Source organism: Beta vulgaris, chromosome 3 (assembly GCF_026745355.1).
Source record: "Beta vulgaris subsp. vulgaris cultivar EL10 chromosome 3, EL10.2, whole genome shotgun sequence".
NCBI classification, from domain to species: Eukaryota; Viridiplantae; Streptophyta; class Magnoliopsida; order Caryophyllales; family Amaranthaceae; genus Beta; species Beta vulgaris.
In genome coordinates this window covers 17835592-17907680 of record NC_079204.1, presented here as the reverse complement: position 1 = coordinate 17907680, position 72089 = coordinate 17835592, and the positions used below count along the sequence as shown (strand labels likewise).

Sequence of the window (72089 nt, the reverse complement as noted above, 5' to 3'; positions counted from 1 at the left end):
GTAGCCAATATCCATAGTATTGGATTCAGCATTGTTGATTGATAATTTTTTTGCATTGATTGGCTAATTCTTCCTCCATGGTGGAAGAAGAGCAACCACTAGGGTTAGCGACTTAGCGTCGCCCTGTCTTTCGAGGATTTGCCCTATCTTTCGAGGGAGAGCATCATTATTTTTGGGTTTAAACTCTAACTTATTATTACAATAGTAAACAAAGAGTGTTGGATTATGCTCCAAAATTAGTCAAATAGTTTTCCTAATAGTTAGGATTAGTTGCTAATAATCAGTTAGTGGGTTAACAAGTAGTGGTCTAGATAATGGTCTAGTTAGTGGGATAGCAAGCAAGTAGTGGGCTACATAATGGACATGTTATTAGTAGTGCTTTGTATGCCTATTTAAAGGTTGTTTTGTTTATTCATTAAGTGAGTACATGAAAAATATATATAAATATAGTCTTATTAATTCTCTCCAAGTTTCTCTCTTTCCTCCTCTAAAAATTCTACATGGTATCAAGAGCTCCTGGTTAGATCAGGAAAAGGGAAAGAGATGAAGCAACAAAAAAAAAAGAGAGAGAGATATAGAGGGAGAAAGAGAGTATTAAAAAAAATTGAGCAAAAAGAAAGAAGCAACGCAGCTTGATTTCATTCTTTGTGGGCAATTTCTTTGTTTAAGTGAATTTTTTTGTGTTTAACCATGAAAGTAATGGTTGGGTGTGATGTGTTGTTGGGTTCCCTTTTAGCCCATGAAAATGGATTTTAATCCAGTGAAAAAGAGGGCCTAAAAAATTGTTGAGTTGAAGATCGAGTAAGCTTTACGAGTGTGTGGAAGTCGTACTCAACGCAGGGACGATTTCCGAAATTAAAGTCACGGACTTAGTCAATTTGCAAGGCAACGTCAAAATGAGTTTATGGAGAGAAGTGCTTCATTGAGTGAAGGTTGGTGATAATGTGCATCAACAAATTAAGATATGGTGTTGGTGATAATGTGTATCAACAAAAGATGGTGGTGATGAGAAGTGCATCACATTAGGAAGAGAAGTGCTTCCATGTAGAGGTGTCAATCTGGGTCACTGGCTGGGTTTGGGTTGACCCAAGCTGGGTCGGAATGATTTGGGTCGGAATAATCTGGGTCACACTGTGTCATGGGTCGGAACTGGGTGGGTCGGGTGAACTTGGGTCGGGTGAAACTGGGTGAGGGGATCTCGAAACTGGGTCGGAATTGGGTCGGGTGAGACTGGGTCGGTCGGTATCTAGGTTGGGTGAATTTGGGTCGGAATGGAATAAGGTGAAGTCGGTCCAAATCGGCTTTCGGAATGACTTGGGTCGGAAGAAATCGGCTTTCGGAATAAGTTGGGTTGGAAGAAATTGGGTTTCGGAATGACTTGCGTCGGAAGAAATCGAGTTTCGAAATGACTTGGGTCGGAAAAATCGGCTTTCGGGTTACTTGGGTCGGAAGAAATCGATATCGGAATAACTTGGGTCGGAAGAAATCGGGTTTCGGAATGACTTGGGTCGGAAGAAATCGGCTTTCGGGTTACTTGGGTCGGAAGAAATCGATATCGGAATAACTTTGGTCGGAAGAAATCGGGTTTCGGAATGACTTGGGTGGGAAGAAATCGGTTTTCGGGTTACTTGGGTCGGAATCGATATCGGAATAACTTTGGTGGAATAATTCGGCTTTCGGAATTACTAAGGTCGGAAGAAATCGGCTTTCGGGTTACTTGGGTCGGAAGAAATCGATATCGGAATAACTTGGGTAGGAATAATGCGGCTTTCGGAATTACTTGGGTTGGAAGAAATCGGCTTTCGGGTTACTTGGGTCGAAAGAAATCGATATCGGAATAACTTGGCTCGGAATAATCCGGATTCTGGAATTACTTGGGTCGGAAGAAATCGATATGGGAATGAATTGGTCAGAATAAATCGACCTTCAGAATTAATTGAGTTTTAAGAAATCGACTATCGGAATGACTTGGGACTTGGGTCAGAATAAATCGGATTTCGACTTGGGTCGGCAAAAATCGGATCTCGGTGGGACTTGCCGACTTGGTTCTTGGAACGACTAAATATCGAACCGGCGGCTCCGTGGCGTATTATGATATTGTGGTATAGATTATAGTCATTATACTTTATACTTATAGTGGTATATTATAGTAATCTGTAATTATACTGATATTGTGAATTGTGATTGGGTCATTGTTAATTTTTTAATAATACATTGAATCATTAATAGTTTGATACTTATATTATTATTATAATTTGAAATGTTACTACAGTAAGACTTATAAATTATACTTATATTATTGGGTCATTCCCATTATTGGCTATTGGTAATTGGCTATTGCTAAGTTACTAAGTAGTAAGTATCGCTCATTAGTTATTCAGTTATTTAGTTATTCTTATTCATGATTGCATATGTATTCAAGTAACAAGTAACAACTAAATAAACAAGTAACAAGTAACAACTAACAACTAACAACAAACAACCATAAGGATTATTGATTATAGACTTATAGTGTTAGGGTTAATAAACTATTAAACTTAAACATTTTGTTAGTTAGTGACTTACTTACTCTTTTGTCTGAAATCTGAATCAGTTACTATATAGCAACAAAAAGAGTTAGAATTAAAGAATTAGGTTGACATTAAAACATTAATGAAAGCATCTTAATTAATTTGTAATTATAAAATTGTTCGACTTTTCATCGTTCATGGAACAACTCAACAAGTAACAATCATCAATGTTAATCACTTAATCGAATATGTCATATGAAGATCAGAAGATGATACATAATCATACACTATATCACTAAAGGATGAAGATGAAATATTGAAGCTATGAAAGTAGATCATGGTCAATAATCAGTATGAAATAATAATCATGTCATTGTATCAGTAGAGGATGAAACATTGATCGAATTTGTTAAGTTAAGGTTGACATAACAAATGATCATAAAGTTGGCCTATTGCCTAAGTATCGCCTATTACTCTATTAGTTATTCACTTATTTAGTTATTCTATTGATGATTGCATAAGTATTCAAGTAACAAGTAACAACTAACATCTAACAAGTAACAACTAACAATTAACAACTAACAACCATAAGGATTATTGATTATAAACTTATAGTATTAGAGTCAATAGACTATTAAACTTAAACAGTTTGTTAGTTAGTGACATAAATCAAATTGATCATAAGATATTAAGATTGATTGTCTTCGACATTAATCAAAAGTCAAAACCATCAAATGATCATACGATTGATCATCGATGTTATTACACAGTTTTAACAATAATCAAAGCATACTAGAAATCTGTCTATTTCATTACTTAAATAATCACACACTAATGCATTTCATACTTAACAATTAATAATTTAAACTTTCATTGTTTCACAAATTTTTCACATCAATACATCATTATTCATTGAACTTTTAAAATAAGTAGGAATTATTAAAACAGTTAGTAAACATCATTCATAATTATTTTTACATTAATGATCTTGTTCATAATTAAAAATAGTAATTAGATTTCTAAAGTTTGTAATTTTATTAATTTATAATATTGATAATTAGTAATTAGTATTACTAAACAAATTTACAAATTAATAAAAAATGTCTAAAAGAACTGTAAATGAAATTTAAATGAACTCTAAATGAAATCTAAAATCAGAAATCTTAACTAAAAACCCTAAATGAACTTACAAAAATTAATCTTACCCACTCATTCAAACAATGGTTAAATCTCAACCTTTGATCTAACCCTAAACCTCAACCGTTGATCTAACCATAAGAGAATAAATCTCAACCCTTGATCTAACCCTAAACCTCCCCCTAACGCCCCTTGGTATATAAATCTAAAATTCTAAGTCACACGCTCATTTCCTCACTTCATTTCTCTCTCATTCATTTTCTCTCATCCTCTCTCTTATTCTGGTTTCTCTCTGAATTAGGTTTTCGTTTTCTCTCATCATCCTCTCTCATCCTCTCTCTTATTCCGTTCCTCTCATTTTCTCTCATCATCTAACATTCATTTTCTTTTCTCTCAGTCTCTGCTCTCTGTTATTCCGGTTTCGTCCAAGAAGAAGCAAAAAACAAGATAAAAAACAAAGCTTTCGAGTTTCGTCCAAGAAGAAGCAAAAAAGAAGATAAAAAAGCAAAAAAAAAAACAAAAAAAAAAAGAAAAAAACGCAAATTTATTCTTCAAAAAATTATGTCGCAACCACCAGGTAAGTTTTCTTTTTTCTAGAGTTCTCGATTTCGTTTTTTTTTTTTTAGATTTAGGAAGATCTGCACTTGCATGTGATTGTGGGAATATATGCTGGTCCAGTTTGCAGATTTACTGGAATATGATGTTTTTTTTAATTTTACTTGTTTTTTTTTGAAGATCTTGATTTTTTTTATTATTTTACTTTTTATCATATGTCAAATTGTGAATGTGAGTATGTTACAGATCTGATAGCTATACTATTTTCGGAATATCATGTGACATGTGCTTGAGATCTATACTTTTTTTTTAACTTTACTTGTTTTTTTTGTCCAGATCTAGATTATTTTGGGATCTTTTTTCCATGTTTGCTACTTTTTTTCAAGTTCAGTTTTTCATAGTGATTTATTTTTGTATCTTGTTTTTGTATTATTTTACTTTTTATTTTTATACGGAATATGTGAGATTGTGAGTATGTGACTATGTTTTTAAGTTTTTTTATGTGAGAGTGAGATCTGGAACTTCATAAATTATAATTAGTTCACTTAATTATAATAATTCTAATTTAATGTGAAATTGTGAATGTGAGTATGTTACTATGTGAGATCTGATATCTATACTATTTTCGGAATATCATGTGACATGTGTTTGAGATCTATACTTTTTTTTTTAACTTTACTTGTTTTTTTGTGTCTAGATCTAGATTATTTTGGGATCTTTTGTCATGTTTGCTACTGTTTTTCAAGTTCAGTTCTTCATAGTGATTATTTTTGTATCTTTTTTTGTATTATTTTACCTTTTATTTTTATACGGAAAATGTGAGATTGTGAGTATGTGACGTCAGTTATATGTTTTGAAGTTGTTTTTTATGTGAGAGTGAGATATGGAACCTTCATAAATCATAATTAGTTCATTTAATTATAATAATTATAATTGTATATAATAATCATAATTAGTTTTTCTATGTGAGATATGAATAATAAAATCATCTAGGGTTTGTGTTCTAGAATCTAGCCTCGGGTTTTACTTAAATTGAATAATGAAATTTATTTATGTTAAATAATAAAATGATCTAGGGTTTGTGTTCTGGGTTCATAAGTTCATTTATGTTCCTGTTTTCTTGGTGCAAGTTTTGGGCTAGGGAGGGCTTTGTGTTCTGGGTTTTATGTTTTGGGCTTGTTTTTGGGTGCTTGTTTATATTGGACATTTGGAGTTTGGACTGTCTTTTGAGCTTTGTATTTGGGTTTAGGGCTTGACTATTTAGGGCTTGACTATATAGGGATTGACTGTTTAGGGTTTGATTGTTTAGGGTTTCTGTTTAGGGTTTAGGGTTTAGAGTTTAGGGTTTTTGTTTAGGGTTTGAGTTTAGGAATTCTGTTTAGTGTTCGAGTTTAGGGTTTGAGTTTAGGGTTGGGGATAAAACCCTAAACCCTAAACCTTAAACCCTAAACCTTAAACCCTAAACCCTAAATCCTAAACCCTAAACCCTAAACCCTAACCCTAAACCCTAAACCCTAACCCTACGGCCTAACCCTAACCCTACGGCCTAAATTGAACAATTAATTAATTATGTGACTGTTTTTTATGTGAAATCTGGAACACATTTTGTTAAATTAATTATAATAGTATATTAAATTGAATAAATTCTTTTATATTAAATTGAATAATAAAGTCATTATATGACTTTTTTTTATGTGAGATCTGGAACATACATTTTGTAAAAATAATTATACTTTTATATTAAATTGAATAATAAATTCATTATGTGACTGTTTACTTTTTTTATGTGAGATCTGGAACATTCATTTTGTTATAATAATTATAATTGTATATTAAAATTAATAAATTCTTTTATATTAAATTGAATAATAAATTCATTATGTGACTGTTTTTTATGTGCGATCTGGAACATTCATTTTGTTAAAATAATTATAATTGTATATTAAATTGAACCAATTCTTTTATATTAAATTGATTAATTAATTCATAATGTGACTGCTTTTTTATGTGAGATTTTGAACATACATTTTGTAAAAATAATTATAATTGTATACTAAATTGAATCAATTCTTTTATATTAAATTGAATAAATTCATTATGTGACTGTTTTTTTATGTGAGATCTGGAACATTTATTTTGTTATAATAATTATAATTGTATATTAAATTGAATAAATTCTTTTATATTAAATTAAATAATAAATTCATTATGTGACTGTTTTTTAATGTGTGATCTGGAACATTCTTAAACCTGCCCTAAACCCTAAAACTTGACTTTGACTCTTAAATCTGATCTAACCCTACACATGACCGAACCATAACCCTAGAAATCAAAACGTTTGACTTGTTTTTCAGTTCATCCATTGACATTGAACTCCATTATTGGGTCCAATTCTATGTCTGTTGATGAGGAAACTGTTTCTCCCCAAACTCATGACCCTGTCATGTTTGGGAGGCGTACGGCTAAGGTTTGGCAGCACTTTACTTTGTTTAAAAAGAAGATGGTAAGATTTGTTCTACATGTAAGCACTGTAATGTTAAAACCTATCGTGCTAAGGGAACACAAGGTACTAATAACCAAAATAAACACTTAGAAAAATGTGAAGCTTACTTAAAAGTTAAGCAACTTCAACCTGGGGGTCATTATGATCAAAAAAATTTCTGTCGTATATTTGCTGAAGCTATATTATGTGTCATGGATATTCTTTTTTGATGGTTGAGCATGCTAAGCATAGAGAATTACTTTCTTACTTGAATCCTAATGTGAAACATATTTCTAGGAATACTATGCTTAAGCATTGTACTAATCAGTTTGCTGCCCTTCAAACTCAATTAAAAATAGCTATAGGTAATTTAGAAGGAAAAATCTGTTGTACTTGTGATTTGTGGTCTGCTCTTAACAATGTTAGTTTCACTATTTTGACTGCTCATTATGTTGATAACTCTTGGGTGCTTTGTTCTAAAATTCTTGTTTTTAGACATTTTCCTGGTTCCCACACTGGTAAGGAGTTGGGTAAGTTTACTCTTGATTTGTTTGATGAGTGGAATATTAGAGATAAAGGGTTTTCTTTAACTTGTGATAATGCTACAGCCAGTGATGTTATGATTCAAGAAATGGTTAGGGACTTAAATAGGACTAATTTGTTGCCTTGTTCTGGTAAATTTTTTCATATTAGATGTGCTGCCCATATATTGAATTTGATTGTTCAAGCTGGTTTTAAGTTTATGGATAAAACTGTTACAAAGTTGCAACAAGTTGTTTCATATGTTTCTTATTCGAACATTAGGAAAGAGAGGTTTGATGATTGTGTTGAGTCTGTGAATACTGGTTTTTCTGGTTTGTTAATTGGTGATGTTCGTACTCGTTGGAACTCTACTTTTCTTATGCTTCGTAGGTGTTTAGAAGCTAGGGAGGCTGTAGATAGGTAATGTTTGCTTGAGCATGGTTTAGATGTTTCTTTAAGTTATTTTGAATGGGAAACTGTCCAAAATGTTTGTGATTTTCTTGAACCGTTTTATGATATTACATGTCTTTTTTTCTGGTTCTAATTACCCCACTGCCAACTTATATGTGGAGAATATTGTTTTGATTGAAAGTCTTTTGTATTATGCTCAAGAAAACCCAACTGATTCTATTCGTCTTATGGATGCTCCTATGTATAAAAAATTTAACAAATATTGGCAAAATTATTCTCTAATTCTTACTATTGCTATCATGCTTGATCCCCGTTACAAAAAAAACTTTGTTCATGAGTTGTATGCTACTGTTTATTTGCCTGAAGATCTTAATGGTAAGGTTAAAGAAGCTGTTGATGCTTTTAGCGAGTTGTATATGCACTATGCTACTGTTTATTCTCACCTACAATCTTCTTCCACTACATCTTCTATGACTACCGAATCTGAGTCATCCACTCCAAGTTTTGCAAGGTCACTTGCCCGTCCGTTTAAGAAGGCCAATCTTGGAAAGGTTGGCTATTATGTGTATCATTTTAATCAATTAGTGATTGCTGTTTGGGAATACTTTAGTGATATACTATTTACTTTGTTATTTTTTAGAGTTTTGGTGCCAATGTTGCTGCTAGTAGGAGTGTTGAAAATGATATGGAATCATATTTCAATGCCCCACATGTTCTTGCTGACCAAGATGACCACTTTGATGTTTTGGCTTTTTGGAAATCTCATGTGACTGTTTATCCGATTGTGGCTCGGATGGCTAGAGATGTTTTGGCTATCCCCATTACATCTGTGGCTTCCGAGTCTTCATTTAGTATGGGGGGCAGAATTTTAACAAAGTATCGCACACGTTTGCTGCCCAAAAATGTTGAGGCTGTAGTGACTTGCCAAAACTGAATATTTGGTTATTCTAAGGATGAGGATGAGGAGTCTCTTGAGGTTGTTAAGGATACGGAGCCTTTTGATATTGATTATGATTCAATTCCTTAAACTGTGATGTTTTTGTTTGATGGTTCATGCCTTCATGGCTGTTTTGGTGATGGTGGTTTGCTGGTTTTTGTTTTGGCCTATTGTTGATGTCTGTATTTTGGGTTTGTGTTTGTGTTTTGGGTTTGGTTTAGTTGTTCAATATCCTTTTGCTTAATAAATTAATGTCCCTTGCGCAAAGATAATTGGGGTCCTATGGTTAACGACTTTTTTTGCCTACATTTAACTTTACACACTTGTTTTGCCCTTAGTGTCACAATGCATCTCTACATTTTTATTGCTGCCTTAATTGAACATGATACATACTTGGTTGGTATTGTTGATGCTTGTGTCACTTTGCTGGCTTTCTTGTTGTGTTAAGTTGTGTTGTCAATTAGAGTTGAGTGCTCGATGATGAGGTGAAATTTTTACCTAAGAGTTGTAGTTGTTCTCTCTCTTGTCTTCCACCTTTGCCCTATGATTGTTAGCGACTTTTTTTGCCTACATTTAACTTTACACGCTTGTTTTGCCCTTAGTGTCACAATGCATCTCTCATTTCTTTTGCTGCGTTAATGGAACATGATACATACTTGGTTGGTATTGTTGATGCTTGTGTCACTTTGCTGGCTTTCTTGTCGTGTTAAGTTGTGTTGTCAATTAGAGTCGAGTGCTCGATGATGAGGTGAAATTTTTACCTGAGAGCTGCAGTTTGTTCTTTCTCTTGTCTTCCACCTTTGCCCTATGGTTGTTAGCGACTTTTTTTTGCCTACATTTAACTTTACACACTTGTTTTGCCCTTAGGGTCACAATGCATCTCTAAATTTCTGTTGCTGCCTTCATTGAACATGATACATACTTGGTTGGTATTGATGATGCTTGTGTCTCTTTGCTGGCTTTCTTGTCGTGTTAAGTTGTGTTGTCAATTAGAGTCGAGTGCTCGATGATGAGGTGAAATTTGTACCTGAGAGCTATTTTTTTATACCAAATGTTTTAGATAATTTATTCTTTTTGCTGCCTTATTTCTCTCAAAAATCTGTCTTTGGTATTTATTTTTAATATTTTCTTTTATTTAGAATTTTTTGAGTTTATAATTTCAGGTACATCAAGTGCAAAATTGGACAAAGGTAAGGGTAAGGTGATTTATGAGAGGGTGGGTTGTAGGAGATCTCTAAGACAAAAATGTAGAGGACTTAGTGAGGAAGGAAAAAAAAAACTAAAGAAAATGTGTTTACAAAAGTGATAGTATGTGGTTTAGAGGCTGTCGGTGGTGGGGTACATGCTGGTGGTGGTGGTTTGGAGGCTGGTGGTGGTAGGGTACATGCTGTTGGTGGTGGGGTACATGCTGGTGGTGGTGTCTTGGAGGCTGGTGGTGGTGTTGTTAACAAGGATGAGCTGGAGATTTATGTGGAGGGTGAAGATGGGGAATTCACCCGATACCAGGTTTTTGAAACATGGGAACACACTCTCATTGATGAAGGTCATGAGATACCAATGAGCCCCATCAATGAGATGGAGGATCCCGAAGATCTCTGTTTTCTGCTTGTTCGAGGGGCGTATTAGTTGCTGCCTTGCTAGAATATTGGAATTTTTTGTACTAACTTTTTGCTGCTTTGTTGGGCCATGTAAATTATGATCATTATGTAATTTTTTGTTTATTAGTAATGATAAACTAACTTGTTATTAGGGAATGTTGTAAAGGTCTAATGTTGTAATGATTAATGGATGTAATGGATGTTGCTGCTTTTATATTAGGGCGTATTAGTTGCTGATTATGTAATGGATGTTGGAAACTTGGAAAGGGCCAAGATGTAATGGATGTTGGAAACTTGGAAAGGCCCAAGTGTTAATGAAAGTATGAAATAGAATTTTATTAGGCAGTTGTTTTGTTCAATTTTAATTTTATATTCTTTTTTTTTTTTGTCTAATACTTTAAGTCTGATTTTATTTATTTTATTTCTAATATTTATTAAATACTAAGTATTTAAGTTAGCTCTAAAACAGCATGTTATAATTTACATATAAACTCTAAAAAATATTGTAATTTGACTAATTTCTAAACAGAATCAAATATAAATGGGCTGGAAATGTACATCATGATTAATTCAATTCAACTATTTACATAAATCAAAAAAAAAGTTGGAGGTTAAGAATTAAGATACCTTATGGCCTATGCCCTATAGTGTACGGAAGCCATGGCTTAAATGCATGTCTAACAACAGAAACTATGTGTTTCATCTCCGCCTAATCGAGAACTACTCCAAAGATTAATGTACTTGTCAGAAAAAATGTGTTCCATTGATATTTAAAAATAAAAGAAAGATAAAACTTGAAATAAATGGTAATCTTATACGTCTTCGGTCTTGCACCCCAAAAACAAATAAATGGTGTTGGGTCGGGTTTACTTGGGTCGGAATGGCATTAAGTCGGGTTTAGTTAGGTCGGGTGCTAACAGGGTTGGGTCGAAATTGGGTCGGTGATAGCTGGGTTGGGTCACAACTGGGTCGGTGATAGCTGGGTTGGGTCACAACTGGGTCGGTGATAGTTGGGTTGGGTCACAACTGGGTCGGTGATAGCTGGGTTGGGTCACAACTGGGTCGGTGGTAACTAGGTTGGGTGATAACTGGGTTGGGTGATAACTGGGGGGGTTTAACTGGGTCATTGGCGGTGAAGTTGGGTGCGGGTCATTTTGGGTCGGAAACAGGTTGGGTCTGGGTCGTTATTCACGGGTGCAACTGGGTACGGGTACAACTGGGTCGGCCCAACTCAGGTTGGGTTACTAATTCCACGGGTTAAACTGGGCACGGGTGAACACTGGGTCGGAATAGGTCGACTTTCCAACCGACCACTCTCGGCTCGGAACAGGTTGGGTCTGGGTCACATGCGGGTTCACCCGTGGGTCGGCCTAGTTTTTGACACCTCTACTTCCATGTTAATGGAGAAAAGTTCTCCATGAAGATAAAAAAAAAAAAAATGAAGGTCCATCATGTGGGAAGAATTACCAAGAATCAAGATTGTGACATAATGTTTAATGTTATCTCCTACAAATTTTGAGGCAAGGGGTGTCTTGGATTATGCTCCAAAATTAGTCAAATAGTTTTCCTAATAGTTAGGATTAGTTGCTAATAATCAGTTAGTGGGTTAACAAGTAGTGGTCTATATAATGGTCTAGTTAGTGGGATAGCAAGCAAGTAGTGGGCTACATAATGGACATGTTATTAGTAGTGTTTTGTATGTCTATTTAAAGGTTGTTTTATTTATTCATGAAGTGAGTACATGAAAAATATATAAAAATATAATCTTATTAATTCTCTCCAAGTTTTTCTCTTTCCTCCTCTAAAAATTCTACAAAGAGAACACCAATAGAATTATTGTTGCCATATAAGTTCTTTAATTTAAATTCTTTGAAATTAACAAAGAACGCATCCAATCACCACATATTTACAAGTCTGATGTCAAACGTGCTCGCAACTTGGACAGTTGGAGGCATGTGCCACGCGCACTAGCTAACTTAATCACGATAATCTTACAATCCAAGACATTGATGCCTTAGCAAATTGACTATAATCAAGAAAAATCGTATGAAAAACAGAAGAAAAAAAAAAACTATCATCCTAAAAGTAAATATATATAGATATATATTCTCCTGTTATAAATTATAACAGCAATTAGTGGAATACCCTCCACCTCCTTAATAAGGGAAGAAGGATTCAACAAGAAGAGGAAGAATAAGATAACAATAATCCTACAAGCAGCTTTTAGGCTGTACTAATCCGTAGGTTAATCCACCAGCGTACGAACAGAGTGAAGTAGCTGGTTGGTTGTTGTAGGTCAGTTTTACATTCTCTAATCTTAGCCCTGTACAATGATTTTTTGCACTACAATCAAACTTTATAGCAACCGGAGTAGCAGATGATCCATGAATATCTTGGTACTTAATGCCATCAATTCTTATTCCTGAAACCTGTAAATTAAAATACATCAGCAAGTCAATTAAGATATATATATTGTCCTCGTTTAGATTTAGTTGTCACGCTTGTTCAAATCATCTTATTAGCTTCACTGAAAATTATGCACGGAAGTTGTAAATACTATGATTTTCAGAAAAGTAAATTTACGCGATTTAAATTGCTCACCTTTCCTGGGCAACCCTTGTTCCCCGGACAATAATTTTGATCAATAATGATAGGATTTTGAGCATTCACCATAGTGATATGTTGGAATAACACATCCTTTACAAAACCGTTGCTAGGTCTTCCCCAAGATTTAATTCTTACACCATTTTGAGTACCTGTAAATGTCGCAGTCTTTACTGTGATATTCTGGACTCCAGGCTCATTCATGTCCTTACCTAGGCTTCCAATGCTACAAATTTATGATAAGAAAAATATCTTCAGTTACAAATTTATGATAGTATTATATCTTAGAATTTGAAGTAAAAGACTTTAAGAATCTGATACTTCTTCCGTTCTCAAATATGTGGAACACTTCTCCAAGAAAGCTTTCACATAAAATAAAGAAGTGTTTCATTTATTTCATAACGGCATAAGTATATAATTAGATAATACTTTGTACAATATTGAGAAAATACCTTATGCCATGACCAGGTCCGCATCTGATGTTTTCCATCCACATGTCAGTCGTACCAGCACCAATTGAGATGCAATCATCCCCGGTACGAATATGAGTACTTTGAATTGTTACACCACTTGATAATTGTACGTGAATACCATCTGTATTTGGACTTGTGCCAGATGCTGATACAGTGGTGCCTTGGACTTTCACATTCTTACAACCGACAAATACGATGTGGTACAATTGGCTATCTAGTGATGTTAATCTTTTTATCATTATGTTTCTTGAGTTTGTGAACCCCAAGTTCTGCACATACCATAACAACAATCATAAGCACTCTACAATTACTAAGCAAGCATATATGAGCAGCTGAAGAATCAAATACTGCATATATTATCCAAAGGGCAAAGGCTAATCCATCATAAATATTTACATAAAAACATTTATTGTTCACTTCATATATACAACCAGGGCTGCAGAACAAAATTGCTCACTTCACTTGATTTTTACCAAACTTATTAAAACTGTTATTTCTGAGGGAGAGGTCGTAGCTCAGTGGAGTACCATTCCGAATTCCAAGGCGTTGCTCAGGGTTCGAATCCTCATCCCCACAATATGTTGGGCATTTAATTCTAAACTGTTTAGCCTTGTTCCCAGCCTCTGAGCTGGTGTGCCCTGCAGGCTAGGGGTTGGTCTTTGGATCAATTATCTTTCCTAATAAAAAAAAATAAAAAAATAAAAAAAAATAAAACTGCTATTTCGTAATTTTCTATGTGAACTCTTCTGTTGGTCAGACACATTTTTATGATTAACTTTGACTTTAAATTATTTTTACGAGGAGTTGAAAGATCTAAGCAAGTTAACTTACAGCTATAATAAATATGTATAAGTTTAAATGAACCAAATCAGGTGAATAAATTGTACCTTTATAAAGTATAAAAAATGAGGTGGTCTATGAACTAAAATAATTGGAATTAGTTATCTAACGCAGAGTTGTGACGTGTGAGTTGTGAACTTGTAAATTTTGTAATTATGGAAAAAAGTGACTCTACATAAAGAAAACTTAAGAAGCACAATTGACAAAACAAATAAGACTGATATTCTTTTTATAATAACATTAGTACATGTTAAGACTCAGTTATATTGATTCTCTTAAAATTGAATACTTTGTTTTTTGTACCCAATCACATGGTTTCTCAGGTGAAATCTATGTGTTTCACTTGTATTTGGTTGCTATACTGCTATTCTATAATGTTATAGTTGATTACACCAGATTAATATCGTGTTGCAAACCGTGCAATCTGGATCAGGTCACATGTAAAGCTACTCTCTATTATACCATTTTTAACGGTAGTCCTAAACGCAACTATAGGTAGATTTAATTAGTAATTAAGTATATTCTGATAGTATTTTAACAATGACTTGTGATATGCCATAAATAATTAACTGATTAGCAACTCTAATTTGTAAAATTGGGATAATAATCTGAACAAAAGAACGACAATTAATGTAAGACAGATACAGTAATTCCCTGCGTTAATTGGTGTACTTCTCTTTCAGGAGAACAAATGAAATTTTGCAAAAATAAAAAAAGTATGACAAAAGAATATTTGATTTTGAAAAATGTAAAAGAAGTATTAAAATATTGAAGGAGAGAGAAATATATACTAAGTAGGAGAGTTTATCTTGTAGGAGACCGTCTACTTTTAAATTTAAATTAGGCAATGATAACCCCAATCATATTAAAAAGAGAATTAGTCCAATAGTGACTAGGATAATTTCTTTTGACTGACTAGCCGTTTAATCCATTTAGGCTCTATTTGGTATTACTAGCTGAAAATAAACTGAAACTGATAAGTTAAAGATGAAGGCTATGTTTGGCAAAACTAACTGAAATGGAGCTGAAATTGATAAGGTGGCTGAAACTGATTAGGTAGCAGCTGAAACTGTTAAGGTGCTGAAATTGTTAAGCTAGCTGATTACATAAGCTCTTTGGTAATATTATTTATGACTGTAGCTGAAATATCTTTTTAAACTTAAAAACATAAAAAGAAAATATATTTTTAGGCTTAAAAAGATAAAAAGAAAATAATAATAATAAAAAAAAAAATTAGCACCTGATCTCAGAAGCTATATTTTACTCCAACTCAATTTCAATCAAATTTTGGACTTAAATTTTATTTAAGTTCCTCCACCAAACACCACTAATCATACAAGGTGACTTAAAATTGTAACACCTTATCATTTAAGTCACCTAAAATGTTTCCCCAAATAGAGCCGAAACTGATAAGGTGCTAGAACTAATAAGGTAAGCGATTAGTTTAACTGTTTGACAAAATTAGTTGATTAAGTTGTAAATTATTAAAGCAAAAATAGTTGTTGTCAAAATTTTGGAAAGGTTTTCCAAAATTTCAGACACCTAATTTTGAAAAAGTAAATTTTTTAACTTATCATTTTTAGCCATTTGAAATTTTATTTTAGGTGCTCTCCAAACACTACTAATTATTTTAGCACCTAAAATATGTTAGCACCTTATCATTTAAGGTAGCTAAATGCTTCCCTAAACAGAGTCTTAGTGACTAGGTCTATTTTTATATTAAAATTAGACCGACTCTTTTAATAATTTTTGTAGGTAGGAAGGTTTTGAGTGCATTGTCAAAATAGATGGTGAGATATGAGGTTGAAAAATATAAAAAGTTATATGATTAGTTACCATAGAAGAAAAAAGTAAAAGTGTAACAATTAAATAGACAAATGAAAAAAAAAAGCGTAACAACTAAAAAAATGAAGGTAGTAGATTTAATTTGACTCACCGTGACACCACTTGGACATCCGCCTTTGTGAGACATCTTACAAGCCCACAAATCAGAACCTTGGCCATCTAGTACACCACCGTGGATGGATACTCCGGTGACATACTCGAAAGCAAGCCAAGTGTTGGCGTTTCTAAGAGCCTGGAAATTCGAGGGGGCGACAATGGTGCCTCTAATATCAAAGTTAACACCTCTGTTTTTGCACTTTGTCCCTGAAAATGTTATCGCCTTTTGAATTAGAAACCGGCCTGAAGGTACGTGGATCGTAGTGCGGCCTGTAGATCCACAGGCCGCGTCCCAGGCATTCAAAAATGCCTGTGATGAGTCTGTTTTCCCATCAGCTTTCGCTCCGAAATTGGCCACATTGTATATACTACTACTTCCTCCTCTAGCTGCTGCATTTAGAAAATAGTTTAGGAAATAGAATGTGAAAAGAATGAGTGTGAAAGTTCTCATTTCTCTCAAGTATTTTCTAAAACGAGAAAATGAAGAGGTTTTGGTGTGTTAAGAGCTAGAATGGGGTTGAGTAAGGGGGATTGCATATTTGCATTGAATGGTTTTTATAGGATTTTGAAGGTTGAAAGAGAACAAAGGATCGCCCATTTATTTTCCTTTTTTGTTTTTAAAAGATAGTTTAAATACTTAAATACTGAAATGCCGAAAATGACCTTGGGCGGGAGTTGAAAAGTTAGTTAAAATAGATGAAAAGAGAAAATAGTTAATGCCGTATCATTAACGACTTACGGTTACGTATCCACATGGAAAAGTAAACTACAATGCAGCTTTGGTGTAAACAAGGTACGTAGAGCGCCGCAAATTGACCTTTCGGTATTTCTGTTATGGGCTATGGCGTCGTCCCTTTAAGAGAAATCCTATTTGTAATTTGGTCATTATTTATTAATGTTTTTTAAATGCTATACTATATGTAAGTATTTTAATCTTTCTTATTTACAAAATAAAGGTAAATTTAGATACGGTTTCTTTTAGTACTAAGTACTCCCTCCGTCCCATAATATAGTGCTCACTTTTCATTTTTCACAAGAATTAAGGAAAATGAAAAGAGTTTTAGGATTTCACAAAAATATATATTTAAGTAAATGTTTATTGGGTGTTTTTGTCTTGGAACTAGTTTTTTTCTTCTTTTTCCTTTAAAATAAAATGAAAGAGCAATAAATATGCCTTCGAATGATGTAAAACAATAAATAGGGGCACGTATTTTAAAAGAAAGTAGGGGTATTTTGGAAAATTTTATGTAGAAATGAAGGATAATTTAGTCCAAACAAATTGATAAAAAAGAAATAGGCACAACATTTTGGGACACCCAAAGAGGAATGCAAGCACTATATTATGAGACGGAGGGAGTAATAATTATTCCCAAAATGTCGCCGCACCCATAGTGTGCATAAAAAGGTAGTATATATATATATATATATATATATATATATATATATAGCCCAAAGCAAAAACATGCTATATGTAATCTTCCCTCTCCCTACAAAATCAAATGAGACATATTAAACAATAAAAATGTCTGTTTTAAGACTCGAACTCATGACCTCTCATTTGAGATACTAATGCACTAATCAACTACTATACAATTACTTTTGGGCCTTGTGGGAAAAAAAGACATTTGAAGACAAGATAAGTAAACTATTTTTAGAACTATTAAATAGAAATTTATGTATTTATACTCATTTAGCTAATGCTAATAATAGCGTCTTCTACCTCTGAGTACTCTTATATTAAAACAAAATGATTTTTTCACCAAATACCCACGACAGATAGCAAAATTCACCATATACCCTCAATGTTTCAAGTATTCACCATATACCCCTAATTTTCCAAAATTGTTCACCAAACACCCTTTTTTTAACGGACGTTAGGTTGTTGTTAACTTTATTTACAATATTGCCATCATTAACCCCTAACCCCTAATTCTGACCCTAATTTTATCCCTCCCCCAAACACTAACCCACCCAGCCCATCACCCCTCCCAATCCCCTCTACCCCCAGGCCCACCCCCACCCCTTCCTCTCTCCTCCATCGATGTATCCCCCCTCCCCTCCATTGTTGCATCCCCCCTCCCCTCCCTCTTACCTCTGCCGCAGCCCCTACCCCCTCCTCCTGCTAGCCCCCTCCTCTTACCTCTGCCGCAGCCCCTACCCCCTCGTAGTCTAGAAATTTGAACCCCCCCCCTCTTGAAGTTTTTGCAGTGATTCTCAGATCTTAGGGAGTTTGTGTGAGAGGAGATAGAAGGTGTGAGAGGAGATAGAAGGTGTGAGAGTAGGGGAGCGTTTTTGGGGAGTGCACAAGGTGGTCAGAGGTTGGGTGGTAGTACGGTCGTTCGATTTTGGGCAGATGAAAAAAGAGAAAGGGTAGGGGTGGGGACTAGGGAATTCGAAGGGGATGGGTAGGGGTTAGGGAAATGTGGTGGAGGGCGAGGGCGAAATCAAGGTGGAGGAAGAGGGGGTAGGGAAAATCAACGATGGAGGAAGAAGGGGTGGGGAAATCGACGGTGGAGGAAGAGGGGTGGAGGAGGGGTTGTTGTGGCTGTCGGTAGGGGTGGAGGGGGAGAGGGTGGGGTGGGGGTTAGCAGGGGGTTAGGGTTAGGGTTAGGGTTAGGATTAGGGGTGGGTTTGGTTTAGGGTGTAGGATTAGGGTTAGAATTAGAGTTAGGGTTTAGGGTGTTAGGATTTTATGGTTAAAGGTTAATAGTGGCAATATCATAAATAAAGCTAACGAGGATTTAACGTCCATGAGAGAAAGGGTATATGGTGCACAGTTTTCAAAAGTCAGGGGTATATGGTGAATATCTGAAACATTGAGGGTATATGGTGAATTTCGCGATTTGTCAGGGGTATTTGGTCATTCAAATTTTTATAACCTTCATAATTAGCACTACTACACACCATTGAATTGTATCGATTATGTTTTTATACGTTAACCTAAATTCAAGAACACGATTGTATTATATATATATATATATATATTTTTGGTAAGTAAGTGTACAAGCTCCAACAACAATAATACAATCTAAGCTTGACCAAGCAACAAACCAACCAGACACACTCTATACAGTGTATGAAGCTCTGCCATCAAGAGAACAAACACAATTTACATCCTATCAAACCATCGCCCATCAGAAGCTTTCAGCTTCTTTGGCAATCTATCCTGATTTCTCTTCTTAACTACAAGTTTAATCCTTTCTACACTATTATGCACACTTCTAATATGCATATTCCAGATAGCATTATTACGTTCTTGCCACACAATATAAATTGTTGCAGCAAGACTTGAATACATTATCTGTTTCCTGAATTTACTCAATTTTGCTCTTCTCTGAATCCAAGCAAATAGTTGTTTGTAGTTCCTTATAGCAGGGCGGATCCCCAACCAACTCTTGATGCCTTGCAATGACCCGGGATTTCGTCCGGTGCAACAACTAGTTATATATTTATATATATGTACTATCTGAAATCGAGGGTTATATTGATGAAAATTTATATTATTATTTAATATATAGAAAATTTAAAAAGGAAGCGTAAGATCATTTCCTGAGCACAATCAATACGTAGAACCTTTTTTTCCACTTCTCTCGAGTTTTTTATTTAAGCTTCCAATGTACATTGGTAAATAATCGGAAAATTATCGCTCTGGACAAAAACTACTAGTTATTACTCATGTATAATCAAAGATATTAAGAGTATAAAACGTGCATTAACAAGCGTGTATCGAAGAATGAAATATTTTTTTGGGATACAGGGAGTAGTTGGTATGAATCAAGACCCTACCTTGATTGTGACTTTTATTTCTACTCGAAATGTGCTTATTGTACATATTTTGTTTTAAGACTTAGTCGTAATTTTTTTTAGTGTGAAACGTAATTGACCTCAAAAAAGATCCTTTGAGAAAAAGAATCCAAAATGTCTTATTGTACCTTTTGTAACATTCTAAAATATCATCAAATTGTAATTTTTTACATATTTTGCTATCCCAAGATCTAGTTAGTTTTGTTATCCAGCAAAAATCTTAGAACATCATTGAACTCAATCTCTTGGAGAAATGCATTTATGATAAAGTCATTTGTCCATTTCCTTAAAATAAAACAGTTCAATACTAATATTAAACTATGAAATATATTGAAACTAAGATTTGTAAAGCCTGTTGTCAATACAATTAAACTTCTTGTTGGTATCTGGTTTAGATAACAAAACTAGTTCTTGGACCCGTGCAAACTGCACGGGGACTTTTTAGTAATTTTTTTGTTGGCTAAAATCATTGAACAAATTAATATACAACATAGACGTGATAATATTAGGATACATAAAAATGTATCATCAATTTAGTAACAAATTCAATAGCTATTTTATTCGAAAGAAAGTTAATAAGGTAATATACTTAAGTGATGAATTTAAAATTAATAAATAACAATTTCTATAAATATCATTAAAATAATTTACATTAACAAATTAGGCAACTATCTTCATTAGTCATTACTTAAACATTTGGAAACACTTCTTTGTACACCACGTTAGTGGTAATATTCGACTTCGCTCGATCTTTATCACAGATTAGAATCTTCAATCCTTTTTTGCTCGTAACTCTTGAAAATTGCCACATAAAATTGTCCATGGCTAAAAACCGGCCTAGGAAGATATAAACCAAGATGAGATAGAGGTTGCCCTTGGCTTTTATTAATTGTCATTGCAAAGCAAACAACCAAAGGAAATTGTCTCCTTTGAAACTTGATAGGAAATTTTGTTCCATCATATGAGGTTAGTGTCATTTGAGGAATAAACACCTTGTCACCTACGTTACTTCCAAATATGACTACAGCTTCAACGATGCGATTATCAAGGTGTCTGACAACCAAACGCGTACCATTACATAACCCAGAAGTTTGGTCAATATTCCTGAGAAGCATTATCGGTGCCCCGACCTTTAGTCTCATATTATGATTTGGTAACCCAAAGCATTTGATTGTATTAAGGAATTCGGTTAAATACATTTCATGTACTCCAAAGTTTGCCTCTTCTTTTGAAATTGCATCAGAACTAAGGTAAGTTCTTTCTTCACCAGGCAATTTGGACAACACATGATCGTTAACCGTCTCAACAATGTCATGTGTTGGCGCAAGTATGGCTCTCTCTTGGAAATAAGTTGCTTCCCATAAATGAGCTTCTAGGTCAGGATATGTGATGTCGACTACGGCCGCGATAAGGTCATCTCCTCCATCAATCAGTATATTCTCAGGTATTTCTACACAACCCTCCCCGTCATTAGGCTATCCCGCCTCCCCATCCCCAATATTTAATATCCACTCTAAATCTCGAATTTCAACTACATCTGTGATGTTGGACCCTGGCCTCATACGCATATTTTTTGTTAGTGTGAGCACTCGGCAAAAATCCCTCAAGTAGGAGCTATTGATTGTAGAGAAGACAATGTCTTGTCTGTTTCCTCCTGGGACAACAGGTAATATTTGTTTAACATCACCAGCTAAGACCATTACCTTGCCACCAAACAACAAATCTTTGTTCATGGGATTCACAGATTGCATAAATCCTTTAGACTCCTATCCAAAGCTTCAAAGCAGTATTTATGCATCACTGGTGCTTCATCCCAAATAATAAGTTTTGTCTTGATAAGCAGAGCTGCTAAGTCTGATCCTGCCTTCATACCTACACACGTGGAGTTCTCATATAATTTAAATGTGTGTATTGATATGTAATATTATTAATATTATATGATTTATCTATTTTTTTGTTTTTAATGTAAATCGAATATAATATACATAAGGAAAGTTCCACAGGATATTTGTTAATCATTCAAGCAAAAATGGGTTTACTTAGAGTAGAGGAATCATATTAACATATCTTGATAGCTAATTCTTTGTCCTAACTGAACCACAATTATAATTGGACCTTTTTCTCCATTAAAAAATGCATAAGCTGTAAATTTTAAAAACTGTAATTATATTTAAAAAAATTTATGTTTAAATATATAATGATTGACTATAAATATATATTGTTATCATAAAGTAGTGCATATCATTAAATCAAATCATATATAAAATAAATTTCTAAAACAAATAAGAGTACAAATTGACTTTATTCATAAGTTTCCATATTAAAAACACCTCTAGACTTGCAAGAAATTAACAAAGTATATTATCAATCGTCTTCTAAGACAAAGTACACTCTTATTAATCTCATACATGAAGAATGTGTAAGACAATTAAATTCAATATCCCATCAGACGTCTTCTAGTAATGCAAGCATCTTTTGTTTCTCCTCCATGTGAATCCTGTGAAAATTAATAGTAGTGTTTTTAAACCAAAAAAATAAAATATTTACTCATAAAAATGAATATAAAATATGTTTCTTTTTTCTAATAAAGGAAGTATCAAATTAAGATATAATACTTAAAAAGATAAGCACACTCTTCAGCCCAATCCACGCATGTCAAGTCAACGACGTCAAAAAAAGGATAAAGTGAATTCTGGATTGTCGATTTTGGCAGAAAAATATAAGCATCTCCTATATGTGAGCAAAGTTTAGTGCGTAAAATGTTCTTGTAGTTGACCTAAACCAAAAAATATGTTAGTGACAATGTATTATATGCCTAAACAATATAACATATATGAATTCAACTACATACACTTCTTATAGATAAATACGTACCTCATTAAGTTCATTTCGTAAATGATACTTTGATGTATGTAATATATATGCAATTTGGTTGTCACGCAATGTAAAATTCATTGTTCCACTCATGTCTTTTATCTGAATAGTTATGAATAGCCTATATGACCAAAGCAATCAAAAAAGTATAAAAATATTATTACAATGCATTAAGGTGAAAAGATTTAGAAGGCTAAATAAATGTATCCTTTATTTGGTGGTAGATTTCTATTGTGACACATATAACAAACACATTCTTGTCCAACAAAATATACTCTATTGCTGTAGAAGAAACATGAATCAATCCATTTGAATTGATCAATATTGATGTTGTTAACTCTCCCAATAATTCTACAAAAGTTTTCCTTCAATGAATACAACATAAAATAAACAGCCGTCCTAAACATAAAAAAATCAAATGCAATTTTAATTTGTTGATAGGTTAGCATGAAGATCTTTCATACCCTTTTGTACTCTAGAAATTCACGTATCCTCAACCGTTTTGCATTTGATATGAGCAACAATCTACTTAGTGGAAGGGAACTATTGTGTATCCTTCGAACCTTTTGTTGAACAAATTGATCATTGATGAACCTGTTAAATTGACAACATTACAAATACATATTTCGAGTTAGTACATAAGTGTTTGTAATTATTTCTTTTATAATAAATGTCTCACCATTTCCGTAATTTGCATGCACGCTTAATTCTAGGGTTGACCATCATTATTGTAGTACTTTGTGATTGAAAAAACAGACCTATAAAATCATGATATATTGTTCAATTAGAAAAATATAACCCACGTAGATCATATATCTCTTTAAAATAAAAGTGTGGATTAAAACATTTACCATTTTGACCATTGTTAATGATCAAACCTGTAACAGCCCTCCCTAGTTAGCAGCTTACTTATGACTAACTCTAATTAATTAAATGAATAAGCTACTAATTAGAGATGCTGTTTGTACAGATTCCTAACCCCCCTTGCCCTTGGAAGGTTAAGAACCTGCTATAATCTGAGCATAGTTTATGAAAATCCACTTAAAATACTTAATTATTACATCGTAGTCTAAGTAATTAAAAGTTGAGCCAAAAATATAAGTTACATCCCATAATTATTTATACAATAACATCACGCAGCAGCAAAACATATCACGAACTTTTCAAATAAAGTTTATCTTTGACCTTCAGCTTATTCCTGCAAAACAACTGAATCTGCCCCCACCAGGACAGGTTCAAAGGAACAAAACAGTCAGCTACGCTGGTACACAAGTCCCACTAGTTTCAAATATTAAGGTGGCGGCAATTAGACTTTAATATTTAAAACGTATCATAATCCAGAATCTCGATATTTCTTTGCTATAAAATATTATAATACTCCTCCTTCGTAATTAGATAGCATAATAGTATCATACATCATAACAAATAACTTTCAAAAACAATACTTATACTTTTCCAAAACTCACTTAAATATATCGATCAAAACTCAAAATACTTTCAATTAGGGAAGGAACAAAATGGAACTTTTGAGGGACGTCTCCCTACTTTTCTTTACTTCTGCTTGCAAGACTTTCTAGGTCATGACCCTATATAACGAGCAATACCCGCTCCGGAGCAATACCCGCTCTAATAACTTAAAGAGCAAACCCGCTCTAAATTATTGTTCATCACTGCCAATGCAGTTACTTCCCTTAAAAATAGTCTTTAACTTATAACTTAATTATATTCAAAACTTATTTTCCAATACTTATCAACAACTTAATAATCAACTTAGCTTAGTTATCAAAACAAGTTTCGAAAACACACTTGCTATGTCAAGTTCCGCTATATTTGGAATGATGACTTAACAACCATGAATCGAAAGGATGTGATAGTTAAACAAGGTGATTAAAGGATGGTTTAACAAGATATGAAAGTAGGTGAAAGGTTTATAAAGTACTCTTAACATAGAAGATTACTTCACACAAATAGAACAGGTCCATTTAGATGGTTCTCGGTTTGGTGCTATTAACAATGGTTCTAGGCGATGAATTAATAGGACTTCTTGAGTTTAGCCAAGGTTTAGGATTCTCACTTCATATATAGGTACATACAGTAGGGATTCATCAAGAGAAAACATCGAAAGGTTGAAACACAAAGGTTTACAAGTCCAAAAGTTGTTACGCGAATAGTTGAGTTTTTAGGTGTAGTTTTTTCTCAAAAGAGGTTAGATTTAATCTACGAAAAGATATGTTGCAAGTCATTAAGCAGCAATATAAGTGTATTTACAGTAGGTTATCATGTAAGGGTAACAACAAGGAAGCACTTAATACCATAAACAATCGAAATAGAAACACGGTTTAATCGGTTTTTAAGAGGAACTTGACATGCAATGGTTTTTGATTCGAAATCATCAATCATAAAGTATAATTAACATATTGAAATCACTTACTTATAACTCATTACCAATACAGTAAGTTCTCCACATAAAAACACATTCGTAGCTCAAAAATTTCCATAAACAAGTATTATGACAAAAATTGAGAAACTAAGCTTTAACGGTGGTTCTTGTGTACCTTAATTTGGTGTTTAGGAATTTAGCCCTTGCTTAGCAACTCGTACTACTCCTCCAGCAACTCTTTAAGACCTTAATAAACACATTCATCACCTTAAAGTTAATAATAAACCCAAAGAAATCAAATTTAAAACCAATATACCTCATGCATGCTGAAAATCAGCCATATCTTACCTTCCTTAGTTTTTCTTTGGCTTACAGTATGAAACCTCAAAACTAACGTTACCCAGTATGACACACCTTGAAGAATCTAGGGAAGTGTTGCATGTGAAAAATCAGAGCAAAGAACCAAGAGAACAAGCTGCCAAAAGCTTCTGCAGACGCCAGAAATGGCGAGAAAGGAAGAGAAGAAAGAATTGTTTTCTTGTGTTGTTTGTGAGATTATTTTGATGATACTGAATGAGAGCTTCCCTCTCATATATGAAGAATGGGTAAGGGCAAATTGTCATTTTCGGTTTAGTAATAGGGTAAAATCGTCCTTTCCTTGCTTATGCACTAATCAGATTTTTCTAAAGCTTCAACTTGGATTTTCTTCCTTAATTCCTACCTAATCCTTAATTATTCTTAGCAAATTCTCCAAAGTATACCACATATCTTAATGAAGGTATCTTAACCTAATCAACTCCTTAATCTTACTTCCTCGCCAATACCTCGATATCAACTACTAACACAAATCCTATAATTCAGAGGCAATATTCAATGTACCTATCATAATTCATAAATTACTTAATTATCACATAGCTCATGTTATTAGTTAACTAATAACACAAAATATCCACGTAGCAACAATTTCATATAACATTTATTTACACTTTTAAAATTCGGAGCTATCGATTATAATTACTTAATCGTCATTAACTTAATTAATTACGGATTATTGATTCTAATATTAGCTTAATAATTCAGGCTATTACACTCTACCACCCTTAAAGAAGTTTCGTCCCGAAACTTATAACATACCTTGGAACAACTGGGGGTATCGCTCTTGCATATCTCTTTCTTTTTCCCAGGTTGCTTCTTCTGTTCCGTGATTGGTCCATAATACCTTGACTAAAGGTATGGTTTGGTTTCGCATACTTTTTCTCGTTTATAGAATCTTTATAGGCCTCTCCTCATAACACAACGATTCATCTATTTGCAATGGTTCGTAGGATAGCACATGTGAAGGATCATGTATATATCTTCGTAGTTGCGAGACGTGAAAAACATTGTGCACCCTAGACAGTTCTATTGGTAAGGCTAATTCATATGCGACTTCACCGATTCTGCGCAAAATCTCAAATGGTCCTATGAATTTAGGACTCAATTTTCCTCGCAGTCCAAATCTTTTCACCCCTTTAGTGGGTGAAAACGGAGAAACACTTTATCTCTTTAAATTCCAGCTTCGTTCTCCTCAAATCAGCATATTTCTTTTGTCGATCTTGTGCGATTTTCATTTTCTCCCGTATTATCGAACCTGCTCCATTGTATCTTGAATCAACTCAGGTCCGACGGTATCCCTGGACTTAAGTCATCCCAACAAATAGGTGTTCGACATTTACGCCCATACAAAGCTTCATATGGAGCCATACCAATGCTAGATTGATAACTGTTATTAAGGAAAATTCTATTAATGCCAATTTTCCTCCCAGGAGCCTTTAAATTCCAATACACAGGCTCGTAACATATCTTCTAATATTTGGATTACTCGCTCCGTTTGCCCATCTGTTGCTGGATGGAATGCTGTGCTAAATTTCTGAGTCGACCCCAAAGCTTCTTGCAATTTCTCCCAGAAATGGACAGGAACCGGTATCTCGGTCAGAAATAATGGTGGTTGGATGCCATGCAATCGAACAATTTCTCTGATATATGCATCTGCTAGCTGTTTCTTGCTCCAAGTTACTCCCATGGGAATAAACCGAGCTGTCTTTGTCAATCTGTCCACTACCACCCATATAGAATCATTTCCCCTTCTTGATTTAGGTAATCTTGATACAAAGTCCATGGAGATCGAATCCCATTTCCATTCCGGTACTGGCAGTGGCTGCAGCAGTCCCGACATCTTCTTTCGCTCAAATTTTACCTTTTGACAAATTAAACACCTTGCCACGAACTGTGAGATGTCTCTCTTTAACCCTTTCCACCAGAAGTACTTCTTCACATCTTGAATCATTTTATCTCTGCCTGGATGAACTGAGTAAGCACTGCTATGTGCTTCCTTCAGAATTTTATTCTTCAATTCCCCATCATTAGGAATACACCATCTTCCATTTAAACGAATACTTCCATCCGCATATTCTTGGAAGTCCGTTATCTCATTCTTTTCTATCTTTAACTTCAACTCCTTGATGAAATCATCTTTATCCTGCTTTTCCCAATTTCTTCAAAGAGAGACGGTTTCATCATAATTGCATTTAATTCTCCTTGTAATTGACCTCTTGCAACCACTCGCAAATCTAATTGTACCAGCTCGTTATACAACTCCTCTGGCACTGATATCAATGCATTCACTTCCCGACGAGGTCTTCTACTTAGAGCATCTGCAACTTTATTTGCTTTTCCCGGATGATATTGAATATCTATATCATAATCTTTAAGTAATTCCAACCATCTCCGTTGCCTCATATTCATTTCCTTCTGGGTGAAGATATATTTTAAACTCTTATGATCAGTATAAACCTTGCAAGAGACTCCATATAAATAATGTCTCCACAATTTCAATGCAAAGACGACTGCTGCCAACTCCAATCATGCACAGGATAATTCTTTTCATGAATCTTCAATTGCCTGGAAGCGTAAGCTATAACCCGCTGGTTCTGCATTAACACACATCCTAATCCTTCCTGAGAGGCATCACTATAAACCTCAAATCCTTCTGTCCCAGAAGGTAGAGCTAAGACTGGAGCGCTAGTCAATCTTTCTTTTAACTCCCAAAAAGCTTTCTCACATTTCTCCGTCCACTGAAATCTTGTATTCTTCTTGATCAAATTTGTAATCGGTAAAGCTATTCGCGAAAAATTCTCCACAATCTTCTATAATATCCAGCAAGCCCAAGAAAACTTCTAACTTCCCCAACATTTGTAGGTGCAGGCCATTCTTTTACCGCTTTTTTTTTTCAGGGTCCACTGCTATACCTTCTTTGGTTACAACATGCCCTAAGAACATTACTTGATCCAACCAAAAATCACACTTACTCAGCTTTGCATAGAGTTTCTCTCTTCGCAATATTTCTAATACCTCCCTCAAATGTTCTTCATGCTCTTGGCGATCTTTAGAATACACCAATATATCATCAATGAAAATTACTACAAACCGATCGAGCAAAGGCTTAAAATCCTCTGCATTAATCCATAAAAGTGCTGGTGCATTTGTGAGTCCAAACGGCATCACCACGAACTCATAATGCCCATATCTAGTTCTGAATGCTGTTTTCGGTATATCTTCCTCCACGATGCGCATTTGATGATACCCCGACCTTAAATCGATCTTTGAGAATATTCCTGCCCCCTTCAACTGATCGAACAATCATCAATTCGGGTAATGGATATCTATCCGGATTGTGATTTTATTAATTTCCCGATAATCTATACACAATCTCATCGTACCATCCTTTTTCTTCACAAATAACACTGGTGCGCCCCATGGAGACACACTAGGTCGGATATAACCTTTCTGCAACAATTCTTCTAATTGCTTTTTCAATTCAGCCATTTCTGCAGGAGCCATCCTATAAGGAGCTCTAGATATCGGTGTCGCCCCCGGCACCAGATCAATATGAAAATCAACCACCCGATGCGGTGGTATCCCGGTAATCTCCTGGAATACATCCTGGAAATCTCTTACCACGGAATTTCTTCAATTCTCCTTTCCTCCTTTTTACCCCTTCTATTTGATTCACATACCCATACCTTCAGGTATTATCTCTGTATCATTCTTAATTATCACTTCACCTTTTTCCATCGGTTTACCATTTCTTCTTTATACACAATGTTATCTCCGCATGGAGACCTCAATCTGACGGCTCTAGCATAACATTCTATCACCCTCTATTTTTACTTAACCAATTCATCCCAAAATCACATCATAATAATCCAAATTAAAGGGTATCAGATCTACCCGCAATTCGGACCCTGCTATTCTAATTTCACAATTTCTAAATATCCATTTACAACATATCGACTCCCCATTTGGCATACTAAATATGCATATTTAAAGGTTGCACACATGGTCTACACGGCAGATTGCTAACAAACACATTTGAAACAAATGAATGGAAGCTCCAGAATCAAATAACACCTTAGCCATCGAGTTACATACAAGAAATCTCCCTGAAATTACATTACCTGGCAACTCCTGCAGCTCAGGAATCTCCTTCGCTTCTGTCTTAACAGCAAATAACTTCCCTGCTGCTTTCCCTTGATTGCCATGTTGAATCCCTTTTCCGCCCTCCTTGACTTGAACTTCCTTCTCCAGCTGCCAGCATCAACATATTCCCTGGTTTATTATTTCCTCCTATCCTTCCTGATTCCTTCCACAAAGGGCACTCACTAATTCGATGCCCAACATTTTTACATTTAAAACACACCATTTGCCCCGAACAATTTTTGCCATAATGATTCTTCCCACAACGATTGCACTTCCATTCTGTTCTACCTCCTCTGCCATTCCCAGCTAGCCCTCTGAACTGAGTTGGGGTTGTCATTTCTGTTTTTGCCTTCTTGAATCCCCCTTCTTTAAATTTCCTCCATTTCTTCTCTTTCTGAACTCCTCATCCTTCATCTCAATTCTCTCTTGTTCCAGAGCACGATCATACAACTCTTCAAAGTGGTATATGCCCCAATTCGTTTCTGATACTTTAAATTCAGACCCTCAAAGAATCGCATCATTTTCACCCTTTCATTACTCACGAAGTCAGGTGCAAATCGAGACAATTCAAGAAATTTTGCTGCATACTCCAATACAGACATGTTCGCTTGCTTCAGAAATAAAAATTCATTTTCCTTCATCCTCCGCAATGCCGGAGGAAAGAATTTATTCTTCATTTTCTCAACAAACTCTGTCCAAGTAACTTCTGATTTCTGAGCTATTCCCTTGGTGGTATTCCACCAAATGTCAGCTGGACCTTCCAAATAAAAAGTAGCCATCTTCACCTTCAAAGCTTCAGGGCAACTGACTACATCCAGCAATTTGCTCATATATGTAATCCAATCCTCGAACTTGACGGGATCAGATTCACCGTCATAGGTGCGTGGCTTATGAGCAGCCAACCACTTATAAAACTTTCCTTCATCGTCATTATTATTCTGATTTGTTTTTCCAGTATCTCCAAGAGTCGAGCATTCATCTCTTTCAGTTCTTGTATCTGCTTATCTTTATCATTCTCGACCTCTAGTGATTTGGATGCACCTTCTTGACTTGCCATTTCCTACATATTCAATTGCAATACTCAGTCAAATATTCATACACATTCTTTTCTTTTTACACTTACTTAATATAATGACTTCGCAAATCTACTTCATATATATATATTTCATGATAGCATTGCAACCTTGCTATTTATTTATATATGTTTTTGGATACAAACAAACTGATTCTTCCTTATTATTTAATTACACCTTTCATGCAACATACATACTAATCTTTAGATAAACTGAGCATTACATAAAGAAATAACATATTTCAGAAGTTCCCCTCCACTTTTCCTCCTTGGTACATTCCCTTGTTCAATCTAATTTATAAGGATCATAATAATAACCACTATCATCACTGCTAATTGACGGAGTCTCCGGAACATAGTCAGGCCCACAAATCTTACATCCTTCATCTTCCCCAAAAGTGGTACCAGATTGGTTTGAATTAGTAGTAGTACTTGACCCTTGCACTGTTGAGGTTCTTGAGGTAGAGTGACTCCTAGTCCCACTGGACGAACTCGATCCACCTCCAAACATTCCAGCCATCCGCTCTTCCTCTCTATGGGTAATACGATCATACATTTCCCTCCAATGTGGGTCATTTGGGTAAATTTGGCCCCGTCTCTACCGTTCCAGAGTAATATCCATCTCTTGCCTAACTTCCTCCACTGTGCTTTCCCAGCGTATCAAGCTCTTATCTATATTTTCCATAGTCACTCCGTACCCTTGGATTGCCCCTGTAGCCACATACATTCTTAACAAACTCCAATAAGTTCTACGGAAACTAGCCCACGGTTCACAGCTCGGTAAAGTCTTTATTATGGCGTATGCCTGTATCCCAGTCCGCCAATAATGGTTATTACTTGTCGCCCCATCAATCGTTCCATTCCCGAATGTATCCTAATACCTCATTTGCATGATCAACAGCATCATCCCACCACTTACCAACAGCGGTATAGGTGTCAGGTTCTCTTAAATAGGGTACCTCCTGGTTAACACTCTCGCTGGATGATCTTGAAGCCATCTACACAGAATTCTAATATTTATAAAATCATAACATACATATTGTATGCACATAAACTTGATACACATAAACACATATTCACATCATCACATAAAATTTTTATTATTTTATTCTATTATTATCATTATATATATATATATATATATATATATATATATATATATATATATATATATATATATATATATATATGTTTCGAAAATATAATTGCGAATATGTATATCATTATAAATTTCAAAATTCAAAATACTTAGTTTAATAAGTTTTCAAATCGTTTGCTCTGATACCAAGTGTAACAGCCCTCCCTAGTTAGCAGCTTACTTATGACTAACTCTAATTAATTAAATGAATAAGCTACTAATTAGAGATGCTATTAGTACAGATTCCTAACCCCCTTGCCCTTGGAAGGTAAAGAACCTGTATCAATCTGAGCATAGTTTATGAAAATCCACTTAAAATACTTAATTATTACATCGTAGTCTAAGTAATTAAAAGTTGAGCCCAAAAATATAAGTTACATCCCATAATTAGTTTATACAATAACATCACGCAGCAGCAAAACATATCACGAACTTTTCAAATAAAGTTTATCTTTGACCTTCAGCTTATTCCTGCAAAACAACTGAATCTGCCCCCACCAGGACAGGTTCAAAGGAACAAAACAGTCAGCTACGCTGGTACACAAGTCCCACTAGTTTTCAAATATTAAGGTGGCGGAAATTAGACTTTAATATTTAAAAAGTATCATAATCCACGAATATCGATATTTCTTTGCTATAAAATATTATAATACTCCTCCTTCGTAATTAGATAGCATAATAGTAATCATACATCATAACAAATAACTTTCAAAAACAATACTTATACCTTTTCAAAACTCCCTTAAATATATCGATCCAAAACTCAAAATACTTTCAATTAGGGAAGGAACATAAATGGAACTTTTGAGGGACGTCTCCCTACTTTTCTTTACTTCTGCTTGCAAGACTTTCTAGGTCATGACCCTATATAACAGAGCAATACCCGCTCCGGAGCAATACCCGCTCTAATAACTCAAAGAGCAAACCCGCTCTACAATTATTGTTCATCACTGCCAATGCAGTTACTTCCCTTAAAAATAGTCTTTAACTTATAACTTAATTATATCTAAAAACTTATTTTCCAATACTCTATCAAACAACTTAATAATCAACTTAGCTTAGTTATCAAAATAAGTTTCGAAAACACACTTGCTATGTCAAGTTCCGCTATATTTGGAATGATGACTTAACAACCATGAATCGAAAGGATGTGATAGTTAAACAAGGTGATTAAAGGATGGTTTAACAAGATATGACAGTAGGTGAAAGGTTTATAAAGTACTCTTAACATAAGGAAGATTACTTCACACAAATAGAACATAGGTCCATTTAGATGGTTCTCGGTTTGGTGTTATTAACAATGGTTCTAGGCGATGAATTAATAGGACTTCTTGAGTTTAGCCAAGGTTTAGGATTCTCACTTCATATATAGGTACATACAGTAGGGATTCATCAAGAGAAACACATCGAAAGGGTTGAAAGCACAAAGGTTTACAAGTCCAAAAGTTGTTACGCGAATAGTTGAGTTTTTAGGTGTAGTTTTCTTCTCAAAAGAGGTTAGATTTAATCTACGAAAAAGATATGTTGCAAGGTCATTAAGCAGCAATATAAGTGTATTTACAGTAGGTTATCATGTAAGGGTAACAACAACGGAAGCACTTAATACCATAACTGTAACGCCCCGACTTAACTTATCCTTATTAAGTCAACTAATCAAGTTTAGCAGCGGAAAACCTTAACTTAGTCGGCGCGTTACCGCCGTACTTTCCACTGAGGGAAAATACAAGGCAACATTTAACATTATTAACTTACATGGACATTTCTTAGATTTGTCACTCTTTACAAAAACACTTTAATAATAACTTAATTATTCTCTAGAAGTTTCGGCAGAATCTCCTTTGTAAATTGGTCTACCCATAATGGGAAAAATGCTTGAGAGACCTGTTACAAATAAAACATTCCCAAATCCTTAACTCAACGCTTCTGCGGAGTACAGCTAAAGTGAAACAGGAGCAATATTGCTCACTAGAATAAAACTAGCTCATTTATTAATATCTAATACAAAGTGGAACGTCCTCGCCTCGAAAGAAACATAAAATCAACATAGTTGAACTCTTAGCATGTAACTGCTTCTACCTTGGAAGGAGTGCTCCATAACTTCAACCTGAAACCATTGTAACACTGCCACCCACCAAAGTGACAGGCCACAGTAGTGACAAAACAAAACATTTGACACATATCAGCACAACGCTGAGTACAAACCCATAAAACATTCTTAACACATGCTTTGGTGTCTACGACTCTCATGTAATCATCATTATGTTCACATCGTTCATAACCATATTACAACCACATAGCAACATTAACATCGATGCATAACTTAATCTATCTTTATTCTATCATCCATCCATCTTTTGATTGTTACAAGTTCAACACTATAACCAAGCTTAGCATGGAAGAATCACATAACTATCTTTAATCCTTTCTATAGTATTTAGCACATTTCCTTATGACTTTCATCTATCGACTTCTTATCAGGAATTTAAGATAACATGACAGTGTTCTACAACTTTGTTGCTTTAGTCTTTTGCTAGTAACTCATAACATCACATATAACTTACTACAATCAATACCATACCTCATATTGTAGCTTAATTATGTCCAAATTTATATAACATGCGATAGCATGTGTTTGACATAAAGAAGGGTATCATAAACCATACATTGTATTGATAATTGTTCGGAAATACTACTAGAAAACGTCGTCATTGAATAGTCTGCTGACAAGGAACATTTGCATGATCATAGTTCATTGGCAAGTACAGGTTTTGGACATAACATTAACATTCTTATATGACCATTTTGGTCCGTTTCATTCGTATATCACATAATTCCTCCACCTGTAACTTACCCATTTGCCAGTTCAGTTCATAATGCCAAGCCAGCAGAACCATCCAATTTTACAAACTTTCATATATTCATATTCCCGAACAACACCCATAAATCATAATAGATTCATAACTCATATAACCATACTTCATAAACATGCTTATCCATAACATTCATAAGCATTCATCGAGTCATAGCATCACATAGTCATAACATTACAAAGTCATATTCACACATTCGAACTCATCATTCCATAACATATACGGGCATGTATAATTGCTAGACATGAAGGTTACACATAACATATACCATTCTTAAACATATACTTTGAGAATCACTCATGGTGTCATTGATCGAAATCATTATATGCATAAATCATCACATAACTTTCACTTCATACATCATTAACATCGTGCATGAAATCATAACACATAATAGCATTCATAATCACATTTTCATAACATCAGAGTCATCATACTTTATAGTATCATAACATATAAGAAGCATCTCAACAATTCATATTATATCATAAGCTTTATCCTTATCTTTCCATCTTATTTATTTACATTGGTAACTTGGCAAGTATCACATATAACATATAGGGACGTCTCCCTAAAAACATACAGAAAGGCGGCCACAACTTAGGTGACACTTTCGGTGCCCACATTTTATCAGAAAGGCGGCCACAACATAGGTGACACTTTCGGTGCCCACATTTTATCAGAAAGGCGGCCACAACAGGTGACACTTTCGGTGCCCACATTTTATCTGAAAGGCGGCCACAACATAGGTGACACTTTCGGTGCCCACATACTTGCCAAGAACCATCTTTCACTTTACTTTATCATGTTTTTGTTCCTTTTTCATATCATAATTATATTACATCATTGTAATCATAATCATGAAACATCATTAAGATCATAGCATTATCATTCTCATGTTTTCATAAACATCAAATCATTTCATTTCATCGAAAATCATCATATTCATAAAACATTTCATATCATATCATAGTTACATTACGTCATCATAATCATAATCAGGAAAAGTAGTCAGAATCGGGAAAAAGTAATCACAGTTGTATTTTCATAACATTGTGATCATCATACACCACATAGCCTCAAATCATTTGATAAACATCATTCACATATCAACTATTTCATATCAGAGTCATACATCCTATACTTTCAGTTCGTTTCAGAAAGATCATAACACAGACTTTTGCATAATTCGGGAATTTATAAGGACGCCTCATAACTTTATATGTTTTTCAGAATCATAGCAAAAGCATAACAAAGGCATAAATATCTATACTTCATATTAGTTAAGAGTCATTCATACTTTCAAATTATTTTAGAAGTAAAAGGTATACTTTGCATCTTCAAAATACATGAACATTCATCATAGTAAACATTTCATATGCGTCATTCATAAGAATAAGAGTCACCCTTTCACACGTTTCGTTCACTTATAAAGTGCAAGACATATTTATTCCATAATCATTCATATCCATATAATAAGCTTAAATAGTTCGCATGGTCGACTATCGTCTTTAAACGTAATTCAGACTCTAAATAATCTTCATATTAGCCCAATGATGCACATAGCTTTCCAACTTACTAAATATAGTGATAACCTGACATAGTTAATAAATCCACCTTAAGTTTAACATAATGCCATCAACATTGATTAATGAAAACTATTTAACATAAACCATTTACAATCATTTCCTGTAGTAAAATATTTAGTTTAGCATAACTTACTCATAAGAATAAAGCACCCAATTTAAAAGAATTTGACCAAGTATCTTAAATTCTTCATTGAACTAATTAAATCAAATTAGTCTTTCATTAGCCCAATAAGTCAAAGAATAAAATCAACTAGGTAGTTTAATTGGACAAATCAGTTTAGTTTAACTCTAATAGCCCAACAATTAACTAGGTGGCTCATTTAACATTATAATAATCAGATTTAGGCCCACATACTATACATGCAACAATGGAATAGAGTTGGTTTAATTAATGTAAACCAGATTATAAGTCCAACATTTTGTTTAACTTAATAAATTAAACTAACATAGCCTAACAAAACACTAAATCAGCTTTAATTTAACTCCATTAGCCCAATAATTAAAAGTAACATCACTAACATTATGAGAAAATCATATTTGAACCCACTAATACACATGCAACAATAGAATTGAGTTGCAAATCAGATTCTAGGCCCATAACCTAAGCATTTAACAATGTAAATATTGGGCTTGTATTAACATTTGAAATCAGATTTTTAAAAGGAAATGAAAGGAGGGAAGAGGGATATAGTACCTCTGCTCACTTGGAGCAGGGACGAAACAGAGGCAAGGGAGCTCGGAGCTCCGGCGAACTGAACGGCGGATCTAGTTAACTCCAGCGTGCAGCGTAGCGACGGCAGGGGAGTTCGGCGGCGGCGGTCTTCGGAGTTTCGGCAGCAGCGAACCAAGGTGAGAGAAAACACAAGGGGGGGGGGGTTGCGTCGCGGTGGAGCTGCAATGGTGCAGCGCATATGGGCGGCACTCCGGTGTTGCGCTGGTGGTCGGCGACTGTTGCGTCGCGCGAGATGGCGGCAGACGTGGTGGTGTTGGTGTGGGACCCGAACAGAGGAGAGAGAGAGGAGAAGAACTTGTGAATTTTTGTGGGTTTAGTTTCCTGATTTTCAAAGCTTAGTTCTTCTATGAATTTATAGACAAATTTTGGAGACAAGAAATGAAGGTGGTAGAGGATGAATGGTGGTTCACCATAGGAGAGCTTAGAGTAGGGAACAAAGAGGGAAGTAGGGGAGGTGGTGGTCGGTTGTGTGTTGGTTTGGAGAAGCTGAACATAGCTTTCTTCATTCCCTTTTCATTCTTATTTTCTTTGAATGTCAAAATAAAATGTCAAACTAGGATCTTTTTACTAGTGTTAGATTAGTTTGGACTTCAAAATATCAATTCAAAATCATATAGTAAAAATGTAGGATTTTCTCATTAAATTCATAAACTATATTATAAAATCGTTCATCATAAAATTCACTTCTGCAATAATTAAAGTAAATATATTTATTTTAAAATAATCGTAACCATCATTATTTTAAAAAATTAGAATGTAATAATAACTAATTAGTAATTAATGAAACGACATTAAGGTTCGGGGTATTACATCCTCACCCCCTTAGAAAAAGTTTCGTCCTCGAAACTTGCAATTAGTTGGTCGATAAGACAACTAACTAAATTCATTTAAACAAAACCAAGATCTCAAGCTTTCATGGCTTTGTGAGATATTCAGCCTCCATTCCGCCATCATCTTTTGTATCTCTGCTTCAACTCGACTCGCGAAATCGAGGAGCAAAGAAAACAAAAGGGCAAACTTGTTGGCAATGAATTCCAACTAACTCATTTGATGAGACCTCGTTTGAAATTCTTTTGGTTTTTCAAATGATATAAGTTTTATAAGATACATACTTTGAATAATAGCATATCATAAACAAAAATGCATGATACTACTACGTACACATTAAGAGGTAACTAACACAGAAAATCACAAGCACCACATCTTTACATAAACAGATTCACATTGCACACGCAAAAGCGCAAACGCTCAAAGGGCTTGGTTCATATACACCTAACTTTTTAGCCAATCCATTAAACCTACTTAAAACCTTTACGCTACGATATGGAGATCATAGCGTACCTGAATCTAACCTCAGCTCTGATACCAAGTCTGTAACGCCCTGACTTAACTTATCCTTATTAAGTCAACTAATCAAGTTTAGCAGCGGAAAACCTTAACTTAGTCGGCGCGTTACCGCCGTACTTTCCACTAAGGGAAAATACAAGGCAACATTTAACATTATTAATCTTACATGGACATTTCTTAGATTTGTCACTCTTTCAAAAACACTTTAATAATAGCTTAATTATTCTCTAGAAGTTTCGGCAGAATCTCCTTTGTAAATTGGTCTACCCATAATGGGAAAAATGCTTGAGAGACCTGTTACATATAAAACATTCCCAAATCCTTAACTCAACGCTTCTGCGGAGTACAGCTAAAGTGAAACAGGACCAATATTGCTCATCCAGCACTAGAATAAAACTAGCTCATTTATTAATATCTAATACAAAGTGGAACGTCCTCGCCTCGAAAGAAACATAAAATCAACATAGTTGAACTCTTAGCATGTAACTGCTTCTACCTTGGAAGGAGTGCTCCATAACTTCAACCTGAAACCATTGTAACACTGCCACCCACCAAAATGACAGGCCACAGTAGTGACAAAACAAAACATTTCACACATATCAGCACGACGCTGAGTACTAACCCATAAAACATTCTTAACACATGCTTTGGTGTCTACGACTCTCATGTAATCATCATTATGTTCACATCGTTCATAACCATATTACAACCACATAGCAACATTAACATCGATGCATAACTTAATCTATCTTTATTCTATCATCCATCCATCTTTTGATTGTTACAACTTCAACACTATAACCAAGCTTAGCATGGAAGAATCACATAACTATCTTTAATCCTTTCTATAGTATTTAGCACATTTCCTTATGACTTTCATCTATCGACTTCTTATCAGGAATTTAAGATAACATGACAGTGTTCTACAACTTTGTTGCTTTAGTCTTTTGCTAGTAACTCATAACATCACATATAACTTACTACAATCAATACCATACCTCATATTGTAGCTTAATTATGTCCAAATTTATATAACATGCGATAGCATGTGTTTGACATAAAGAAGGGTATCATAAACCATACATTGTATTGATAATTGTTCGAAAATACTACTAGAAAACGTCATCATTGAATAGTCTGCTGACAAGGAACATTTGCATGATCATAGTTCATTGGCAAGTACAGGTTTTGGACATAACATTAACATTCTTATATGACCATTTTGGTCCGTTTCATTCGTATATCACATAATTCCTCCACCTGTAACTTACCCATTTGCCAGTTCAGTTCATAATGCCAAGCCAGCAGAACCATCCAATTTTACAAACTTGCATATATTCATATTCCCGAACAACACCCATAAATCATAATAGATTCATAACTCATATAACCATACTTCATAAACATGCTTATCCATAACATTCATAAGCATTCATCGAGTCATAGCATCACATAGTCATAACATTACAAAGTCATATTCACACATTCGAACTCATCATTCCATAACATATACGGGCATGTATAATTGCTAGACATGAAGGTTACACATAACATATACCATTCTTAAACATATATTTTGAGAATCACTCATGGTATCATTGATCGAAATCATTATATGCATAAATCATCACATAACTTTCACTTCATACATCATTAACATCGTGCATGAAATCATAACACATAATAGCATTCATAATGACATTTTCATAACATCAGAGTCATCATACTTTATAGTATCATAACATATAAGAACATCTCAACAATTCATATTATATCATAAGCTTTATCCTTATCTTTCCATCTTATTTATTTACATTGGTAACTTGGCAAGTATCACATATAACATATAGGGACGTCTCCCTAAAAACATACAGAAAGGCGGCCACAACTTAGGTGACACTTTCGGTGCCCACATTTTATCAGAAAGGCGGCCACAGCATAGGTGACACTTTCGGTGCCCACATTTTATCAGAAAGGCGGCCACAACATAGGTGACACTTTCGGTGCCCACATTTTATCAGAAAGGCGGCCACAACATAGGTGACACTTTCGGTGCCCACATACTTGCCAAGAACCATCTTTCACTTTACTTTATCATGTTTTTGTTCCTTTTTCATATCATAATTATATTACATCATTGTAATCATAATCATGAAACATCATTAAGATCATAGCATTATCATTCTCATGTTTTCATAAACATCAAAGTCATTTCATTTCATCGAAAATCATCATATTCATAAAACATTTCATATCATATCATAGTTACATTACGTCATCATAATCATAATCAGGAAAAGTAGTCAGAATCGGGAAAAAGTAATCACAGTTGTATTTTCATAACATTGTGATCATCATACACCATATAGCCTCAAATCATTTGATAAACATCATTCACATATCAACTATTTCATATCAGAGTCATACATCCTATACTTTCATTTCGTTTCAGAAAGATCATAACACAGACTTTTGCATAATTTGGGAATTTATAAGGACACCTCATAACTTTATATGTTTTTCAGAATCATAGCAAAAGCATAACAAAGGCATAAATATCTATACTTCATATTAGTTAAGAGTCATTCATACTTTCAAATTATTTTAGAAGTAAAAGGTATACTTTGCATCTTCAAAATACATGAACATTCATCATAGTAAACATTTCATATGCGTCATTCATAAGAACAAGAGTCACCCTTTCACACGTTTCGTTCACTTATAAAATGCAAGACATATTTATTCCATAATCATTCATATCCATATAATAAGCTTAAATAGTTCGCATGGTCGACTATCGTCTTTAAACGTAATTCGGACTCTAAATAATCTTCATATTAGCCCAATGATGCACATAGCTTTCCAACTTACTAAATATAGTGATAACCTGACATAGTTAATAAATCCACCTTAAGTTTAACATAATGCCATCAACATTGATTAATGAAAACTATTTAACATAAACCATTTACAATCATTTCATGTAGTAAAATATTTAGTTTAGCATAACTTACTCATAAGAATAAAGCACCCAATTTAAAAGAATTTGACCAAGTATCTTAAATTCTTAATTGAACTAATTAAATCAAATTAGTCTTTCATTAGCCCAATAAGTCAAAGAATAAAATCAACTAGGTAGTTTAATTGGACAAATCAGTTTAGTTTAACTCTAATAGCCCAACAATTAACTAGGTGGCTCATTTAACATTATAATAATCAGATTTAGGCCCACATACTATACATGCAACAATGGAATAGAGTTGGTTTAATTAATGTAAACCAGATTATAAGTCCAACATTTTGTTTAACTTAATAAATTAAACTAACATAGCCTAACAAAACACTAAATCAGCTTTAATTTAACTCCATTAGCCCAATAATTAAAAGTAACATCACTAACATTATGAGAAAATCATATTTGAACCCACTAATACACATGCAACAATAGAATTGAGTTGCAAATCAGATTCTAGGCCCATAACCTAAGCATTTAACAATGTAAATATTGGGCTTGCATTAACATTTGAAATCAGATTTTCAAAAGGAAATGAAAGGAGGGAAGAGGGATATAGTACCTCTACTCACTTGGAGCAGGGACGAAACAGAGGCAAGGGAGCTCGGAGCTCCGGCGAACTGAACGGCGGATCTAGTTAACTCCGGCGTGCAGCGTAGCGACGGCAGGGGAGTTCGGCGGCGGCGGTCTTCGGAGTTTCGGCAGCAGCGAACCAAGGTGAGAGAAAACACAAGGGGGGGGGGGTTTGCGTCGCGGTGGAGCTGCAGTGGTGCAGCGCATATGGGCGGCACTCCGGTGTTGCGCTGGTGGTCGGCGATTGTTGCGTCGCGAGAGATGGCGGCAGACGTGGTGGTGTTGGTGTGGGACCCGAACAGAGGAGAGAGAGAGGAGAAGAACTTTTGAATTTTTGTGGGTTTAGTTTCCTGATTTTCAAAGCTTAGTTCTTCTATGAATTTATAGACAAATTTTGGAGACAAGAAATGAAGGTGGTAGAGGATGAATGGTGGTTCACCATAGGAGAGCTTAGAGTAGGGAACAAAGAGGGAAGTAGGGGGAGGTGGTGGTCGGTTGTGTGTTGGTTTGGAGAAGCTGAACATAGCTTTCTTCATTCCCATTTCATTCTTATTTTCTTTGAATGTCAAAATAAATGTCAAACTAGGATCTTTTTACTAGTGTTAGATTAGTTTGGACTTCAAAATATCAATTCAAAATCATATAGTAAAAATGTAGGATTTTCTTATTAAATTCATAAACTATATTATAAAATCGTTCATCATAAAATAAATCACTTCTGCAATAATTAAAGTAAATATATTTATTTTACAAAATAATCGTAACCATCATTATTTTAAAAAAATTAGAATGTAATTACGCTAATAGACATAATTAGTAATTAATGAAACGACATTAAGGTTCGGGGTATTACAATAACACAATCGAAATAGAAACACGGTTTAATCGGTTTTTAAGAGGAACTTGACATGCAATGGTTTTTGATTCGAAATCATCAATCATAAAGTATAATTAACATATTGAAATCACTTACTTATAACTCATTACCAATACAGTAAGTTCTCCACATAAAAACACATTCGTAGCTCAAAAATTTCCATAAACAAGTATTATGACAAAAATGGAGAAACTAAGCTTTAACTGTGGTTCTTGTGTACCTTAATTTGGTGTTTAGGAATTTAGCACTTGCTTAGCAACTCGTACTAATCCTCCAGCAACTCTTTAAGACCTTATTAAACACATTCATCACCTTAAAGTTAATAATAAACCCAAAGAAATCAATTTTAAAACCAATATACCTCATGCATGCTGAAAATCAGCCATATCTTACCTTCCTTAGTTTTTCTTTGGCTTACAGTATTGAAACCTCAAAACTAACGTTTACCCAGTAAGAACAACACCTTGGAGAATCTAGGGAAGTGCTTGCATGTGAGAAATCAGAGCAAAGAATCCAAGAGAACAAGCTGCTAAAAGCTTCCTGCCCAGACGCCAGATATGGCGAGAAAGAGAGAGAAGAAAGAAAGTTGTTTTCTTGTGGTTGTTTGTGAGATTATTTTGATGATACTGAATGAGGAGCTTCCCCTCTCCTATATGAAGAATGGGTAAGGGCAAACTTGTCATTTTCGGTTTAGTAATAGGGTTAAAATCGTCCTTTCCCTTGCTTATGCACTAATCAGATTTTTCTAGGGCTTCAACTTGGATTTTCTTCCTTAATTCCTACCTAATCCTTAATTATTCTTAGCCAAATTCCTCCAAAGTATACCACATATCTTAATGAAGGTATCTTAACCTAATCAACTCCTTAATCTTATTTCCTCGGCCAATACCTCGATATCAACTACTAACACAAATCCTATAATTCAGAGGCAATATTCCATGTACCTATCATAATTCATAAATTACTTAATTATCACATAGCTCATGTTATTAGTTAACTAATAACACAAAATATCCACGTAGCAACAATTTCATATAACATTTATTTACACTTCTAAAATTTGGAGCGTATCGATTATAATTACTTAATCGTCATTAACTTAATTAATTACGGATTATTGATTCTAATATTAGCTTAATAATTCAGGCTATTACAAAACCTCTTGCGAAAAGTGTGATGTGTTGTGAGACAATATTCCAACTATTGTTTTGTACAGTTCCATGAATGAAATTTCTCAAAAGGCACAATATAGTTGCATTTAACTAATCATATTAAGAAAATAAGTAAATTAGAACCAAAAGGATAATATATATGGTATCATGGCCAACATATAAAAGGTGATGACAAAAAAACTTTAAATTTACCTTTTATCTATAATGATAATATGTTGCTTATTGATGTTCTGAGTAGTATCTAATTTCACGGCACCTAAATATATAACTATTGCTAATACACCTACAAAAACAATAGGTTGAATATTCAAGTTGTTTGATTTTAAAAACCTAATATATATTGTATTGGACCATGTCAATAAATACCTATTTCAATGTTGTTAGATGCTTGAAGATTTTGGAGTTTGCCTAGCTTTGTGAATTTGATAGTTGAATCCATAGTCAACGTGTATCTTATTAAGTAATGAAATGATTTATGTATTGTATTGTAGTCACCGTTAAAAATATTGATATCAGTATTATATGGGACCCATAATCGATTGTGTTTTTTTTTTAGAATAATATTCAAAAAATCAATTTGTTAATTAAGGGCCTGTTCTCCCCAGCTTATTTTCGGTTCAGTTCATCTTTCATCAGTTCAGTTCAGTTCAGTTCAGTTCAGTTCAGTTTAGTTCAGTTCAGCTCCATTCTTTTATAACCATTTTGTTAAATATTATTATTATGTTGGTATAATTTATTTTACTAATTACTCTTCTTCTTCTTCTTCTTATTATTATTATTATTATTATTATTATTATTATTATTATTATTATTATTATTATTATTATTATTATTATTATTATTATTATTATTTAAATATATATCATTTCTATTAAGTATTATTATTATTATTATTATTATTATTATTATATATCATTACTATTAAGTATTATTATTATTATTATTATTATTATTGTTATTATTATTATTATTATTATTATTATTATTATTATTATTATTATTGTTGTTGTTGTTGTTGTTGTTGTTGTTGTTGTTGTTGTTGTTGTTGTTGTTGTTGTTGTTGTTGTTGTTGTTGTTGTTGTTGTTGTTGTTTCTATATATTATTTTGTTTATTATAGCTTTACTCATTCTTATTACTATTATTATTAGGAGGAACATGGTTTAGGTCAAAGCACAAGTAAACCCACTTTTTTTATCCCATAAACCAATCAAATCGCGTCAAGACGGTTTATGATGTAATTTTCGCAGTCCAACCCAATCATTATTTTTATTATTAAATATTTTTTTATTATTAAATCTAATTATTATAATAGTAATATTAATTTACTTCTTAGATATTATTGTTATTATATATCATCATCAAGTATTAATATATTAATACAAATAATATAAAATAATAATTATTAATTATCATTATTATCATTAATTATTATTATTATTAATTTATGATTATTAATACTATTTATTTATAACCATCATTTAAAAATATCCAAAATACTATTATTATTATTCATTATTATTACTTATCATTATAATTATTATTTAATATTCATATTGTTATTGTTTAAAATATTATTTATATATCTATTACATTCAATTTAATTTAATTTAATTCAATTCAATTCAAAACAATTCAGTTCAGTTCAGCTCCAATAAGTTCAGTTCAGTTCAATTCAGCTCCAATAAGTTCAGTTCAGTTCAGTTCAATTCAGCTGTTTTATGCCGAAGAGAACAAGCCCTAAGAGATATAAAAACTGATTTGTTAATAGCTTTGCTTTTGCTTTCGGAATTTGCATAGTTTTTTGGAATCAATTTTATGAAATATAAAATTGCAATATTTCGTAACATTATATTGATTCTTTTTCTTTTTGTTCAATTATTAATATTAATATGGACGTATACTGTCTGCTTTGATTGCTAACGAATTTCCAAAATACACCTAAATTGATACGATGTTATCTACTCAATTTGGCAACATTTGATATAATCCTTCAATTAAGTATGTGAAGGTCCATTAAAAAAGAATTTCCCTAAGCATCTTCCTATCATATTGCTTGAAACTTGGCACCAAATAAGTAGATTATTATTCCTCTCATATCAACATTCTTAATTATGTACGTGTTGATACAATGATATTTATTGCTTGAATTAAGAAAATATGTGATGCCACCTGTCATTGATTTGAGAGAATGCCACATGTTCAATTACTGCAATGTTTCAATTCTTTGGCGTGCATTGTGAGGCCTTGTTTCACTGCTGATTGCCACGTTGGATGATTTTTTCTTGCTTTAATATTATATATATGATTAAAAAGACAAAAGCATGCAATATTTGACGTTGGAATTTTGTTACAAATAGGAGCTCTAGCTTGACGGTAAAAATTAATTACGACATTTTAACTATGAATTTAAAGGTTCCAAACTTAAATCTCTTGACATTTTTCAAAGAACGTCTTCGTTAGAGCTAAAGTGGTGCCATGTCAACATTCGAGAAGGAGCAACAACATGCAATGCCCGGCCCTAATTCTTGCCCAATAAATTACAATCACAAAGTCTTATTCTTGGATGTAAGCGACTAAGGGGTCGTTTGGTTCAAACTAAGGAATGGAAAGGGAATGGAATGGGATGCAAGGATGGAATGGAATGGGAAGGTGTTACCTTGAACACTTGTTTGTTTTCATGTAGGAATGGAATCATTGTCCTAATGACTCCCTTACTTTTTGTTTGGTTCAACTTATTAGTAGAATTGATTTTTGATGATATTACTCTTATTTGTATAATCGACATAAAAATATTTTTATATATATAAATTGTATAAAAACACATTAAATTTTGAAAGTTTCTAGAAAATTCAAAATTTTATAAAAAATTCAAAAAAAAATACACTAATTTTGTTATAAATATTATATTAAATTTAAAATATTCTAAAAAAATGTTATTTTAGTGCCTAAAATTTTATATGAAACAATGTAGCAACATAGATATTCACTTCCAAACAAATAAGATAACTTCAAATATACTTCTTACATAAAAAAAACCAAGTTCTATTTCATCAACTAGCAACTTCTTCCGATAATTATATCCAAAAAGTGTGCATATATTTTTAAGATAAACATGACAAAAGTTTGAAAACTAAACGTTAACAACCAAATTGATCAAAAGCATACAAGGGAGACTACTTCTTAAGAAGATCCAACACATATTGTTTCTTCATACTAGGAGGAGCTTGAAGGAAGATCCGAAGCTTTGGTTCTTCTCCAATCAGAATAGTAGCAGCTTGAAGAGCCTCGGAAGGAGATAAACCTTCTAACTTCATCACCTCCTCTAAGACATTGTTGCTCTTATCATCTTTAAGTTGCTCCCTTTCTTCGGCTTTTGACCAAGCATACGCCATTGTAGCAAGATTTGAGCTCATATGACCAAATATTTTTCCGAAATTGCTCGAAACATTAAGAAGGGCAGCAGACAAATTCTGTGTTTCATCCTTTCTTCTCTCCTTTGGTATCTTCTCCTTTCCCTTGAGATTCTTCAGCACCTTTGCTTTCTTCATGGAAGGTTCAAGACCCTCACTAGTTGTCTCATAGCTGGTTTTTTCCCCTTTACTATGGTGGAATCAGCATCATCGTCATCGTCATCATCACTATCAAGTGTCACTCTCTCACTAGTTGTCTCTGCTTCCATTTTTTTTGATTGCACCAACATATGACTCCGCCACATCTCCAGTAGCTCGATCTTTCCCATAAATTTCAGCAAGTGTCTCGAAGTGTGGAAATGGCACCCCATAAAGCCCTTTGGCTTTCTTGTGAGTCTACAACATGAAAAGTCATGTTAAGTCCTTTTCAGCAACAAGGAACTATAGACATGACTAATTAACTCCAAAGGATGTAAACAGAGGTATTTACAGCAAATATTATGCATACTGTCATCTACAAATCTATAGACATGACCTCAAATATTATGCATTTTCAAGCCCCCACACAAACTTCTTATGAAGGTGGAACTGCCAGGGAAACAACCACCCTTCAAATGGAATGAGAGCATGTAAAGTAGTGCACAACATTTTCTGAAGGGTGGAACAAAATGCAAAAAGTACTCAACTCTAGTAACATTTTAGAAATTAAAATCTCTGGCAATTATAGTTCATACGATTTTCTAGATCTGACAATATCCAGGAAATTGCAGGCTTAACCACTGACTGTTATTTGCAAAGTACCAAATTGCACAAGAAAACTCGATGCAATTCTCAGTGCATGCACATAATCTAAGCTTCACTTTCCCCATAATTTCATTAAAATATGCAAAATGGAACCATCACATTATATCCAAATAGAACATAAAGAAAACAGAATGTAGGTGGAACTGCCAGATATGAGTTCAAGTTATGAACCAGAGAGAGAACGAAAAGAAAACAGAATGTAGAAGAGAGTAGAAAAGAACAGAAGAGAGAGATAATTCACAATAATGAGAGAATAAGATAGAGAAGAGAGATCTTTCATTGATTAATTTCTTTGATGAATCAGCTAGAGTTAATAACATAATCCAGTAACTAAACCTCCTGTCATTGAATTGTACAGGTCCCCAGTTATAGTAATGACAGCTCTGATCACTGAAATTCTACTGTTTTTATCTCAAATTCTACTGTTTTTATCTCAAAAAAAATAAGTAATTTGACACACCATAATAAAGAAGTGGAGAGTGATGTTTACCTTAGTCCAAGTATCAAAAACAGTTTTATCAGTTTAGAGCATCTTTCTTTCATCGTCCCACGCGAATCCACTAATGGTTAACATCTCAGCTAAAGCGGTGTATTTGTCTGACCAATATTTTAGCCTTGACTTAATATGAGGTTCCGCTCTCAGGCCACAAGAAGGCATCTTATAATAAAGCATTTCCTCCAACTTGTTCATGTAACTGCTTTTAAACCCATTTTCGCTCTTCCATTTGGGGTCGATAGCCAACTCATGCAAAGCCTTTATTAGCACTTCATCCTCTTTTGGAGTCCAATAACGCTTGTTTTTTCCCCTTCCCCGGCTACCTCCCTCTTGGCTTACTTGACTTGTTGCATCCCCTTCCATCCTATGAAGTATTATATATTATAGCTATGCAAATTAGCAGAACTAGCAGTAGAACAATATTAACAAAAGAAGCAGAACAATGCTATTAAACAACAATATCTTAATGGTGTAGCCAAGAAAGAAAGTAATACACCAATATGCTCATTCTTAATATTCCATCCTTAAGTTGTTCTTCCTGCATGTACTGATCCAAAAGTTATCCTCCATGTACTTAGTAATTTATATATTACTCTAAAGTCTTTACTGCATCAGATAGGTAAAATAATAACTTGCAACATCTCAGGAAACCTCATCCCCATATTAAAGGAATGATCGTGATTCATGACATTGTACTTTACATAACCAAGACACCAGCAGGTTCCAGCAGCACTACTAGTTCAAACTGACCACCAGGTTCCAGCAGCATATTTGCAAAAATAATTGGATGTTATCTACTAAAGGCACCAACAGCAGACAATAAGATCCAAAACATCTACAAGGTCAAAAAAGCAGATGCATATTTGCAAAAATAAATGGATGTGAATCAATAAGGATAACTTTACAAGCAAACAAGAACACCGATGATTAAATTTGCCAAACTAAAAAGGTCGAGAGATTAAATTTGCCAAAAGTTATCAATAACTTGATTTATATCACATAGTTGCTACAACTTAAATATCATAGGTACCTAGAAGACTAAAAAAGATCATAGACATTCAACAACACAACTGAAAAATAAAAATATCAATATGTCAAAGTTCATTGCCGAATTCTAGCTCTCCAACTATTAAACATATCTTGAGCGAGAGTATTTCTGAAGTTAGTCCAGGCATCCGAGGTTTCAAGAGTTGAAATGAACTCCATTTCGTCATCCGAATCATCATCTAAATCATCATCTTCAGATTCTTCATCGGAACCATAAGCTACGTCATCTGTAGGCATAATTCTCCTAATGAGATTGTGGAGTAAACAACATGCCATAACAATGCGGCCTTGAGTCCGAATAGGAAAGAATGATGGACTTCTCAGTATAGACCACCTCCTTTTTAGCAAACCAAAGCACCTCTCAATCACGTTTCTGGCCCTATCATGTTTCATGTTGAAATACTCTTCGGCACTTCGTGGTAGGTTATCCGTCCATTCTTTGAGATGATATCTTTGTCCCCTAAAAGGAGCTAAAAACCCATCGCAGTTGGTGTATCCAGCATCAGTCAAGCAATATTTACCTATATTTAAAAAAAATAATTACTACATGTTTCCTATATTTAGAAACTTTTTAGATAATAGAATGCTATGTTAAGTTACCTCGAGGAACCCTTAACCCATTTGGCCTCGAAATAGCATTCCGTAGCACACGACAATCATGTGCAGAACCTTCCCACCCAGGTAGTACATAGACAAACTCCAGATTAGGCGTGCAAACCCCTAATACGTTCATGGCTATGGTGCCTTTCCTTGTTCGATACCTTGCTCTATCTTTTGCCGGCACCCTCACGTTAATGTAGGTGCCATCTAATGCACCTAAACAATTCTACAAAACAAGTAATAAATTTAAATCATTTGAACTCAAAAAATTCAACCCTAATTCTATTCAATGGGCATAAAGGATTTAGGTGAAATACCTTGAAAGGTTTCCATCTATCATCTTCACAGTCATCGGCTATTGGTGTAGGCTTGGTAAGTAAGTGCTCATGTAACTTTAGGACATCCGTAAGACAAAGGTGAAACTATCTACTCACCGTTTCTCCACTTCTAATGAAAAAGTGTCCAATAGACCTATTTTTCTTATGGTGAGCCAATATATACATAAACATCGCTACTATCTCCTCAAGTGACATGTTTCGAGTCCCACTAAGTCCTCCTATATCTCTAAGCATCTCACAAAGCACATTAAAAGTATGTCTAGTCACTCGAAGTTCATTTTTACAAGATACATCACTCTCTCGAATTAGCCTTCTTAAAGTCTCCATACGCATTTTTTTTCTAGACATTTTCCTCCCCGTCAAATCAAGACTCTTTGCAATTGTTATGCTCATCATGTACCACATAAAATACATCATATACGTAACACAAATTAGTGACACTACCAACTGAATTTGTTGACATTTCTTCTTCCTCCGTGATATTTGGTTAAAACGGTCCATTTCTGAAATAAAAAAAAAAAACTCCTAGAATTATCATTGCACCCCACAACAACAACACATAAGTAATATAACATAAATTATAATATCATAAATTATAATATCAAGGCTTCTAAAGATCCAGATATGGTCAAAAGAATAAAAATATTAAGCATAGAGGTGGGAAAAGCAATCCCTCCTACTCAGCATGAACCATGACATCATTGACAACTATCAAACAATCCAGAACTTTAGCAACCAATCATCAAAAGTGAACCAATGTACCATAAAATTCAGCTCAAAATCTGAATTTATCATCTACATAATAAGAAAAAAATCCCATTTCTTGGAAGTTAATTCTTGTCTCTTCACAGATATAGAACAATTATAACAACAACAAAAAATTGCAGCAAATTAAATATTTTGAGTCCAATCCTTTGAAAAGCCCAAGTGCTCGTCAACCGTCTCTCAAGGAGTGTCATTTTTCTCTCGTACCTTGATGCTATTCTTCATAATATCTTCTCTTCATGTACTTCATTTACTTCTATAATGTGGTCTTATGTTTTACGTGACGGGAACTTCGTAGTCCATAACTTAACTAAGCTATTTTCTTTCGATACTGAACAAATTTGGGAAAACCATGCTCCTGTGGAGATGGCACCCTATATACTCATAAACACTTTGTCCTTGAATTAATAATAGCTTGCTATTTTTTCCTCAAAAAAATGTACTCATGATAAATAATTATATTTATTTATTATTTTAATGAGTATTTTTTAAAAATAAATAAATATTTCCAAAGATATTATAAAATAAAGGACTTTTAGTTGAAATCAGATTTTTACCTTTCTAAATAACTCGTTTTCGGATTTAAGAGATATTATTTTATAAAGATAAAAAGAATCTTTAGAAAACCGCATTAAATAAAAAAAAGTTTTCCAAATCACAGCTGCATTGGCCGCATCGCTTTGCGTGTGGCACAACTCTTTGCGTCTGGGGTACTCGCATGGATTGCGCTTAGTGCAATGCGTTGCGTGGCACGCTTGGCCTATGTGTGATCCACAACTTTACGTGCTGCGGAATCTTTTGCGCGACACGTAGTTTTCTTTGTTATCTTTTTTTAAAAAAGATCCCTAACTAGGCTAATGATTTTCGGATTTTAAACATACTTTTGACACTCGGATACTTTTGATCTCTCAAGATGAAAAACACTCTCATATTTTTTATACTTTCCTAGCTACATAAACACATAAGCACATATTATCACTTATATTGATCTTCACAAGTTTTCGTTAAAAGGCCTCCCGATTGCTCCTCACGGAGGTTGTTATTACCTCAGACCCAAGCCACACCGGTATATATTCCTGAGGCTTCATAAATCTTTCTTCTCTTATTTATTTTATTGAAGTTACTAATGATCTTTTCATGATATAGCTCTTTAATATAAAATAATTATTTTTGTACATTCTAACTCTTTGCTCATTCCTTTTTTATATTCTTATATATTTTTATGATTGTCCTGCCTTGGGGTGATCATGAGTCTGACAAGCTCGCGAGCAGCTCGGGCTCGGCTCGGTCAAAGCTCGGCTCGTTGAAGCTCGGCATGAACTCGGGCTCGGCTCGAGACTTAAACGAGTTGAGCTGAGCTAGGCAAAGCTCGGCTCGCAAAGCTCGTGAACAGCTCGATTATATTTTATACTAAAAAAAATTATATTAAAAAAATATTTTACATTAAAAAAATTTAATACAAATTTATATTTTAATTTAGATTACAAATTATATATTTTAATTTGTGATCCAACTTCACCTCTACTCCACTAGGCACTAAAGTCCCACATTGATTAAGAAAACAAGGATCAACCTTATTTTCTTTATAAATAACTACTACTCCTTACTTTAACTTAAAGTCTAATTATGTATCTCCTTGGTTGGAAAACAAAAACTATACTTTATTTCCTTCATAGAGGGAATGAAGTATATTTCTAAATATTTGATTATTTAATACTTAAAATATTTGATAATTTTTTCTTTAGCAAAACAAGGAGTCCCACATTGAAATTTTAACAATACTAGGAGTGATTCCAAGTTATAAAAGTATATGTTAACAAAACAAGGGTATATAATGAGTTTTTTTTGTCTTTAACAAAACATGGAGTCCCACGTTGAAATTTTAGCAATGCTAAGAGGGATTCCAAGTTATATAAGCCTATGTAGAATGAGTTTGTTTATCTTAAACAAAACATGGAGTCACATATTGAAATCTTAGCAATACTAAGAGGGAAACCAAGTTATAAAGCATGGGATAGTGAGTTTGTTTTTCTTTAACAAACCATGAAGTCCCACATCGAAATCAGGGAAATCAAGTTATAAAAGCATATGATGGGTGAGTGAACAATCTCACCTACTTAAGCCGAGCCGAGCTCATTAGTCGAGCCTAAACGAGCTCACGACCTGAGCTTGAATGAGCTCATGATTCGAGCCTAAACGAGCTCACGAGCCGAGCTCGAGCCACAAATTCTAATCACGGGCTCGAGCCGAGCTCGGCTCCCCCAAGATCGGGAGCTCACGAGCCGAGTCGAGCCCATGAAAAGTTAAACGAGCTCGAGCCGAGCCCAGTACTATTTGGGCTCGGCTCGCTCGATAAGCACCCCTAGTCCTACCTATGCATTCATTACCAACATGTTATTATTGCTAATCAAGACCTAAGAAATTGTTCTAACGCCTAATCAGATAATTTGGAAAACCTATTAGGAACCCAGTAATTTTGATTGCTTAATAACGTGTCACTGAAAAGTAGTCTTTTTATGTGTTTGATGAATTAATCTAGACTAAGTTTTCAGTTGTGCTTGAGAATATATTATCAGGTTGTTCTTTTGCATAAAAATTGCTATGAATCGATATTTAGTAAAGGTCACCAATGGGCGAACATAATTCATGATTGTGTTCATGACCATTAGTGAAGTTATGACAGGGAAATCTACATTAGATATATCCCAAATATATCCCTAAGTTTCATAAATATCCAATTAGTTTTATGAGTTTTCCTCTAAAAACTTGTTGGCGACTTCAAAAAAGTTTTCTAGTGTATTTTTCCGTAAACTAATCTTTCTAGTTAAACTGAAAGTTTTTTATTCGTAAAAATTACTTTATTGTTATTATTTAAAGTTTCAAGATTATTTACCCTTTGTTTTTCATTATTTAAACTATTCCTATTTAATTTTAGAGTTTTATTTTAGGACTTGCTTATAAATGCTTCTTGTGAAATCCGGTTTACATTTAGAAAATCTGTGTATTAATTTATTTATTATTTTTGATGTACTTTAAATACTTATATAAAAATTTGTTTTTTACTTAGTATTGGAATATTATTGTGTTTATTAAATATTTATTATGAGTTTTATTATTTTAAACTTACTTGACTTGTTTGAGTTGATATAGGTCATAAGGGTTATTCCTTGACTTGAACTATCCTTTATACCCCCTATTTAATCCCTCATTTTTTTTTTTGACGATATTTAATCCCTCATTAAAACTCTCTTAATTCATTAAGCCTCGCCATTTTCAAAGAAAAGAGAGAAGAGGAAGGGAAGAGAAAAAGAAGAGAAAAATTCAACCCAGTTTTTCTCGTCATACCTTCACGAAAATTACCATAACCGGAGATCTAACCATTGGATCGTTATGAAATTTGACAGCACGTATATATAACATCTGTATCATCACTTTACTGGAGTGATTTTGAATCCGAGATTTCAATTTCCAGCATCATGGTCGGAACTGACATTATGTGATGGAGTTTTACCATGTTCAAGAAGAAGAATGCAAGAAATCGGAGGTCTTCAAAGGTAACTAGAAGTTATCTTATAATGCTAGAAATCGTTGTAGTTTTAGGTAAAAGATTTAATTATTAGGATTATGTTTAGGCTTGATAATTAATGATTTTATTTTTGGAAATTTGATGAACATATTGTGTTAGTGTGTGTGCCGTGTACTCTTATGTTGTGGAATAATGAATTTGTGTTGTGATACTTGTTGTTAGATTGATTAATGAATTGTTCATGTTTATTATAGTTGTCGTTAATAGTTTCCTGTGATTAGTTTATGTTCCATGATGCTTATACTTGTGATATTATATATTTCCTATGAATGTTCAACATGTAAACTATGTTTATATAATTTCTTAGGATTTAATTTGATGATAATTGATGTTGAAGTTTTGGAATTGATGGATTAATGCTGTTGTGTTTCTTGTGTTGTGGGGTATTGTTTTGTTGTTGTTCCTTGCTTGTTAGTTAAGGAGATGATTAATCTTGTTATTAAAATTGTTCTTAATAATTTAATATGAGTAGTATATGTTAAGATGTAACTTTCTTGTGATTTTATGATTTACCCTACGATCGGTTTTATTGTAAACCAAGTTTTACATCTTTGTTTGTGATTAGTTGTGTTGTTGGAATTGGTGGTAACGGGATTTATTATTTCGTTGTTGCTAAAGTCTACTTGAAATCATGGTTAGTTCTCGTTTGTGAATTAGTCATTTTTGTGAATGTTCGGTTTAGTCTAGGATTTTTCATCCAGGTGCGTCAGACGCGTGGATTGTGTGTTAGACACATAAGAGCTGCGTCGAGTGCGCGCTCTTGCGCGTAGCGCATGCTCCTATGCTGAGCACACGCATGGTCAAGGCAGACCTACTGGTCTGTTTGCTTGTTGCATGATTTCTCGTGCAATTTCCGTTACGTTTTTGATTGTTTGTTCCTGGTGATGATTTGGAATAATTAGAAGATTTTCGTTTAATGCTATGATTGATAGAGCCGTTGCGATATTGATGATCCATGATTTGATATGTTGTGAGCATGATTGTTGATTTTTTTTTTTTTTGGATTGTTGAGCTTTATGATGATGCTTTTGATGGGAATATGGAAATTTGATTATTATTGATATTTCAATTACTAGGCTCATTCATTATCATTTTTTTTTTTCATTTTTTTTTGAAAACTAAAAACAAAAAATAGAAAATCAGAAAAACTGGTTTTTATTTTTTAGTTGTCGATTTTCAAAATCATCATGTTTCTAATAAGTTTGACTAATTTTTGATCCGATCCGTTGTAGGACATACATCATACGTCTTTTAAATACAAAAAACCAAAAAGTTGAAAACCACAGTGATGCCGAACAAGCCCTTAGGATTGCGATCTTAGTTTTTCTGCTGAATCATGGGTGTAAGGCCATTGGGCATCCGTATTGATATTGATTTGATGATAAAAAGTTTTGAGATGAAATTGTTGTGGTATCCATTCTATTTTTGAGAGAAAATAAATTCGGTGGGATAGATTAAGTCCCTGGAGATGAACATGTCAACCACCTAGGTTGCGATCAAGGGGTAAACCTGGGTTAATTATTGTCGTCCGAGAGGTCAGGGAGTGCTGCGTGTACTACTCTGCATTGGGAGTTTGATCATTCTTAGACATACAGGCAGTAGGGAACGTAAGCCCATAGTTGTATGGAGGTTGCAATTTGACAAATTTTAAGAAGTGGGTTTCGATCCACTAGCGTTCAGCTCTTGTTCTCATAAACTTTTCTCTATGTTTTACCTCACTATTTTCTTATGGTGATTTATGATTTTGATGGTATGATGATGTTCTCTCTTTATTTATAGAATTCATGTTAGAGTTGTTTTTATCATGTAAGTTAGTTGCCGGAGTCTTTTCTGATGATTTGATCTGAAGTGATGTATGTTATGACGAATCTATATGATTAAGCTTATCTACTAATGCTATCTTGATTCTAGTTGTTCTGGGAGAAAATTGCTAGCTACTCCCCATTGATTGTGGATGTTTGTTGATATGTTTTGCAGGTACTTTTAAGGTGTGATTATTTTGGTTTTTGGGAATAGGGAGGGATTTTATTTAGGATATTGAGGCAATCTAATCAATTGTCGTTTTAGATTATCTACTTTTGGATTTGAGTTTGTTGTTTCGTCTTTATGGATATTTTGGAATTTTTATTTGGGGTTTTTTTTCTGTAGTTTATATTTAACCCTTATTTAGAGTGACATTTCCGTCAGGCGATATTTCCTCTATCATCATTTCTTTAATTAAATGTTCTATTTTGTTTAAATTATGTTTACAAAATTACGGAGTGTTATAGAAGTTGTCACGCGCTCACACCATGTATACGATTAAAAAAACTACGGAAATAGTGATGGAATGGTGGTAATTAGGATGTTGGTGAAATTTGTTTTTAAATGACACGAAGTAGGTTCTAAATGACACAACATAGCTATAGAATGTCCCATATCATTAAGAAAATGATGTTGTATTATTGAAAAATGATTTAAAGAAAAATTGGAGATAATGAAATAAAATTATTCAAACATTAATTGATTTAAAAAAAAATTAATGATACAGAAATGAGTAATAATGAGAAATAAGGAGTTGACAAATAATATTAAAATAAGTGTAAAAAAACAAGCAAGTTTGCTCTATAATGACATAAAAAAGGAGTAATAATGACACAAAAATGATTGATAGCGACACAACAATAATGAGTTGATAAATAATATCAAGATAGGTTTGTATGGTACAAGTTTGCTCTACAATAACATAAAAATGTGTAATAATAACACATAATTGAGCAATAATGATATGGTACATAAGAAGTTGACAAATAATATTAAAATAGGTTTAAAACTAATTTAAAGGAAAAATTCCTCAGGTACCTCTTAGATTTGGCATAATTCTCAAATTGCCCCTCACATCCGGAGAATTCCTTAGATACCCTTGAAATTTGACATTATGCACAAAATACCCTTAATATTAACGACGCCCAAGGTTTTCCTCTCTTTTCTCCCACCATCCTCCATTAATGGGCCTTTAAGCTTTCTGTCCCCCTCTCACCATCCGCCATTGTGATTTTCTTGAATTTTTGGATAAATTCATGCCATTAATTTTGAATTATAGTTAGATTTTGTGGTTAATAGATATTATACATCAAATATATTTTGAATCAACAAAATAAAATAAGATTATAGTTTGATAAATTAATTCAAAAATTATGCCCACAATTTCTTGCGATAGTGGAACCATAATGGCGGGCAGAACTCTGTGTATCTAGGTGACAGAGGGGCATATTAGCGGTGAAGGCCAAGGAGAATTATGGTGGCTCGATTTCGGCCTGTTGTTTGTGGCTCGAGCCATGCACTGGCAGCGACTTTTGGTGTTTGCTTGCATCCACCCCTAGTGGTTGCTGCTTGAATCCACCCTTGGCGGTTGATGCTAGTGAATGTCGATGCTGAGGACACGTGATGGCAGCCGCCCTTTGTGGTTGCTTGTTGGAATCTAGGTAGAGATTTTCTGCCATTAATCTTCCTTCTTGGATGCAATAGGGTCTGGTACTGTTAAAAAAAACTTTTTTAAAATGGTAAGCTTTATTTCGAGCATGATTGTGAGTCTTCAATTTTACAAATAACAATAAATGAAAATTGGGAGGAGAGAGAAAGCACGAAGGTGATGGGACTGAAAAAGGTTATTGGTTTGTTAATGGAGGATGGTAGAAGGAGAGATAGAGAGAGACAGAGAGAGAGAAAAAAACCCTAACGATGTTAGGACGCCGTCAATATTAAGGGTATTTTGAACAAAAAATGTCATAGTTCAGATATATCTGAGGAAAATTCCCCAAATGTAAGGGAAAATTTGAGAATTACGTAATACCTTAGGGGTATCTGAGAAAATTTTCCAACTTTAAATGATATAAGTTTGCTATATAATGACATAAAAATTAGTAATAATGGCACATAAATAAGGAATTGACAAATAGTATTAAAATATGTTTATATGTTTCAAATGAGTAACACTAACACATATTCAAGGTGTTGGCATATAATTTTAAAATAAATTTAAATGATACAAGTTTGCTCTATAATGACATAAAAATGAGTAATAATGACAAATAAATGAGTTATAATGACACATAAATAAGGAATTGACAAATAATATTAAGATAAGTTTGAATGATACAAATTTGCTCTCTAATGATATAAGAATGAGTAATACTGACACATAAATGAGTTATAATGACACAGAATTAAGTAACTGACAATTACTATTAAAATAGGTTTAATTAATGCAAGCTTGCTCTATAACGATATAAAAATGAGTAATAATGACACAGAAATCAAATGTCACAAATTTGAAGAGTTGACAAATAATATGTAAATAGGTTTAAATGATACAAGTTTACTCTATAATGAGTTAATGACATAAAAATGAGTAATAATGACACAAAAATGAGATATAATAATACGAACATAAGGAATTGATAAATAATATTAAAATATGTTTAAATGATACAAGTACGTATGCTCCATAATGACACAAAAATGACACATAATGACAAAGAAATAAGAAGTTGACAAATAATATCAAAATAGGTTTAAATAATAAAAATTTGCTTTATAACGACGTAAAAATGAGTAATAATGACACATAAATTAGATATAATGACACAGATTTAAAGAGTTGAAATAATATGCAAATAGGTTTAAATGATATAAGTTTGCTCTACAATGACATAAAATGAGTAATATTGACACAAAAATGAGAAATAATGATATAGTATATAAGGAGTTGAGAAATAATATCAATATAGGTTTAAATGATACAATTTATGACACAAAAATGAGATTTATATAATGACAGAGAAATAAAGAGTTAACAAATAATATAAGAATATGTTTAAATGATACAATAAGTTTGCTCTATAATGACACTGAAATAAGATATAATGACATAAAAATGAGTTATAGTGACACGGAAATAAGGATGAGTTGACAAATAATATTATGATAAGTTTAAAGAATACAAGTTTTCTCTATAATGACATAAAAATGAATAATAATGAGAGAAATGAGTAATAATGATATCGTACATAAGGCATTTACAAATTATATTAAAATAAGTTTAAATGATACAACTTTACTTTATAATGATATAAAAATGAGAAATGATGACACAAAAATGAGTAATAATGATATTGTTGCATGCTGCTATGTCAATTTCACCAGAGTATTATTTCTTCCATGCTTATCGATATAACAAAACTAATATCGATCTATATCATTTTTGTTGATTTTTTTTATCATATTGTCGGTTTATATGTCATTCAAAATCATACTCTTATTCCCATCCAAAAAAAATCATACTCTTATTAACTTGTAACTTTTTCTATATAACATCAATAACGTTATACAAATTAGTACCATTTATAGGATAAACAATATCATTTTTATTGACTTTTGTTGATTTACACAAACTAATAAACATCAATTTTGTTTAAAACAGTAAAAAAAAATATTGGCTTTAAAATTAGTCTAAAACTATCAACAAGCTTCAACTTCATCTTCTTCCTTAAAGATTCATCTCATTCTCTCTCCTATTTCATCTTCTACGATTGTTTGTCCGACCTCCTTCTCTGCCGACGACCATGTTCTCCTGCAAATCTCTAGTAAAGGAATTATGTCCTTGCCTCTAGTGTAATTACTAAATATAATATGGATCGTATTATGGGGCTAATAAGCTCATTAAATTGGATCTTCTATACGTCTTGCTAGAGAAAGAAATAGAACTTCAGGTTTAATAAATATTAAAACTGAAGCCCAGTTAAATGGATCCTACAAGGTCACACTAAACAATCTGGATCAACAAAAGAAATACCTAGAACCCATAAAGGACTCTAGGGTGGCCGGCCAAAGAGGAGTAAGGGGAGGGGATTCCTAATTAACCTAATTTGTTCCTATAACTAGGTGGGGAATCTAGAAAATAATGTAATCAGTTTCTCTCATTATTTTCTCTCTCCTCTTTTCTTTCTCTTCAAAAGATACGTAATATTAACTCCAAGAAAAGAAGAGCCCTTCTTCCTTCCATCTAGCATTGATGGAGTGTTTGATCTGGATTGGTGGACCAAGTAAAGAAATTACAATTGCGGTTCTATCTCCGGATCTCAACAAGTTTTGTGGAAATCACGCTTCAAACGTTAATTCTAAAACTATTATGTGATCCTTGATTTTATATGCATGAGATCCTTATTTAAGTGTTTATCAATATGATTCATGAAATTCTGCTTATAGTACTTATAATCCTACATTGGTATCAGTTTTAGCCTCTTGCCTATAATTTTTTTGGTCATAATACTTAGATTTATTTTGATGTGTATGGCTAATTTTAATTTGATTAAGGGAAGGAATTAAATTATGGATTGAATAATTAATTGGAATTGATTAAATGGTGATTTAATTGCTTAATTTTTCGATATAAAGTAGCTGAAAATTTTAAATTTCAACCTTAATTTTCGAAATTTAAAATTCTGAATTTTGGATCTCTAAATTTTGAATATTATATTCATATTATTAATATAATCTTCATTTTTAAAAATTATTTATGTGTGAATATTAACTCATGTGAAAAGAGTTTCATATGAATTAGAGATTATTTTATGTGAGTAACTCTAAAATTAATTATAATGGAGATTTTAAATTAATTTTCTGAATTAGGCATAAAAAAGTTTATGTTTAATTAAATTAAGATCACAAAATTAATTTTTCAAAAGGTTGTAATTTTAATTTCCTTCAAATAATAAAAAAGTTAAAAAGGAGGAAGAGGAGTAGCCACGGCTGATGGCTACTCCGATGGGCTGCCGACCGGAAGTCGACGAGGGATAGCGAGACCTCGGCTGGGCAGTCGGCAAGGGGAGGTGGTGGCGGCAGCCATGCGTGCGACATGTTCGATGTGCGCAGCAGCTTGCTGCTTGTTGCCGCTGGAGAAAAGTTCGGCATCGACTAGCAGTGGGTTGTCGGCGAGTTCTGGTGAGGTCGCTTGACGTGGGTCGCCGGAGTTTCGGCCATGGAATGCTCGCGTAGGAGTTGGGACTGGCAGCCTCATTGCTGGTCTGGTCGTGCTCCACGTTCTTTTTTTTGTTTTCAAAATTTTATCTTTTTTTCCTTTTTTTTGTAAAACAGGCTGGTTGTTTAAAATAAAAAAAATTGAAACCGGCTGCGTACTGGCAGCAATATCCTCAACAATTTTTTTTTATGAAATTTAATAAAACTGACTTTTGAGAAGATTAAGCAAATTCCAATTATGTTAATTTTGATTGGGTCATAAATTTAATTCATAATTTGATTTTTTAATCTAATTAAAATTAATATGCTAGATTTTCTAGGATATAACCTTTTAGGTGGTTAGGAATAACTTACATGTTTTATCCTCTTGCTTTAATTATGAATATTTGATAATTTGATTATTAGCAAGTATAATATGTGTTGTTATTATGTGGCATTTTATATTTAATATAATTGTTATAAATGAATAGTATGGCCCAAATTTAAGCCAGATAATATGATATGTGTATAGGGATGTATTCTTGTAATTTAAATATGATCTGCGTATCGTTAAATATTTTTGTAATTTATTTAATTTAAATATTATTTAAATTATCTTGATACTTATGTAATCCAAAGAAGAGCCCATCAAGAGAAGGTTCATGGCTAAGGTGGATGGAAGTCTATGAAGAGTTCAAGAAGGAGCCTATTCAAGATGCTTAGTTCTTAAGATTAGGGGACATAATAGATCATATTTAATTATGCATTTTATTATTATTATGCTTATAAGTTTATTGTATATTGGTTATCAATGCGCTAGAGTTTACTAATTCATAACAACATAATAAACTTAGGTCCAACAAATATTAAGGTTAGCTTTTCCAAACATAAAGTACTTATTAACCCTTAATTAATAGTAATAGGGTATGGTCATTAATTTTGGGAGATAAGGTGATATTGCGAATTTTACAACTTACTTTGGTTATCCTTAACAAAATCATGAAAACCATTGTGCATTTTGAAGCAAGAGATAGTTAAGCATGCGATGTTTACCAATCTAAACAAGAATTATAAAGGGTTATAATTAGTAAAAGAGTTTACTTACCTTGAGAATGTAACGTCAAGAAAAGGCATCCATCTGCTTAGTGTTGCATGTTGATAGGATCTTGTTGTCACTTATTCAAACAGGACATTAAAATTGAATAGGTGACTAACCTAGAAACCTTTGCATGTTTTAGGTTTTATAAACATAAAATTGAAATTTGCTTTTGTTTATTTGTCTGTAGATATCATGACTAATAACAACAACCTTGTTTTCAACATTCTTCCTTTTCTCAAAAAGGACATGCTGAATGGTGAAAACTTCATAAATTGGAAAAGGACCCTAAGACTCATACCAAGGTCTGAGAGTCGATAGAATGTCTTAGAAACCCCACTTCCTGTGAATACTAATGAATCGACCGAAGCAGACAAATGTCGTGCTAAGTAGGCCGATGGTAGGTATGTACCAATCACTTGCCCGATGATAGCAGCCATGGATCCGGACCTCTAAAAGAGTTTCGAGACCAAGGATGCTTATACCATCATGCAAGAGCTGTAGGCCATGTTCCAGACTCATGCCCGAGTTAAGCAGTATGAGACCAATTATAGGGAGATAATGGAATGTCACATGAAGCCAGGTCAAGCTGTTGGCCCCCATGTTTTCGCTATGATGGGTCTTTTCGAAAACATGGAACGACTTGGATTCCCTAACAAGGTAGAGTTGGCTACTGACATCATTCTCCATTCATTGCTTGATAATTTCAATCAGTTTAAGATGATCATCAACATGAATGAGTCTGAAAAGACTTTGTAAGAGCTGCATGGGTTGTTGGTCAATGCTGAGAGGAACATCCCTAAGGAACCAAAGAAAGAGGTTTTGATGGTTTAGAACGGAAAGGGTTTCAAGAAGAAATGGGCAGGAAAGAAGGATAAAGGCAAGCAAGTTATTGTTGGAAAACCCAAGCCAACCGCCAAGCCAAAGGTCGTCGCGGAAAGCAAGTGCTTCCATTGTCACAGGATAGGACACTGGAAGAGGAACTTCCCTATATACGTGGATGAAAAGAAGTCTGGGGTTTCCACTTTAGGTATATCTATTATAGAAATCAATTTAACTTCTACTTCTTCATGGGTATTAAATATTGGCTGTGGTTCTCACATAGTTAATAATATGCAGGGACTAAGAAGAAGTAGGAGGCTAGCAAAGGGCGAGGTAGAGCTTCGCGTTGAAAATGGAGCACGGGTTGCTGCACTTGCCATAGGAAGCTATAGTCTGCATTTGCCATCTGGCTTTATTTTAGAGCTCAATAATTGATTTTTTTTCCTTCGATAAATAATAACATAATTTATGTTTTTGTTTTGGATTCTAGAGGATTTTGTTTTAAGATTAAGAAAAAGTGTTGTTCCATTTCCTACAATAATATGTTCTATGCTAGTGCGAAATTGATAAATGGCTTATATGTGCTTGATAGGTCGGTACAAGTCTATAACATAGATAGCAAGAAACAAGAATGAAATTATTAAGACCTAACATACATTTGGCATTGTCAAATGGGTCATATAAACCAAAAGCGCATCCAAAAGTTACAACACGATGGCATTCTTCCATCATTTAATTTCGAATCATTTGATGTATGTGAATCATGCTTAATGGGTAAGATGACAAAGTCACCGTTTACTGGAAAAGGTGAAAAGCCAGCGATCACTTGGACCTTGTACATACAGATGTTTGTGTTCCTATGAGCATAAAAGCAAGCGGAGGGTTTAATTACTTCATTACCTTCACTGATTTGAGTAGATATGGATATGTTTACTTAATGAAACATAAGTCAGAATCTTTTGACAGATTTAAAGAGTTCCAAAATGAAGTACAAAAACAACTTGGTAAGACGATAAAAGTACTGCGATCCGATCGTGGTGGCGAGTATTTGATCCAAGAATCTGATGATCATTTGAAGGATTGTGGAATTCTTTCACAATTGACTCCACCAAGAACACCGCAGTTAAATGGTGTATCTAAAAGGAGGAATCAGACCTTATTTGGGTATGGTTCGATCAATGATGAGTCTTGCTGATCTTCTGATTTATTTTTGGGGATATGCTCTCGAAACAGCTGCACACACACAGTAAATAGGTGCCCGTCAAAGGATGTAGAAAAGAGTCCATATGAGTTATGGAATGGAAAAACTCCAAACTTGTTTTTTTCTTAAGATTTGGGGATATAAGGTCTATGTAAAGCGATTACTATCAGACAAACTTACATCCAAGTCAGATAAATGTCTCTTTGTGGGATACCCAAAAGAGAAAAGGGGTTATTACTTTTAAAACCATCAAGAGAACAAAGTGTGTGTTGCTCGTGATGATGTCTTTATTGAAAAGGAATTTGTTTCTAGAAAGACAAGTGGGAGTTCACTAGTAGAATAAATGCTATTTGCTGCAGTGATATTGCTGCGGTTTTACCCATACGCAGCAATATATAACGTTAAAAGAAAACAAAAAATATAAAATAACCATATTGCTGCGGTTTCGCCCGAAAATCGCAGCAGTTGGCAACTAAACACGAGGGTTGCGCTCGTTGCGGGACTTAACCCAACACCTTACGGCACGAGCTGACGACAGCCATGCACCACCTGTATCCGCGTTCCCGAAGGCACCCCTCTCTTTCAAGAGAATTCGCGGCATGTCAAGCCCTGGTAAGGTTCTTCGCTTTGCATCGATGGTTTCAACAGAATTTTTTGACTATTTGACCAAATATATTGCTGCGGTTTCTAGCAAAAACCGCAGCAATATATTAAAATAATATTAAAAATTATTATTTGAACATATTGCTGCGGTTCTTAAAAAGAAACCGCAGCAATAAAATTAGTAGGGTTTTAAATGTTTTTTAGGAGTAGGGTTTTTTTAATCCTCACTATTTCTCTCTCATTCTCACTGCCGTTTCCCTCATTCTCATTGTCGTCTCCCTCATTTCCTTTCCTCATCTCACCAGAAATTCTCGTTCTTCATCCTCGTTCTCCTCCCTCATTCTCGTTCTTCATCTTCGTTCTCCTCCCTCATTCTCGTTCTTCAATCCTCCCTCACCAGACGAAGGCTTCGTCGAGATTTCTGTCATCCTCGAGATTTCTTCTCGTTGGTCGAGATTTCCTCTTCCTCACCAGTCGAAGACCTTGCGCTCGGTGGCTTCGTCGAGATTTCTTCTCGTTGGTCGAGATTTCCTCTTCCTCACCAGTCGAAGAACTTGCGTTCGGTCGTCATTCAGATCGACCCTTCGAAGCCCGCGCTCGTCGTTCCTCGCGAACCTTCGTCGTTCCTCTCGAAGCCGTCGTCGTTCAGATCTTGTTTTCATCAGGTATTTCTCTGATTTTGACATTCAATTTCTTGTTTTTTTTTCAATATTTTGTCCTTTCTACTTTGAATTTCACGATTTTAATTTTTTAAGTTGTTTACGTTTATTTTGCAAGATTTTGTTCGTCCTCCTTGTCGTTGTTCGTCCTCCTTCTCGCTGCCCGCCGGACGTTGAATCGCTCGAGTTCTTGGCTATATTTCAGTTTCTTATTTTTTGTTTTAGGGTTTTTTGTTTTCAATTTTTTATTTTTTTAATATTGTTCTTATTATATTTTTATTAGTCATTTAGTTGTAACTGTTTTTTTATTTTTGCTTTTTCATTTTTTTTTTTTTTTTTTTTGTATTATATATGTAACTACTTTTTTTATTTATATATATTAATCTGATTTATATGTCATTTTATCTTCAGTTCGTTTATGAATTTGGTGGATAGTGGATGTATTTGTTGCCTGATTTTAATCTTTCAAATGTGATTGCAAAATGCAAAAAAAAAAAAAAATTTTTTTTTTGGTTACCAGGACCTATTGCTGCGGTTTTGGGCCAAAATCGCAGCAATAGTTTGACATATTGCTGCGGTTTTGGCCCAAAACCGCAGCAATACTCTCTGTTAAATCGATAATACATAATAGTATTGCTGCAGTTTGGACTAAAAACCGCAGCAATATTTGTAGATATTGCCGCGGTTTAAAACCGCAGAAATATAATTATTACCTATTGCTGCTCCCTTAATTGCTGCGCGCCCAAAACCGCAGCAATAGGCCACTTTTTAACCGCAGCAAATAGCATTTATTCTACTAGGGAGTAAAATAATTCTCGAAGAAATTCGAGATGAGCAACAACTGGACGTGGTTCACACTATGTCAGAGACGGCCCGACAAGACGAAAGTCAAGTTCATGAGATCACATATTCAACGCGTGAACCTCCTACCGTCCCACTTGAATCTAATTCAAGCGAAGATCTTCAAGAAGTTGAAGAGAACATTTCTCTTGATGCTCAGTCCCCGTTTAGGTTAAGTAGGCAAAGGATTGCAAACAAGAGGTTGGTTTCTTGTTAACTGAAAACTCTAAAATTATGATTTTAGAGAATTCAGAACCTACTACCTATAAACAAGCTTTGACGAGCCCATACTTTGAGTAATGGCTTGAGGCCATAAAGTTCGAGTTAGACTCCATGTCTGTGAATAAAGTTTGGACGCTGGTCGACTTGCCTGATGAGGTTAACCCTATTGGATGCAAGTGGGTGTTCAAACTGAAAGCATGTAAAGATGGAAATGTCTATGTCTACAAAACAAGACTAGTTGCAAAAGGATTCAGGCAAATTCATGGTATAGAGTTAGACTATGATGAGACCTTTTCTTCATTAGCAATGCTTAGGTCGATTCGGATACTTTTAGTGCTTGCTGCAGTTTACAATTATGAAATTTGGCAGATGGATGTCAATACCGCGTTCTTGAATGTGTTATTGAATGACGATGTGTACATAACACAACCTGAGGCTTTTGAGGATCTAGAAAATACTAAAAGGGTTTGCAAGCTTCAAAGATCCATTTATGGATTGAAGCAGACATCTCGGAGCTGGAATCTTCGGTTTGATGAGACAATCAAATAATTTGGCTTCCTCAAAAGCAAAGAATAATCTTGTGTATATAAGAAGTTTAGTGGGAGCAGCTTAGTCTTCTTAGTTTTGTATGTAGATGACATACTACTCATAGAAAACGAAAAACTGATGCTTGAGTTAGTCAAGGAATGGTTGAAAAGTTATTTCTCTATGAAGGACCTTGGAGAGGTTGAGTATATACTGGGAATCAAAGTCCATAGAGATAGGTCTCAAAGGATGATTGGACTAAGTCAAGAAACTTATATTGATAAAGTTCTTCAAGGTTCAACATGAAAAACTCAAAGAGGCAAGATTTATTCCCATGTCACATGGCATATCGTGTAGCAAGAGTCAGTGCCCGACTGAGCCTGATGAGTTAAAGCGAATGCGTAACATCCCTTATGCTTCCGTTGTAGGATCCATCATGTAAGCCATGATAAGTAGTCCACTAGATGTTGTATATGCCTTGAGCATGTGTAGCAGGTTCCAAGCAAATCCAGGAGAAGCACACTAGACTGCAGCTAATAGCATCCTTAAGTACTTGAGGAGGACTGCATGCATGTTCTTAGTTTATGGAGGAGAAAGTAAGTTGGTTGTTGAAGGTTATACTAATGCGAGCTTCCAAACCAACAAAGATGATTACTGGTCTCAATCAGGGTACATCTTTTGTCTAAATGGAGAAGTAATGAGCTAGAAGAGCTCAAAGCAAACCACTGTAGCACACTCTATGACAGAATCAGAATATTTGGCAGCGGTTGAAGCAGCTAAGGAAGCAGTTTGGATAAAGAAGTTCTTGACAGAGTTGGATATCATACCTAGTGCTCTGGAAGGGATTGAGTTGTTCTGTGATAACAATGGTGTTATTGCACAAGAAAAATATCTGAGATCACACAACAAATCCAAGCATGTAATGAGGAAATACACTAGTGAAAAAATCCCATTTGATGCAGTCAAAATCAGACTTCTTGATGCGGTTTTGATCCGCATCAGGTAAGCTCGGACCACATCCAAATCAGATTGTCTAAAATAATGTAAAAAAAAAGTCCAGACCTGCAAGCTGCAGGTCTGCACTACTACGTTTCTTCACCAGTTTTCTATCATGTTACAACAACAACAAAATTACAAAAATAAAACCAATGAAACATGTTACAACATTTATATCATTGCCAAAAAAAATACAAATAAAACTGATTAAAAAAATTACAAATAAATCTAGAGTATTAGTAATAACGCAAATAAATAAAAAAATCAACCAAAAAAAATAAACAAAAATCTAAGAGAAAATACAAACAAAACGAAAATAAAGTACAACTAAAACTGATAACAGAATAACAAAGAAAAAAAATTACAAATAAAACTACTAACAGAATAAAAAATAAAATAAAATAAAAATAAAATTAGTAACATAAGAAAAACGAAAATAAATTTCAAAAAAAAACTAATAACAAAATAAAAATGAAATTAAACAAAAATAAATTGAACAAAAATACTAGAAAACGAGAATATAAATGAAAAAAATTGATATGAAACGAAAAAACTAGAGAAATTAAACGAAAAAAGTAAGAGAAATTAAACAAAAAATAGAGAAATTAAACGAAAAACCACTAGTTTCGAAATTAATCAAAAATAAATTGAACGAAAATACTAGAAAACGAGAATATAAATGGACAAAAAAGAAATGAAACAAAAAAAAACTAGAGAAATTAGACGAAAAAACTAGAGAAATTAAACAAAAAATTTAGAGAAACTAAACAAAAAATCACTAGTTTCAGATTTAAATTCGCTTCGCGCTTCTTCCTTCGCGTTTTCTTTTATTTCCTTTATTGGCGCTTCTTCCTTCGATTTTCTTTAATGGCGCTTTGTTCTTCGAGTTTCTTTAATGACACTTGTCGATTCGATTATTTAGGGTTCGATTGTTTCGATTATTGAGGGGTTAGAGTGGTGGCGTGAGAGTGGTGGTGTGAGAGTGATGGCGTGAGAGTGGAGAGAGAGAAGAGTGTATCTAATGAGAGAGAGAGAGAGAAGAGTGTTAGTGTTAGGAGGAGAGAAGAGTGAGGAGGGGAGTTAGGGTTAGGAGGATAGAAGAGTGCGGAGGGGAGTTAGGGTTAGAAGAAGAGAATAGTGAGGAGGGTATCTGTCATAAAGCGTGTGTGGGCCAAGGATTTTGAGTGATTGCGTGTTGGGCCAAGGATTTTGAGGGATTGCGTGCTTAGCCATCCGAGTTCAGCGTGTTGGGCCAAGGATTTTGAGAGAAAAATAACAAAAATCTGATGCGGTACTCTAAACCGCATCAGTTTTTTTATCTAATGCTGTCCACAAGAGGACCGCATCAGATTGTCGTCCTAACTTTCTCTCCCATTTCTTATGTTGATTTTTGGATGTAGTTTTACAAAAATCGCATCTGTTACTAAGTGACATATAAGGTTTTTTCCACTAGTGATATCACCTCATTCAAGAGATAGTTGACAGGAAGGATGTCAGAATCTGCGAAGTTCATATGGATGAGAATATGGCTGATCTGGTCACTAAACCACTACCTCAACCCAAGCATGAGTCTGATGCTAGGGCTATAGGCTTGAAGCAAATGTTAGAGTGACTTTAGATTGTAATAGGTTTAGAGAAACTTGTTATAATGTAGAGACATGGGTTTGCTATATATGTTTATGAGAATAAATTTTGTCTTATTTAATTTTGGTTTGATATTAAATAAAATGTCCAAAATATATCTTGAATTCAATGATTTTGTCAAATATATGATTTAATGAATGAAACACCATAACTGAACTTCATTCATAGAATATTAGATTTCATAATCCAAGTCACTAAATTGGACATAAATGACTTATCAAAGGATTAGCATATAAGATTGATTGATTGATAGCGATGTTTCATGGGCTATGGGAACATGGAGATGTTTAGTCAATCATATGGATATGTATAGTTGATACATGATCGAACAAACCTATTTAGAAGTTTCTATAACCTCATAATTATATTAGTGGATCCCTAAGACATGAGTGGGACACTACTTGGATTAATGTTTGGTATAACTTTGATGCTGCCAAACGTCATGCTGTAAAAGGGGACTATAAATATAGCATTCGGGTTGTGCTAAAAGTCGAGTGCGTGGGAGTTTTGATTGCCACAAGATTGAAAAGTCCTCCTATATGAGATAAGATGGGTGTCTTGGCCCCTTGGAGAGTGAAAATTGAAAAATGCATGGTCGTGCTCAAATGGATTGGACTATGATCATTTGTTTATCAATTTGAACTCGGATTTCATGAATATATTTGAAGACTAGTATGGATGACATAGAAATATGGTCATACTATCAAATTAAACATTGAGAGACTTAAGGAATTTGAATATTGAACACTCGTCTCGGACGAGTGTGAGATCGAAGGAATTATGTCCTCGACCCTAGTGCAATTACTAAATATAACATTGATCGTATTATGAGAATAATATATAAGTTCATTAAATTGGGTCGTCTATACATCTTGCTAGAGAAATCTATAGAACTTCAGGTTTAATAAATAGTAAAACTGAAGCCCAATTAAATGGATCCTACAAGGTCACACTAAACAAAAAAAAAAAACACGTAGAGCCCATGAAGGACTCTAGGGTGGCCGGCCAAAGAGGAGTAAGGGGACGGGATTCCTAACCTAATTTGTTCCTGTGATTAGATGGGAAATCCAGAAAATAAAGTAGTCAGTGTCTCTCATTATTTTCTCTCTCCTCTTTTCTATCTCTTTAAAAATACGTAATATTAACTCCAAGAAAAGAAGAACCCTTCTTCCTTCTAACTAGCATTGGTGGATTGTTTGATCTGGATTGGTCGACCAAGTAGCGAAAACACGATTGCGGTTCTATCTTCGGATCTCGACAAGCTTTGTGGAAATCACATTTCAAAGGTTAATTCTAAAACTATTATGTGATCCTTGATTGTATAGGCATGAGATCTTGTTTTAAGTGCTTATGAATATGATTCTTGAAATTCCTCTTATAGTACTTATAATCCTACATCTGGTACCTCCATAACTTCAAAATCGAAACCATCGTTCTCCTTACACACCATTATTGAAACGACTTCCTG

The 72089-nt window shown here is 34.0% G+C and overlaps 3 protein-coding genes and 1 long non-coding RNA gene across 4 annotated transcripts; all 4 read right to left on the bottom strand.

The window, feature by feature from the left end:
* Nucleotides 1–12215: 12215 nt before the first annotated feature.
* LOC104889055 (polygalacturonase) lies at nt 12216–16557 on the bottom strand. The gene is made up of 4 exons (XM_010674195.3): nt 16006–16557; nt 13209–13498; nt 12754–12982; nt 12216–12581 (listed from the first exon to the last, which is right to left on the bottom strand). Exons 1-4 carry the CDS (start codon nt 16459–16461, stop codon nt 12363–12365), a joined length of 1194 nt encoding a protein of 397 aa, XP_010672497.2. The 5' UTR covers nt 16462–16557; the 3' UTR covers nt 12216–12362.
* Nucleotides 16558–23777: 7220 nt separating this feature from the next.
* Nucleotides 23778–43947, bottom strand: LOC130590900 (uncharacterized). Its single transcript, XR_008968767.1, has 3 exons — nt 43192–43947; nt 25244–25314; nt 23778–23897 (listed from the first exon to the last, which is right to left on the bottom strand). It is a non-coding gene; the product is annotated as an uncharacterized LOC130590900 (long non-coding RNA).
* A 2992-nt stretch (nt 43948–46939) lies between these two features.
* Nucleotides 46940–48735, bottom strand: LOC125495840 (uncharacterized). The gene is made up of 2 exons (XM_048640656.2): nt 48676–48735; nt 46940–47777 (listed from the first exon to the last, which is right to left on the bottom strand). Exon 2 carries the CDS (start codon nt 47517–47519, stop codon nt 47145–47147), a length of 375 nt encoding a protein of 124 aa, XP_048496613.2. The 5' UTR covers nt 47520–47777; nt 48676–48735; the 3' UTR covers nt 46940–47144.
* An 882-nt stretch (nt 48736–49617) lies between these two features.
* Nucleotides 49618–51203, bottom strand: LOC104906863 (protein ALP1-like). The gene is made up of 3 exons (XM_057393252.1): nt 50646–51203; nt 50329–50554; nt 49618–50249 (listed from the first exon to the last, which is right to left on the bottom strand). Exons 2-3 carry the CDS (start codon nt 50459–50461, stop codon nt 49783–49785), a joined length of 600 nt encoding a protein of 199 aa, XP_057249235.1. The 5' UTR covers nt 50462–50554; nt 50646–51203; the 3' UTR covers nt 49618–49782.
* Nucleotides 51204–72089: the final 20886 nt, after the last annotated feature.

Excerpts from the sequence above, each read along its gene's own strand:
- LOC104889055 (XM_010674195.3), bottom strand. The coding sequence starts at position 16,461 with ATGAGAACTTTCACACTCATTCTTTTCACATTCTATTTCCTAAACTAT. Across the intron at positions 13,499-16,005 it reads GATGTCCAAGTGGTGTCACG|AACTTGGGGTTCACAAACTC; the intron begins GTGAGTCAAATT and ends TGGTATGTGCAG. Across the intron at positions 12,582-12,753 it reads ACAAGGGTTGCCCAGGAAAG|GTTTCAGGAATAAGAATTGA; the intron begins GTGAGCAATTTA and ends TTTAATTTACAG.
- LOC125495840 (XM_048640656.2), bottom strand. The coding sequence starts at position 47,519 with ATGAAGAAAGCAAAGGTGCTGAAGAATCTCAAGGGAAAGGAGAAGATA.
- LOC104906863 (XM_057393252.1), bottom strand. The coding sequence starts at position 50,461 with ATGAACGTATTAGGGGTTTGCACGCCTAATCTGGAGTTTGTCTATGTA. Across the intron at positions 50,250-50,328 it reads TGGGTTAAGGGTTCCTCGAG|GTAAATATTGCTTGACTGAT; the intron begins GTAACTTAACAT and ends TTTTAAATATAG.